Below are 72,089 nucleotides of genomic sequence, written 5' to 3' on the forward strand. Positions count from 1 at the left end.
CCTTGATTCCCCGCTGTGAAAAAAAATGCCTGATTTTGGATCCAAAATGTCATGATCTATTGTAGCTAGCACCCCAAAGTTTGCTGATGAATCCAAAGGAAAAAAATTGAGTGGTCTCTCCTCCAATAAAGATTGAGTGAGATTCAACAGAAATAAATAAACATGAATGTGCTCAAGTGTTGTACGAAATGCTGTTTATTTGTTGAAAACAGGCTAATGAAACAGAAAATTAGGAGCGGCAGAGTGATAGAATGGTGCCTCCAGGAAAAGGACAAATCTAGCTTGGCCAGAATGCTGAATCCATTTTGTGGCAGTCTCATTGGCTCCACGACTTGTTCTTATTATTGGAAGCCTTGTACAGTATATGCATTTTATGTTACAATATATTAGTAAGTAATAAATTTTACATATATTAACTATATTGTAGTGAACCATGGAAAGTCACATATCCCCAAAGCAAATGCTTTTTCTGCCAACCTCTCTGCTCATGATCTATTGGGGTTTATACATGCCATAAGTGCCACTGTGGTTAAACTGATGGATTAAGATCAAGGAGGTCTACCTATCTCATGGATTTGTTGAAGGAGGAAATGCAAAAGGCAGTAGAATATAATATTTGAAATACTCAAGGAAAGATGAGATATAAATCTAATAAACATATATTGGTCCCTATTAATGTGATGTTATGACGATAGTATATTTCTAATATCCTTAAAGTCCACATTCTCAGACCAGTCTGTCACATCAGTCAGTGATGTCATACAACAGCAATTTTAAGGGCCTGTCATACCAAAGAAACTGAAGGCCTGCTGTCTATCCTTCCGGAGTGGAAGATATGAAGCAATGTTTTTAAATTGTTAGGCAAATAAATTCTGTTCAATATTGGGAACAAAATCCCAATAATAGAGGGCAGCTTGCTGGTGGAATTTTTCAGTGATATAAGGAGCTCCTTGCTCTGATAGTGCTGAGGTAAATGCCAACTCTTAGGGATGCTTTAATTTGGATTCCTGCATTGGACAAAGGGTTGGACTTGATGACGCAGAAACATTATCCAATTCTTTTATGCTGATCCTATCAGTGGTTGCCTGACAAACACTGGATGTGGTTGGATAATAACAAAATAATAACAAAACAAGAAGAAGCACAATGCTTATTCAGAAAATTGAATCACTTTTAACTTTATGGTTACTTTCAGGCATAGGATGCCAAGTTAGATAAATCATTAGACTTGTAAAAGGCAGGCCAAATTAAGTATGTAACTTTTTCTTATATGATTCACGTGAACGCCAAAGAATATTGCTCATGCTGCTGATATCTCTGATACATTACTGTCATACTGACATCGTATTTGCAAATTTTGCTGTCTGAGAAAGCACATTAAGACAGGAGCGTAGAAGGGCAACCCAAAAAATTGTGAAGTTAGACTGCCCCCTGTCAGTTTATTCTTGCTATGGCAGCAGATGCACAGTTCAGGTTTTTCACATTAGTTTTGAAATTACTAAGAAAACTTTGAGGATGAACCAGGATTCTAATGCAAATAACTCATGATTTGTAATGAAAACAGGTGCATTAACATCAGCCAGTGCACTGTAGATGTATGGACAAAATCATAATTTGTAAATTATTAAATACTATTATTAAATAGTTGGGAAAGAAAAATATATATACATTGTCTCAGATTTAATACGCAACTTGTAATTTGGCATGTCTGAATTGCACTTCGTAGCATTCTAGAGCTGAAAGCAGTTTTATAGGCCATCAATTTCATCCACTGAATCATAGAATCCAAATTAAAATATCTCTGACAAATGGCTGCCCATCACCAATTCAGCCAAAACTGTGACAGGAAGAACCCCCCCACACACACATATATTCCCCAACAGAAGTATTTAATAATCAAATATAAAAATATATTTTGTTGGTGTGCAAAATAATAAGAATTATCTCTACCAATTTGTAGATGTCCCTCCAGAAATGAGAAAGCATGATAGTAACATTCATTTTCTAATTCTGGAAGATTAGATGAGGGATGGCAAAAAAAAGGGGATAGAGGAATTCAAGAATGTCTTATTGACCTGAGAATCAACTAAAAGTAACTAGCAAAGGCTCAGACATATTTGATTCAATCTCATTAATTTTTTTCAAATCCCCTGGAGAGTGGAATGACTGAAGGAGAAAATTTGACAGTGGGTTTTGGCATTCTGCCTTACCTAAGGTAAAATGTAATTGGCTGGTTTATGGCTCAATGCGTTAGGTAACTCCAGGCAACTCCAGTTTAATAATCAGTATATTATAAAACCACAACTAAACGATTAATTGAATAGATTATGGTTATTTCATGGGTTAGAGGGTTATGTGAGCACTGCAGAAGAGTGTTCTCCAAGAACAGCCCCTCAGAGAGAGAATCCTGGTGGCATTGAGAAGACTGAATAATTACCAAGGATACCTCATTGGGACAAGCAAACGTGGCAAGATGTAACCCCGACATAAAGTGTACGTGCACAGCGACAGGCAAACAAAACTATGGCATCCGACCATTATGGCAACTGAATTCTGTGCTAGGGTATATCTAAGCACAGGATGAGAATTGGAGGACTTCAACAAATTAACAAACAAAATGAAAGAAATAAATGTCCTCTGCATGTGTGAAATTAAGAAGTTAATATGACTGATAAAAGAACGTATAGACTTGGGGAAAACAGGAATGAATGGCAAGGATAGAAAAATAGTAAATTGGATTACATATATTTCCTTTTCTATGTTATTATTTCATATCTGAGTCATTTTGTACATTATTACCTTGTATTATATTGCATTGCATTGCATTGCATTGCATTGCATTGCTTTGCTTTGCTTTGCATTGCATTGCATTTTTTGTACTTTGAATATGGTAGTTACTTAGTTACTTATTTTGCAAAAGAAACAACCCATGATATCTCACAAGCCTGAGTGCAAGGCAGGCCACTTTGATAGATCACACTACAAATGAACTGTATGTATGTATGTATGTATGTATGTATGTATGCATGCATGCATGCATTTGGTATATAACAAAATAACAGGATAGAATTGGAAGGGATCTTTGAGGTCTTCTAGTCCAACACCCTGCTTAGGCAGGAAGTCCTGTACCATTTCAGACAAAAGGTTGTCCGATCTCTTCTTAAAAACCTCCAGCATTGGAGCATCCACAACTTCTGGAGGTAAGTCGTTCCACTGATTGTTCTAATTGTCAGGAAATTTCTCCTTGAGTTCTAGGTTGGTTTTCTCCTTGATTTTATTTCTATAGCCACCCACCTCAAGCAAGCGATGCTGAATGACAGTGTTTGTATGATCACCAGTGCAGGCTCCCCAGTTTGAATTTAGTTAAGAATGTATTGAACTACAGCTCCAGCAGTACTCAGCCAGGTTGGTCAAGGTGAGGGAAACTAGAATGGCAGTTTATCAATATTTGAATGACCATGTGTTTTCCATGCCTTTTAGCAAAGACTTGGGTTTAAAGAATCATTGTAGTTAAGATAGCAAGCAACGTTAAACTATATGTTTCTTTTGTTTCTTTTGAATCTTATTTTGAACTAAAGCATTTTTGGAACCTTTAATATAATAGAATCTATTATGTTAAATCAGAACAACATTCCTTTAGGAATTAAGGAGCTCCCTGGTCTGTTTGCAGAGGCAGCCAGGTGTCACCACTTGGCAAGCAATTTTTATCACAAGTGCATGCAGCATATTATCAGGATTTATCAGCCAAGATAGTGTCAGGTTTATAAATTAAAACACAGACATAATAAATCATATGGTGCCTGAGGGTTGTCATTCTTTTGATAAAAGTATTATGAATATCTTTTGAAAATGCATGGGTTATTGGGTTTTGGTTATGTTGATTGATTAATTTGTGCACACATACATACCCAGCACAGTATTCCCTTTCAAAGTAAGTCACATTATTTTCTGATTAGAAAATATACTTTTAAATTGCTGAACCTACGCAGGCAAAGAAGTAGAAGTTGTACAGAACTTAAATGCTGATTTGCACCCTGTATCTGTCTGAGCATCCTGCACGCTAAAACACCCAGACTGAATTAATTAAATAATGGCATGTAAATACTGTAAGAAAGATCCTCTTTGCTTCTGCTAGAAACAATACATACACTGAACATTTTAGTTTATTTATCAAATTTCTATAGTATCTTTCCTATCAGCATGCCTCTGGACAATTTACAGATAAAAGAGTAAAATGATATCACAGCTATGGGTAAAAAGAAGTTAAAAACCAGATTAAAACAAAGTTAAAAGGGACAAAGTTAAAAGGACAGAGGGAGCACTTTCAGACACCCCCCCCCTGCCCAGAGTTACCTAGCACTCTTGGATTCCCCCAGGCCAGTTGGCAAAGTCAGGTCTTAATGCTATTCTGGGAGACCTGCAGAGTGGGGTCCTGCCTTGCCTCCAGGGTCAAGCTGTGCCATAGAGTGGGGGTGACCGAAGAGAAGGCTCTCATTTTAGTTTCCATCAGAAAGTTCTTTAACCAATGGGATCCATGACACGCCTCCCTGCATGCTCAGGTTGATGAAATTAAGATGAGACAGTTCACTAGATAATAAAAATATATGACAATTGCTTAAGAGGGATATACCGTATATACTTGAGTATAAGCCGAATTTTTCAGCCCACTTTTTGGGCTGAAAAATTCCACTTCGGCTTATACTCCAGTCAACAAAAAAAACTTACCGAGGACTTGTGCGCGGCCGAGGCTTTGGTGCTTCCGGGATCGCGCGCACCTCTCCCAAGCCACCGCCGTCCGGAGACCTGCCGAAGTTTGAGGAGGTTTGGGGAGGTGCGCGCGCACCTCCCCAAACCTCCCCAAACGTCGCCGGGTCTCCGTTCCTCTGCGCCCTGCCTGCCTGCTTCTTTCCACAGCGGAAAGAAGCAGGCAGGCAGGGGGCGGAGGAACGGAGACCCGGCGACGTTTGGGGAGGTTTGGGCGCCTCCCCAAATATCCCCAAACGTCGCCGGGTCTCCGTTCCTCTGCGCCCTGCCTGCCTGCTTCTTTCCACAGCGGAAAGAAGCAGGCAGGCAGGGGGCGGAGGAACGGAGACCCGGCGACGTTTGGGGAGGTTTGGGCGCCTCCCCAAATATCCCCAAACGTCGCCGGGTCTCCGTTCCTCTGCGCCCTGCCTGCCTGCTTCTTTCCACAGCGGAAAGAAGCAGGCAGGCAGGGGGCGGAGGAACGGAGACCCGGCGACGTTTGGGGAGGTTTGGGCGCCTCCCCAAATATCCCCAAACGTCGCCGGGTCTCCGTTCCTCTGCGCCCTGCCTGCCTGCTTCTTTCCACAGTGGAAAGAAGCAGGCAGGCAGGGGGCGGAGGAACGGAGACCCGGCAACGTTTGGGGAGGTTTGGGCGCCTCCCCAAATATCCCCAAACGTCGCCGGGTCTCCGTTCCTCTGCGCCCTGCTTGCCTGCTTCTTTCCACAGCGGAAAGAAGCAGGCAGGCAGGGGGCGGAGGAACGGAGACCCGGCGACGTTTGGGGAGGTTTGGGCGCCTCCCCAAATATCCCCAAACGTCGCCGGGTCTCCGTTCCTCTGCGCCCTGCCTGCCTGCTTCTTTCCACAGCGGAAAGAAGCAGGCAGGCAGGGCGCAGAGGAACGGAGACCCGGCGACATTTGGGGAGGTTTGGGCGCCTCCCCAAATATCCCCAAACGTCGCCGGGTCTCCGTTCCTCTGCGCCCTGCCTGCCTGCTTCTTTCCACAGCGGAAAGAAGCAGGCAGGCAGGGGGCGGAGGAACGGAGACCCGGCGACGTTTGGGGAGGTTTGGGCGCCTCCCCAAATATCCCCAAACGTCGCCGGGTCTCCGTTCCTCTGCGCCCTGCCTGCCTGCTTCTTTCCACAGCGGAAAGAAGCAGGCAGGCAGGGGGCGGAGGAACGGAGACCCGGCGACGTTTGGGGAGGTTTGGGCGCCTCCCCAAATATCCCCAAACGTCGCCGGGTCTCCGTTCCTCTGCGCCCTGCCTGCCTGCTTCTTTCCACAGCGGAAAGAAGCAGGCAGGCAGGGGGCGGAGGAACGGAGACCCGGCGACGTTTGGGGATATTTGGGGAGGCGCCCAAACCTCCCCAAACGTCGCCGGGTCTCCGTTCCTCCGCCCCCTGCCTGCCTGCTTCTTTCCGCTGTGGAAAGAAGCAGGCAGGCAGGGCGCAGAGGAACGGAGACCCGGCGACGTTTGGGGATATTTGGGGAGGCGCCCAAACCTCCCCAAACGTCGCCGGGTCTCCGTTCCTCCGCCCCCTGCCTGCCTGCTTCTTTCCACTGTGGAAAGAAGCAGGCAGGCAGGGCGCAGAGGTCCGGAGACCTGCCGACGTTTGGGGAGGTTTGGGGAGGTGCGCGCGCACCTCCCCAAACCTCCCCAAACTTCGGCAGGTCTCCGGACGGCGGCGGCTTGGGAGAGGTGCGCGCGATCCTGGAAGCACCGAAGCAAGTCCTCGGTAAGCTCCGGGCGGTCACTTGCTTCGCGTCTCCTGAGGGAAGGGGGGGCGACTGGAGCGGGCGTGTTTCCTCGCCTGCTGGGCGCCGCGATTTGCCCGGGGAACGCGCGGGCCCCGAATAGCAGCGTGGAGCGAGGAAGCGGACAGCCAGGGCTTCCCGGAGAGCCAAGGCCACACAGGGTATTCCTGTGTATTCAGGCTTGCAGAACGGCGGATCGGCTTATACTCGAGTCAACAACTTTTTCCAGTTTTTGGGGGTGAAATTGGGGGTCTCGGCTTATACTCGAGTCGGCTTATACTCAAGTATATACGGTATATATATATATGTGTGTGTGTGTGTGTGTGTGAAATGTTAACTATTTAGATTACCTTGCTAGGCCCCAAACATGGGGCAAATCTTTATTTCCTGTTTTCAGCCTATCTTGAAGGCCATCGAACAGGCAGTAGTCACACCGGACAGCTCATATATTTGTGTAAATTACTAACAAAGAATTAATGGAGACTGAAATGCATTTCTACCTTATTAGTTTTCAAGTTAGAAATGCATTTCAGTCTCCCTTAATTCTTTCGTTAGTAATTTACACACACACAGAGACACAGACACAGACACAGACACAGACACACAGACACAGACACAGACACAGACACACACAGACACAGACACACACACACACACACACACACACACACACACACACACACACACATATATATATATATATATATATATATATATATATATATATATATATATATATATATATATATGGACTAAATAGGGTTGTGACCACAGGAAATGAGAAGAATATAGGCTAGAGTGGGATGATGATGATGATGATGATGATACTGGCAATAGCAAACCATGTCTGTATAGTTTCCAGGAAAGCTGCATGAATGTGAACATGAACATGTCCTCAATGGAACTGCATCTACATGGAGGGAAGTGTGTAGTGGGGTGCCCCAGGGCTCTGTTCTGGGCCCAGTTTTCTTCAACATCTTCATCAATGATTTGGATGAGGGGATAGATGTGGAACTCATCAAATTTGCAGACGACACCAAGCTGGCAGGAATAGCCAATACTCCAGAAGATAGGCTTAAGATACAGGAGGATCTTGACAGACTCGAACACTGGGCACTATCTAACAAAATGAAATTCAATGGTGAAAAAAGAAAGGTTCTACATTTAGGCAGGAAAAATCAAATGCACAGGTATAGTATAGGTGGTACCTTGCTCAATAGTAGCAACTGTGAGAGAGATCTCGGAGTCCTAGTAGACAATCACTTCAATATGAGCCAGCAGTGTGCTGCAGCTGCCAAAAAAACCAACACAGTGCTAGGCTGCATTAACAGAGGGATAGAATCAAAATCAAGTGAAGTACTAATACCACTTTACAATGCCTTGGTAAGGCCACACTTGGAATACTGCATCCAGTTTTGATTACCACGATGTAAAAAAGATGTCGAGACTCTAGAAAGAGTAGAAAGACTGGAGGCTAAAACATATAGGGAATGGTTGCTGGAATTGGGTATGTGTAGTTTAATGAAGAGAAGGGTGAGGGGTGACATGATAGCAGTGTTCCAATATCTCAGGGGCTACCACAAAGAAGAGGGAGTCAAGCTATTCTCCAAAGCACCTGAAAGCAGGACAAGAAGCAACAGATGGAAACTAGTCAAGGAGAGAAGCAACCTAGAACTAAGGAGAAACTTCCTGACAGTTAGAACAATTAAGCAGTGGAACAACCTGCCTTCAGAGGTGGTGAGTGCTCCAACACTGGAGGTTTTTAAGAAGAGACTGGCCAGCCATTTGTCTGAAATGGTATAGGGTTTCCTGCCTGAGCAGGGGGTTGGACTAGATGACCTCCAAGGTCCCTTCCATCTTCTTCTTCTTCTTCTTCTTCTTCTTCTTCTTCTTCTTCTTCTTCTTCTTCTTCTTCTTCTTATTATTATTATTATTATTATTATTATTATTATTATTATTATTATTATTATTATTATTATTATTATTATTATTATTATTATTATTATTATTATATTATTATATTATTATTATTATTATTATTATTATTATTATTATTATTATTATTATTATTATTATTATTATTATTATTATTATTATTTATGTTTGTGTAATGACCAAAAGCAAAGCTCAGGTTATCTTTACCCTTTTTTCTACCTCTGACAAACTTCTTCCATTTGTTGGGTTGAATAGATTAAGAACTAGATTATGATCTGTTAACTTTCTTCCAAATGCATATCTATTTCCAATTATTGTTAAGTAGTTTTATGATTAGGCTATAAGAAAAACAAACCTTTAATAAAATCCCCTGCCACTGGCATGTATTAGTGCTGACACTCAGTTGGTAAAATGAGTTTATCTTAGTAATCCTTATGGTACCAAATTTAAAACCTCAGAGAAAAAATTAATGCGCACTGCCGTTATACTAATACTTTGGCTGAGTGCAGAACTAAATCCACTTAAAAATAAATTAGATAAAGATGGGTTTTTTTAAAAAGGTTCGCCACAGAGATTAAACTATATTTTAATTCGCATGGTATTTTGCAAAACAGTGTTCAAGACCATTCATAGTGCATAAGATAAATAAACAGTACAAACAGAACAATAAAAGAATCAACAGGATTTTCAATAACGATCTATTTCTAAAGGACAGTATTACAATAATTCTTCTGAGTACTATTTGTTTTTTTAAAAAAAAATCAGTCCCAAATCTAGTACAGGTATTAACTGTACTATTATTAATTTGTAGGGAAAAGCACTATCAAATGATGGAGCTGGATAGAAACTTAACTTGCAGTTTTAATAACTTGATAATACCTGGCCATACAGTATTTTTGTTTGAACCATCTTCATTGTTTGTTGTTGTGCCTTATTTACTCTAACCAGTGAATAGCTGGGAATAATCATAAACATAGCAGTTTGGGGAAGGCAACAGTTTGGGGAAGGCTGTTATGGAGTACCAGGCCCATAACTTGGCCTAAAAAAAAGGGCTGATTTCCAAACACACTGAGTCTTGAGTCTTGTTTTCTAAGAGAACAGAAATTTATAAAAGGTTTGTTTGTCAGAAGTTGGTTCCCTTTCTTCAAACAACTCAAGAAGGTCTACCCTGGGGAATTATGGGAGCTGAAGTCCAAACATATTAACACTAGAATGCTAGGAACAAGGGCATGAAACTTGCTGGATTGGAAAAGAAGAGTTTTTCCTTCGTTGAACTTAAGAACATTATTATTTATTTTAAAATCTGCATTCTCTTTAACTAAACATGAAATGCTGCAGAAGTCCTTCAAAATGGCCAGCAAAACAATTCTTTCACTATAAACAGATGACCTCTGGATTCACCCATCTGGCTTTCTGATTGCTTTTTCAAAGACTCAAGTCCACAGGTATTGTTAAGATAGTGAGACTGCAGCATCAAACTGTTATTTCAAAACTGTCCCAATTCCACCCAAGTTTAATGTACGTTTCTAGAGCTAAACAGTGATACATTTCTATTGCACTATGAAAATGTTTACATATTACACACAAGGTGCACTAACAATGTAATGGAATATTATGGCTCTCTCTGTTTCAAGCTTGAGGAATTTCAATAGACAGATCCTATACACACCATCCATCTTTTATTTGCTTTTCTAATGTTCTGGGTATGTAAAAAGCATCATCAACCTGTTGGTATACCCAGAACTTGGTTCACATCAATTTCCTGTGCCTCCAAGTACTTTCATCCACTCCCTAGCTTTGCTTTGCCTTTCCTCCAATTGGTCATGATCTTCTTGGACTCTTGATTGAAAGTTCTCTTTCTGCTCATAAATGGTGCAACAAAATGCTTCTGGTAGACTCTGTACCTCTTTGTTCTTTTCCTGCTCCTTGCCCCTAGCTGGACCACTCCCCTCTGCCCTCTGACTCACTCATTCCTCCTTTCAGAGTATTTCCTTGTAACTGAACTTGATAGGCATCACAACTGCAAGTCTGAGGCAAGAATTAGAGATGGAGTGAACAATGTTACCCTCACACATGGAGAGAGGGGAGAGAGAGAGAGAGAGAGAGAGAGAGAGAGAGAGAGAGAGAGAGAGAGAGAGAGAGAGAGAGAGAGAGAGAGAGAGAGAGAGAGAGAGGGAGAGAGAGAATAAAATATGAGGTTGTACTACGTTCACATACATACTGTACTAAGCCAAACTTTATTTGCTTGATTATGATTAAGGAGCTGTGTCACATGGGATTTTCCACCAGTTCAGAACAACTCTGGACCTGTTCTATGATAATGTGATCGTGATGTCATTCCCCATGCAGATGACTTGAATAATGACAACACAAGTAACTTTTATTTGATCAATGGCCAGCATTCCTGTCATAGGATGGTTCACGTCATTTGCATAAGGTTATGATGATCCATATTACATCTCTTGCTCCTTGGCTATGCTCACCAAACTCATCCTTTCATCTGATATCCTGCAGCTCTGCAACACATGTGGGCAGACTTTCTCAAATTGACCCTGATGCCAGGCTTCTTCCTCATTGCCCACCAATAGTGGGCTTAGGAACAAATCCTGAAAACTTCAAGGTGGGTGGAGGTGAAGTAAATTTCTAGTCAAGTCCTGATGACTTTTGAGGGACTTGGCAGTAGAAGACTATGTGGATCCAACCATGGTGATTTATGAACTATAGGTTTTGCAATGGTGAGCACTGCCTTTTCCCCCCAAACCTCTGAGGATTTCCTTGAAGGGCTAAAATATGCTTTTCCTTTGCTAAATTAATGTTCCAGTCTGTTTATACAACACAAATACTAGGCACAGTTAGATTGCAGATGAAGTCCAGTTCTTTCCATCAATTTATGAATTAGAGTATGGTGAAATTTACTACATCTCTTTCTCTTTGCTATATCTCTTTCTCTAATGTTACAGTTCTTTATCATAAATGCAAATATTTTACATAATCTTGTCCTTTTCTCTGCAAATTAGAAGCAAAACTTTTTCAAATATTTTTTCTCATGTCCTCCAGGTTGTTTATCTGAAAAAATATAATACTTTGAGGAAAAAATAGTAATCAATAACCATGTAAAAACGTGGCTATCTTACCTATATAGATTTTGGTAATTTTCTTTACTTACATTGGGACAAAACATTGGTCTTTTGAGGTTTTGCACAAACATGTTCCTTGTTAACAATTTTTTAATGGTATTTATTTGAGGTGACCTTAACCAAAATATATGTAATAATATTATGGCATGCAACAGTCAGCTACCTGATAGAGTTGTTTAGCTAAAACAGAATGCAAATATGAAATGATGTTATCATGCTGGTTATGATACATAGTCAATCCATTTTATCTGTATCATAATGACAAAAAGCCAAATTAGAGTGGAGGCAATTTTTTTATTTTGCATGGGGGGAAGTTTTGACTGAATTGCATTTTTCAGTGGAACCAATAGCGAAATATATTATCCGGTTCCTAGACATCTATGTGAAACCTCTTTGCAAAATATGTCTCTTTGGGCTCTATTCATTTCGGTTCACAACTATTTTTATTTATTTTTTCTTGGAAATCAGGATAACATATACATGAAAAGAAGAGTAAGAAAAAAAAGATAAACAGAACAATTATATTTCAAAGATTAAAATAACTATGCCATATCATTTATTACCTACAACTTATTAAGTAGTATTAAGTACCGAGACAGCTATTTTAGCATAGTGGTTAAGGGACCAGGATAAAAAACGTGAGACTGTGAGTTCTAGTCACACCATGGGCAAGAAGCTAACTGGGTGACCTTGGGTCAATCACGTTCTCAGCCCTAGGAAGGAGTCAATAGAAGACCTCTCTCAAAAGCCTTGCCAAGACTGCAGGGACTTCTTCAGGCAATCTCCAAGAATTGGTCTCAATTGGAGGAGAAGAAGAAAAAATTAAGGGGTAAATAGGAGTAAGTAACTAATAGGAGCCCTCAGAATTCACAGTGAACTACCTGAAATTATCTATCCATTCTCCAAGTAATTCCTAAATATTTTTTTTAATGTTGAGTTGTGGAATGGAGGGTTCAAACCTCAAATATGGAGGGATGTGAAATTTGGATCTATAGACCTAAGGTATAAGAATATTCTCCCCTTCGTGGATTAAGCCTTATCGTGGCGAAGGGGCTTGCGTAATTCAATGAAGCTATGAGCTATGCCGTGCAGGGCCACCCAATACGGACAGGTCATAGCAGAGAGTTCGGACAAAACGTGATCCACTGGAGAAGGAAATGGCAACCCACTCCCGTATTTTTGCCATGAAAACCCCATGGACAGTACCAAAAGGCAAAAAGATATGACGCTGGAAGATGAGCCCCTCAGGTTGGAAGGCATCCAATGTGCTACTGGGGAAGAGCAGAGGGCTAGTACTAGTAGCGCCAGAAAGAATGAAGCGACTGGGCCAAAGCCGAAAGGACGCTCAGCTGTGGATGTATCTGGTGGTGAAAGGAAAGTGTGATGCTGTAAAGATTTTCTCTCCGTAGGAACCTGGAATATAAGATCCATGAATCAAGGAAAGCTGGACGTGGTCAAACAAGAGATGACAAGACTGAACATCGACATCTTGGAATCAGCGAACTAAAATGGGTGAATTTAATTCAGATGACCATCAGGTATAGTACTGTGAGCAAGAATCCCTCAGAAGAAATGGAGTAGCCTTCATAGTCAATAAAAGAGTAGGAAAAGCAATACTGGGATACAATCCTCAAAATGACAGAATGATCTCAGTTCGAATCCAAGGCAAACCATTCAGTATCACAGTAGTCCAAGTCTATGCCCCAACCACCAGTGCTGAAGAGGATGAAATTGACCGGTTCTATGAAGCCCTACAGCACCTTATAGAACTAACACCAAAAATGATGTCCTTATCATCATGGGGGATTGGAATGCTAAAGTAGGAAGCCAAAAGATAACCAGAATAACAGGCAAGTTTGGCCTTGGAGTACAAAATGAAGCAGGGCACAGGCTGATAGAATTTTGTCAAGAGAATACGATGGTCATAGCAAACACTCTTTTCCAACAATCCAAGAGACGGCTCTACACATGGACATCACCAGATGGTCAACACAGAAATCAGATTGACTATGTGCTCTGCAGCCAAAGATGGAGAAGCTCTATACAGTCAGTAAAAACAAGACCAGGAGCTGACTGTGGCTCAGACCATGAGCTTATCGTTGCAAAATTTAGGCTTAAACTGAAGAAAGTAGGGAAAAGCACTAGGCCACTCAGGTATGAACTAAATCATATCCCTGATGAATATACAGTAGAGGTGACAAATAGATTTAAGGAATTAGATCTAATAGACAGAATGCCTGAAAAACTATGGATGGAGGTTCACAACATTGTGCAAGAGGTAGCAACTAAAACCATTCCAAAGGAAAAGAAATGCAAGAAAGAAAAATGGCTGTCTGAGGAAGCTTTGCAAATAGCTGAGGAAAGGAGGGAAGCGAACGGCAAGGGAGAAAAAGAAAGATACACCCAATTGAATGCAGAATTCCAGAGAATAGCTAGAAGAGATAAGAATGCCTTCTTAAATGAACAGTGCAAAGAAATAGAAGGAAACAATAGAATAGGGAGGACTAGAGATCTCTTCAAGAAAATTGGAGAGATGAAGGGAACATTTCATGCAAAAATGGGCATGATAAAGGACCAAAATGGCTGGGACCTAACAGAGGCAGAAGAGATTAAGAAGAGGTGGCAAAATTACACAGAAGAACTATACAAGAATGAGCTTAATGTCCCTGATAACCATGATGAGGTGGTCACTGACCTTGAGCCAGACATCCTAGAATGTAAAGTGAGGTGGGCCTTAGGAAAGCTGAGCAACAACAAAGCTAGTGGAGGTGACAGTATTCCAGCTGAGCTATTCAAAATCTTAAAAGATGATGCAGTAAAAGTGCTACACTCAATTTGCCAGCAAATTTGGAAAACTCAACAGTGGCCACAGGATTGGGAAAGATCAGTTTACATTCCAATTCCAAAGAAAGGCAGTGCCAAAGAATGTTCAAACTATCGCACCATTGCACTCATTTCTCATGCTAGTAAAGTTATGCTTAAAATCCTACAAGCTAGACTCCAGCAGTATGTGGATCGAGAACTACCAGAAGTACAGGCAGGATTTCGAAGAGGCAGAGGAACTAGAGATCAAATTGCCAACATACGCTGGATCATGGAGAAAGCTAGGGAGTTCCAGAAAAACATCCACTTCTGCTTCATTGACTATGGTAAAGCATTTGATTGTGTGGATCACAACAAACTGTGGCAAGTTCTTAAAGAGATGGGCGTACCAGATCATCTTATTTGTCTCTTGAGAAACCTATATGTAGGTCAAGAAGCAACAGCAACATGGAACCATTGATTGGTTCAAAATTGGGAAAGGAGTCCGGCAAAGTTGTCGCCCTGCCTGTTTAACTTATATGCAGAGCATATAAGTTAAAGGCAGGGCTAGATGAATCAAAAGTTGGAATTAAGATTGCTGGGAGAAATATCAACAACTTAAGATATGCAGATGATACCACTCTAATGGCAGAAAGTGAAGAGGAACTAAAGAGCCTCTTGTTGTGGGTGAAGAAGGAGAGTGCAAAAGTTGGCTTGAAACTTAACATTAAGAAAACCAAGAACATGGCATCCGGCCCTCTCAATTCCTGGCAAATAGATGGGGAAGAAATGGAGGTAGTGACAGATTTTATTTTCCTGGGCTCCAAGATCACCACAGACGGGGACTGCAGCCAAGAAATTAAAAGATGCTTGCTCCTGGGGAGGAAAGCCATGGCAAATCTAGACAGCACACTAAAAAGCAGAGACATCACCCTGACAACAAAAGTGTGTACAGTCAAGGCTATGGTCTTCCCACTTGCAATGTATGGTTGTGAAAGTTTTTTTTTAATCCCATTTATATCCCGCCCTTCTCCGAAGACTCAGGGCGGCTTACAATTTTAAGCACAAATCAATGTGCTTAGCAATAGCCTTCATTCTATGTATATGCCTGCTTATTAGGGCTTTCCCCCCTCCAAGCGGCATTATTACAAAGTCAGCTTATTGCCCCCAACAATCTGGGTCCTCATTTTACCTACCTCGGAAGGATGGAAGGCTGAGTCAACCTTGAGCCTGGTGGGATGCGAACCTGCACTAATTGCAGGCAGCTGGTGTTACTTAAGAAGGCATTAGCCCACTGCTCCACCAAGGCTCCAGTTGGACCATAAGAAAGGCTGAGTGCCAAGGAATTGAGGCGTTTGAACTATGGTGCTGGAGAAGACTCCTGTGAGTCTCTTGGACTGTAACGCGGTCAAACTGGTTAGTTCTAGAGGAGGTCAATCCTGACTGCTCTTTTTTAGAAGGCCAGATCCTGAAGTTGAAACTCAAATACTTTGGCCACCTAATGAGAAGGAAGGACTCACTGGAGAAGAGCCTAATGCTGGGAAAGGTTGAGGGCAAAAGAAGAAGGGGATGACAGAGAATGAGGTGGCTGGATGGAGTCACTGAAGCAATAGGCATGAGCCTAAATGGACTCCAGAATATGGTAGAGGACAGGAAGGCCTGGAGGAACGTTGTCCATGGGGTCGCAATGGGTTGGACATGACTTCGCAGAATATTCTAGAAAGGGAAGGGAAAAAATTGGAACTGTTCCACTTCCGTTATTTCAAAACATAGTGAGATAGCCATGTGTTCTTCCTTCTCATTTTGTTGAGTTATACCTCCATCTTATACCACCAAAGGTGTTCTCTCATGGCACTCTCACTGCAATGATGCATTTGTAAGCTAGCCCTGAGTCAGAACTACTTTGGCCATACTACACCATTGATGAAAACCATTCTATTTCCTCTTCGAAGCAATTATGAAATCTGTGTTCTATCAAAAGATACAGAGATAAGAGTCAGCACTAGGCTTGGCTAAGACTTTCAGAATGCTATGCCAATTTTAATTTATCCAATGCCTGGATACAAGTTTTAAAAAGAATATATGAAAGCTTTTTCCTGAGCATTTGTTGCTGTTGACTAGCTTCACATTCCCTTATCACCTGCTCATGCAGGCAGAATTAAAGAGAATTAGCTGTAAATCATATAAAATTCATGTACTTTTAAAGGAAACTGTTTGTTCTACTTAGAAATGCTCATTAGAGAGAGTGTCTCACATTAGGATACCAGCTAATGGTGCTCCCCTGGAGAAGAATCAATTTACTTTGCTTTTTATTGCCCTTTCTTTGTTTGCCTGACTTGTCTATGTGTAATAGTCACTGTTGCAGTAAATGTGTCTCCATCAGTTCTACGCAGACCACATTTCAGAAGAACAGCTCAAGTGAAAATAACACTGGATTTTACAGAGTAAGCTCTATTCGCAAGAACTTCTGATGGTGTCTGTGTAGACACCATGGTGTCCCATAAAATTCACTGGGGTGATGTATGAGATGACCAGGTTGAGCTCCAGGGTGGTTAAATGCATCATCAGCTTGGAGTCACTACACTCCTTCCCTCCCATTGACTCTTATTTAGCACCAATTTGCCTTGACCGTTAGTAGATCAGATTCTTGTGCAAAGCTGGCATGAAATAGACTTGCTAGTACTCTATCCCAGCTCCTGCTTTCTTGCACCTGAGAGGTACAATGCGATTTTGAACAATACAATGCAGTTTTGAACTTCCTGAAGTGATTGAGGTTAGATTTATAGGTTCAGGGAGCATAGGGGAAAGAAAACAAATTAAAAACCAACTATTGGATGCTATGGATTTAAACTTGTGATTCAGTTGTACATGTTGTTGTTAGCTGCGAAGTCGTGTCCGACCCATCGCGACCCTATGGACAACATTCCTCCAGGCCTTCCTGTCCTCTACCATCTTCTGGAGTCCATTTAAGCTCACGCCTACTGCTTCAGTGACTCCATCCAGCCACCTCATTTTCTGTCGTCCCCTTCTTCTATTGCCCTCGATCTTTCCCAGCATTAGGCTCTTCTCCAGTGAGTCCTTCCTTCTCATTAGGTGACCAAAGTATTTGAGTTTTAGCTTCAGGATCTGGCCTTCTAAAGAGCAGTCAGGGTTGATCTCCTCTAGGACTGACCGGTTTGATCGCCTTGCAGTCCAAGGGACTCGCAGGAGTCTTCTCCACCACCAGAGTTCAAAGGCCTCAATTCTTTGGCGCTCAGCGTTTCTTATGGTCCAGCTTTCACTGCCATACATTGCAACTGGGAAGACCATAGCCTTGACTACACGCACTTTTGTTGACAGGGTGATGTCTCTGCTTTTTAGTGTGCTGTCTAGATTTGCCATGGCTTTCCTCCCCAGGAGCAAGCGTCTTTTAATTTCTTGGCTACAGTCCCCATCTGCAGTGATCTTGGAGCCCAGGAAAATAAAATCTGTCACTACCTCCATTTCTTCCCCATCTATTTGCCAGGAATTGAGAGGGCCGGATGCCATGATCTTGGTTTTCTTAATGTTAAGTTTCAACCCAAGTTTTGCACTCTCCTTCTTCACCCGCAACAAGAGGCTCTTTAGTTCTTCTTCACTTTCTGCCATTAGAGTGGTATCATCTGCGTATCTTAAGTTGTTGATATTTCTTCCGGCAATCTTAATTCCAACTTTTGATTCATCTAACCCTGCCTTTCTCATGATGTGCTCTGCATATAAGTTAAATAGGCAGGGTGACAGTATACAGCCTTGCTGGACTCCTTTCCCAATTTTGAACCAATCAGTGGTTCCGTGTCCAGTTCTCACTGTTGCTTCTTGACCCGCATATAGGTTTCTCAAGAGACAAATAAGATGGTCTGGTACTCCCATCTCTTTAAGAATTTGCCACAGTTTGTTATGATCCACACAATCAAAGGCTTTAGCATAGTCAATGAAGCAGAAGTAGATGTTTTTCTGGAACTCTCTAGCTTTCTCCATGATCCAGCGTATGTTGGCAATTTGATCTCTAGTTCCTCTGCCTCTTTGAAATCCTGCCTGTACTTCTGGTAGTTCTCGATCCACATACTGCTGAAGTCTAGCTTGTAGGATTTTAAGCATGACTTTACTAGCATGAGAAATGAGTGCAATGGTGCGATAGTTTGAACATTCTTTGGCACTGCCTTTCTTTGGAATTGGAATGTAAACTGATCTTTTCCAATCCTGTGGCCACTGTTGAGTTTTCCAAATTTGCTGGCAAATTGAGTGTAGCACTTTTATTGCATTGTCTTTTAAGATTTTGAATAGCTCAGCTGGAATACTGTCACCTCCACTAGCTTTGTTGTTGTTCAGCTTTTCTAAGGCCCACTTCACTTCACATTCTAGGATGTCTGGCTCGAGGTCAGTGACCACCTCATTGTGATTATCAGGGACGTTAAGCTCATTCTTGTATAGTTCTTCTGTGTAATTTTGCCACCTCTTCTTAATCTCTTCTGCCTCTGTTAGGTCCCTGCCATTTTGGTCCTTTATCATGCCCATTTTTGCATTAAACGTTCCCTTCATCTCTCCAATTTTCTTGAAAAGATCTCTGGTCCTCCCTATTCTATTGTTTTCTTCTATTTCTTTGCACTGTTCATTTAAGAAGGCATTCTTATCTCTTCTAGCTATTCTCTGGAATTCTGCATTCAATTGGGCGTATCTTTTTCTCCCTTGCCTTTCGCTTCCCTCCTTTCCTCAGCTATTTGCAAAGCTTCCTCAGACAGCCATTTTGCTTTCTTGCATTTCTTTTTCTTTGGGATGGTTTTGGTTGCTACCTGTTGTACAATGTCGCGAACCTCTGTCCATAGTTCTTCAGGCACTCTGTCTATCAGATCTAATTCCTTAAATCTATTTGTCACCTCTACTGTATATTCAACAGGGATATGATTAAAATTCATACCTGACTGGCCTAGTGCTTTTCCCTACTTTCTTCAGTTTAAGCCTAAACTTTGCAAGGAGAAGCTCATGGTCTGAGCCACAGTCAGCTCCTGGTCTTGTTTTTATTGACTGTATAGAGCTTCTCCATCTTTGGCTGCAGAGCATATAGTCAATCTGATTTCTGTGTTGACCGTCTGGTGATGTCCATGTGTAGAGCCGTCTCTTGGGTTGTTGGAAAAGAGTGTTTGCTATGACCATCGTATTCTCTTGACAGAATTCTATCAGCCTGTGCCCTGCTTCATTTTGCATTCCAAGGCCAAACTTGCCTGTTATTCCGGTTATCTTTTGGCTTCCTACTTTAGCATTCCAATCCCCCATGATGATAAGAACATCATTTTTGGGTGTTAGTTCTATAAGGTGCTGTAGAGCTTCATAGAACTGGTCAATTTCATCCTCTTCAGCACTGGTGGTTGGGGCATAGACTTGGACTACTGTGATATTGAATGGTTTGCCTTGGATTCGAACTGAGATCATTCTGTCATTTTGAGGATTGTATCCCAGTATTGCTTTTCCTACTCTTTTATTGACTATGAAGGCTACTCCATTTCTTCTGAGGGATTCTTGCCCGCAGTAGTATACCTGATGGTCATCTGAATTAAATTCACCCATTCCTGTCCATTTTAGTTCGCTGATACCTAAGATGTCAATGTTCAGTCTTGTCATCTCTTGTTTGACCACGTCCAGCTTTCCTTGATTCATGGATCTTACATTCCAGGTTCCTATGGAGAAAAAATCTTTACAGCATCGGACTTTCCTTTCACCACCAGACACATCCACAGCTGAGCGTCCTTTCGGCTTTGGCCCAGTCGCTTCATTCTTTCTGGCGCTACTAGTACTAGCCCTCTGCTCTTCCCCAGTAGCATATTGGACGCCTTCCGACCTGAGGGGCTCATCTTCCAGCGTCATATCGTTTTGCCTTTTGGTACTGTCCATAGGGTTTTCATGGCAAAGATACTGGAGTGGGTTGCCATTTCCTTCTCCAGTGGATCACGTTTTGTCAGAACTCTCGGCTATGACCTGTCCGTCTTGGGTGGCCCTGCACGGCATAGCTCATAGCTTCATTGAATTACGCAAGCCCCTTCGCCACGACAAGGCAGTAATCCATGAAGGGGTCAGTTGTACATACAGCTAAATATTAAGGATAATTTAAAATTGATCTCTTTTCCTTTTCAACTGCACACATTTCATACTGTCCAAATAAGTTTTTAATGGAAGGAGATTTTTTTTTCACATCTTAACAAATTTTGAAAACATACCTCTGAATATTGATGAAGTGTATCCTAGAAATTAATAAATGGTCTTCATTGTCTTTTAACACTGAAATCACACTAAGCAAGTAGTAAAACTATGGAGGTAGTTTATATAGAATCCCTGAATAGAGCTATACTGTATATGAGCATAAATCTCTTTTCCATCTTCTAGCTTAACTTTTGAAAAACATATAAATATAGGAAACAAGATAATATTCATGAAGAGTCCATGTGTTGATTCTTTTTCAGTTATTAAAATTGAAACCTAAGGGATTCCAAAGGCATTTTCTTGACGACTTCAACTACTTCTGTCAATAAATAACCAGACCCCAAATTATTACCTCAATAAAGTTCAGACTAATGTGCTGAGCATTGAAAAGGGGGAATAAGTAATTATCCAGTAAAACTATCAAACAATACTGTGAATCATACAAGTCAAGAAACAACAACTTCAACGGTGAAGCTCTGCTGTGTAAAAAAGTCAAATATTTCATGTTTGCATTTGTGAATGCATGTAACCCTTATAGCTTCAGTGATTCCAGGGTCCTAACATTCAAGTAAAAATCATAAAGTAATAAGCATAACCCAACTACCAACATAATAATATAAAATCAAGGAAAAGGCAAAACACCTAGGAAGGTGTGAGACAATTCGTGTTGTGGAACTTGCAGAATAAGGATACTCTCTTAAAGAGCCAGGTGTTTGTTGTTCTCAGGAAAGTTAGAGAGTGGGGGCTTAAGGGAACAGGGTGGGGGACCTCTTGAAAAGGACAGTCTCTGGGTCATTTTTAAACTACTTGTAGGCAGGGAAAGTGGGTACTATACCTATTTCTGAAAAAAGCTATTCCAAAGAGGAGATGAAGTGTGTTCAAGAAACATGAGTCCTGAGCAATATTCTGCCAATGCAGTAAGAACAGATATGTATTGATTCTTTGCCATCCTTATTACCAAAGCATATGCCCAAACATTAACTCATATCAATGGCTGGTTGCATTGATTTATATCTTCCTCTATCATTTAACTAGGTTTCACTTCTGCTATTTCCTTACTATTGCTCTAGACATATCTTCTGCCAGTTCCTCTTCAAAATTTCTGAAGTAAACCATGGAGCCTCTTGGGGCAAACTTATCCAATGGCCTTATGGCCTCGATATTCCAGGTTCAAGCAGGGACATGGTAAATCTGCTCACCGTACTCTTAGGGCCAACTCCAGGCATGGAGGTTGATGTCTCCTAGCACTGTTGGCCTGAGAAGCATAGATGTGAATAAAAATGGTATGTGGAGATTTGTTGCTGTGTATGGGGCCTGGAAGGTTGGCTCCCTACATTATATAATGCTGCTGTCACATAAATAGTTATTTGTAATTCCCAGGATTCTCATAGCCATGAGGGCTGGAAAGTGTGTCAGTTGAAGTTTAATACATTGGACAGCTCAAGTTTGGGGGACATTGGTTTAGTGACAGTCCTTCAGGGGTTTTTATATTCTATTTTTTTTAAAAAAACGTTTGTTAGCATTAGTGAGATAAGAAGCCCTATTGAAATAAATAATCAGATCAGTCTCAGAATCATTTTCAATCTCTATTTGGATCAAATTGAATCTAAATAAGTGCTAAAGAGTGTTAATTCTATCCAGAAGCTCCTACAATGTGATGCAAGAACCTGGGCACATTATTACCTCATATTATCCCAAAGGTGCTTTTTCATGAGGCAATTGGACTTCCTTGTTTTTCTTTGAAGACGTTTCGCTTCTCATCCAAAAAGCTTCTCCAGCTCTGAGCTGAAGAAGCTTCTTGGATGAGAAGCGAAATGTCTTCAAAGAAAGACAAGAAAGTCCAGTTGCCTCGTGGAAAAGCACCTTTGGGATAACTGTAACCTGGATGACTGAGAATTTCCACAGACATTTACCTCATATTACTTCCTGGAGATTGGAGGGTAAAGGCAGCAAGAAAGATTTGAGGTCTATTTCCAGCAATGAGTACACAGACTTCTGGAAGGCCAGGTGTGTGTGCAGCCTCTGTCAGCTTGAGGTCTTTACGAGGCTTTAAGAGATATACTCTAAAGGCGGACAAGTCCAAAGTTTGTTTTGGGAACTTTAAGTGTTGAAATGAGTACAAAACATGGATGCTAGAAGGTTGCAGGCTTGAGCTTCACTTTCTGCACCCTTATGGTAAACCCTATAGTGGTCTTGCTGCTGTGTATGACATTGTGGGAAAATACCATGGACCATGGCTTTTTTTTTAAAAAAAGTCAACACTGACAACTTTTTCTACCTGTGAATGATTGAGAATATAATCCAATCTGCCAGGAGGTACAGAAGTCCTGAGAGAAAATAATACATTCTATATTATAAAATCTGCCATTGCCTTTTTTTCAAAGGCAAGAATTCTGTAAATATGAATGAGTGATAAACTGAGATTCCAATTCTTTGGTATGGCTCTCCAATTTTTGAAAACTGTCATCAAGCTGTAACATTGAAGTGAACAGAGAAGAATAGTTAAATATATAAAGAGAATTAGGTAAAGGTAAAGGTAAAGGTAAAGGTTCCCCCGCACATGCGTGCTAGTCGTTTCCGACTCTAGGGGCCGGTGCTCATCTCCGTTTCAAAGCCGAAGAGCCAGCGCTTGTCCGAGGACGTCTCCGTGGTCATGTGGCCGGCATGACTAGACGCCAAAGGCGCACGGAACGCTGTTACCTTCCCACCATAGTGGTCCCTATTTTTCTACTTGCATTTTTACGTGCTTTCGAACTGCTAGGTTGGCAGAAGCTGGGACAAGTAACAGGCGCTCACTCTGTTACTCTGTTTAATTTAACTATACAGGTAGTCCTCGACTACTCTGTTTAATTTAACTATACAGGTAGTCCTCGACTTACAACAGTTTGTTTAGTGACTGTTTGAAGTTACAATGGCACTGAAAAAGGTGACCTATGACAGTTTTTCACACTTATGACCATTGCAGCATCCCCATGGTCATGTGATCAAAATCCACACTCTTGGCAACTGCCTCCTATTTATCACAGCTGCAGTGTCCCTGACTTTTGTGATCACCTTTTCCGGTTTTTCTGACCAGCAAAGTCAATGGAGAAGCCAAATTCACTTAACAACCACATTGCTCTCCTAACAACTGCAGTGATTCACTTAACAACTGTGGCAGGAAAGGTTGTGAAATGGGGCAAAACTCATTTAACAGCTGTCTCACTTAGCAACAGAAATGTTGGCCTCAATTGTGCTTGTTAGTGAAGGTCTACCCGTACATGAGGTTAATTTTAGTTTATATTTTCCAGACCTGGCCATTTTGAAGCATAGCTTCCAGCATGTCATTTGAAGACGAAATGCAGCCGTTGACCAAAAGGATTCATTCTTGATGAAGTTTCTCCTTTTTTGCTTTCCAGTCACAGATCTGTGCCAAATTAATTTATTGGCTGAGATAAACTTTCTGCAGCCATACACACAGATCCTAACTGGAACGACAGCTTAATCTTACTTTATCACTTTATCCACCTATCAGCAAGCTTTGCGGGAAACATGGGGATGTCCACCAAGACCTTTGCTGCATTACCACCACTATTGCCGTCTGAGATGGTTGTCTCACTTCATCAAATGGTACAGCTAGTCTGGTAAGATTCCATGAACATAAAATTCAGGCACTCCTGTTATGGGAATATCAGAATTGTTCCTGTATCCAAGACAACAGGAGAATAGAATAATTAACAATTAATTAACATATAGAAATTGGTGAGTGCTGAGATTTTGATCCTATTCTCTCTCTCTCTCTGGAAAGAAAAGGATTTCTTCAATAATCTAGATGTAACTATCTATCTCATCGTACTAACAGAATGGATTTTCACTGTTCTTAGTCTAATTGCTTTACTACCCTTTTGTTTATTTATTCATAAGGGCTGCTGTTAAATGACTTGGGAGAGCAATTGCTTAATGGATCAGTATTAAACCAAATGTTCACTGGTTTTTGGATGTTACTGAGAAGATAAAAGACCTGACCAGAAATTCCTGCCCCGAGAAGGGAATCTGTCTTTCGGAGAAGATATCTATTCAACACCCATCTCCCACTATGTGATCATTATTATTATGGACGGTCACAGAGTTAGCCAGGTGTTTAGACTGGCATTTTTATCCACCCATCTTTCCAAGGACCTGGGATAGGCAGATGTTGTTTGATGGTATTAAAGAAATAGTTGTAGGATGTAACAAGTAAAGCTGGCTTTTGTAATTGACTAATTTTATCAGTGACAACGGTGTTCAAGAGGTGCTCCAAATGTTTTGGGATTGTACCCAAGGTGCCTATTACTATCATTTTTCTCATTTTACATTTCTCAGTAATCCACTGAAGAGCAAGGGAACTGAAGAAGCTTCTTGGGTGAGAAGTGAAACATTTTCAAAGAAAAAGAAACCAAGAAAGTCCAGTGGCTGTTTGTAAAAGCACTTTTGGGACCACCATGCGTGATCAAGAATACCCATAGCCTCTGAAGAGCAAAAATCTGATTTGTACACCTGACCTAAAACAATTGGCTTGAAGCCACATTGTATTTCCCACATTTTATTCATTATCATCTGTTTTACCTTTTGATCAGAATCCTGCCAAACGTCTTTCAAGCACTTAGCAAACTAATCCCACTCCCCCACCCCGTAATGTTTGCATTCATTCTTCCTGCTTTTCCCTTTATAAAGTGAACAATACCAGCATTTTCCAATTGTCAGAAAGGCATGCAGCCTCCACACACATTAAGCACAGCGACTGCATAATAAACCATATCCATATTTTAACATTCTCTGGTTACGTCATCTATACTTGCAGTGTTAGCCTTTTTCAACAGTCTCATACCATTTTTTCCGTGGATTTATTTCAGTTCAATTTTTTAATGTATCCCCATGGAGCTCTCTAAGTTTCATCTCTCTCACTTTTCATTCAAATCACTGTTCAAATGAGTAGTTTCTTCACCCGCTTCCAAAACAATGCGCATCAAAATTGCTTGGCAATTTTGCCACCTCTTTAATCTTAACTATTTGTTGCTGTATTTGACTACCTTCATTGGGACTATTACTTTATATGCATGTTATAAAATATCATGGTCGCCCTAATTTTTTTGCAGCAATCATTTTCTTACGTGCATTTTCTTTTTACATGGCCTCTTTTCATTTATCTTTCCAAAAAACATGCTTTTCGTACTTTCCATTCTCATAACACCACACTTATCTGTGGTGTTCTATAACATTACTTTTTCACAGTGTTATTTCCTGCTGCAATCAAAAATAATTCTCAGCATAACTTACACATGCCTTCTCCTTATGACCAATTTATTTCATTCTGTAGGGGGATAATATTTGAACACTTTTTCATACAGGACGCATGCTTTCCCTTCTGATAGTAGTTATTTCTTTTCTCTTTCCTCCATTTTTTCCCATATCCATTTTCCCCCAAGATCCACTCTTGACTTTCATACAGGAATCATACTTTTACTTCCTGTCTTCCAGATTTCTGCCAGATTTATTCTTGGTTATGTCTTAATTAATTATGATATTTTGTTTATTTTTTTCTGGAACCATGCCTCTAAAATATTTTTGCTTTCAGTTCAAATTTTATATTAGTTTTCTGAATATTTTGACATATTTCTTTCCAATATTTCTGAGGATTTTTTTTACATAACCACATGTGATAAAATGTTCCTTTTGTTATGACACTCAAGTATTTATTGTTATATTATTTGTCTATCTTGGTAAATATTGACAGTTATATACCATTTGTAAAACATAATGTACTAATTTTCTCTTAATTTTTCCATGACTTTAACTTTTGTATTGTGACTTTATCTCTGAAGTTTTGTATCCACTTTATCACCCAGTTTTTTATTTGTTCTATCTCTATATGAGTGTCTATTCTCTCTCTCTCTCTCATCTATGTCCTAAGTCACTCATGCGCTCGTGACCTCCCGTTTAGACTACTGCAACGCTCTCTACATGGGGCTGCCCTTGAGGACCACTCGGAGGCTTCAGCTGGTGCAGAATGCAGCCGCGCGAGTTGTGATGGGGGTTTCCCAATACTTCCCGATACTATGTAACACCTCTACTCTGCGAGCTGCATTGGCTCCCGGTTGCCCTCTGGATGAGATTCAAGGTGCTGGTGATGACCTATAAAACCCTAAATGGCTTGGGTCCGGGATATCTGAGGGAACACCTGCTGCCGGCATCAAGTTCCCTTCGTCCAGTGCGCTCCCACAGGGAGGGTCTTCTCAGGGTGCCACCGGTAAGAGATTGCCGGCGGACGATACCCAGGGATAGGGCCTTCTCAGTGGGTGCGTCTGCCCTTTGGAACCAGCTGCCAGTGGAGCTGAGGACTGCCCCCAACCTCCGTTCATTCCGCCGGGACCTGAAGACCTGGCTCTTCGAGCTCTCTGGCCCAGGCTGAGAATTCTAATTTTAGCTTTAATCTTAATTTTAACTGGGGTTTTATTTATGCAGGGACGAATATAATTTTTTTAATCTGTTTTTAACTTTTGTATCTTTGTTTTTTAATCACCCTGTAAACCGCCCTGAGTCCTTCGGGAAAGGGCGGTATATAAATGTAATAAAATAAATAAATAAATAAAATAATAGGTGATCTTAGCTTAATGTTGTGTTTCAAATTGTATCTGCTTCCTCAAAGTCCCTGCTTTTTGGTCCATCTGTAGCAGGGGTGTCAAACTCGCAATGTCACATGACGTGTTGCGACGTATCGTGACTTTTTTTCCATTGCCAGCAATGGGGTGGGCGTGGTTTCACCATGATGCATCTGGCTTGCGGCCTGGCAGTTTGACACCCCTGATTCTGTAGTGTCAACACAAGAAGAATGCCAGGATAAGAAAAGGCTGATTTAACATCAGAATTGCTGGCAATCACTGTATAAGAACCCAACTGACATTTCTCTATTCTACAGAACTTGATATCTATTAAAGTGATGTTATGCTCACAGTACAAGTATGGGGCTGGAGCTGAGAAAGCTGAGAAAACTGTTGGCTATATTGTACATATATCTGTGCAAAGATATTAAGTTGACTTCTGGGTAGACTTATAAAGAGTTCTTGAACAAGACATTTCTCGTGTTACACCTCTCACTGGCTCCAAACAAGTCTTCTAGAAATTTGCATATACAAAATTTAATGTGAGAATATTATTCTCTAAACATGCTCTGACTATGTCAACATTCAGTGAATATTTTATAATCAAAATCAATATATGGCATCTGAAGATATTGCAGGGAGTTAATATTCAACAGGTCTGACATGCATCAGTATTTGGCAACACTACACAACTGCTGATGTAACAAATAATATTTGACAGTATCCCACAGATAACCTGCTATATGAAAATTAGTTACAAATTATACCAATTCTAGTCATTTATTTTTTCATCAACATTTAATCACATTTCCCGAATTTTATTTCAACTCTGTCACTTGCTGAGTCTGTTGCTATACCAGTGAACTCATTTTGAGAACTAACACGAATGAGTTGTCCCTTGTTGCAGTCTTGTCCATTACCATCAGTTGTTAGCAGTACCATCAAGGTTCAAGCAAAACAAGCCAACATAGTTCTCACATTGCAGACAGAACTTTCCCATCATAATAAGCCTACTGCTTTCCATAACATCTGCTTCTTACTTGTGAATGACTGAGTATGGGGTCACTAAGTAATATTACTTGAGCTGGGCCTTAGACTAAAGTGACAGAATAGGGACCATCATGAGTGGCAAATTATACAGGGTGCGCTGAGGGCTTATAGTTCTCTTCTTCCCAAATACACTCACACGCACTCCAAGAAACTAGATGCTATGTGGGAACCTCATGAGATGAGTTTAGTTTTAAGAGAAGAGTGCAATTAGATAAAGAGTGCAGAGTCAACATGAATGATGTCTGAGTGAGAATTGAGTGCAAGTGAGCAAGCAAGCCCAGGTAAAGGAAATGATCTTTGTCCTTTGTGCAGCTTTCCACCCCCTCATAGCCTCGTCGCCAAGTCAACCAGTCCCAGCTGGGAAGAAGCAGATTATTTATCTTCAGAGGTCAACCTCTTTCAGGCTCCTAACTAATCAATGCACTCAATCCAGAGGTAGTCCTACAGTATCCATCATACAAAGAGCTCATTCACAGATGAGCTTCTACAATAACAGTTCATAGACGGGCCTACTCACACCACACAAGGCAATCCTTCCCTATCTTGCATTTTATCTCCCTCACCTCCCTCCCTCCTATCTATGCCCAGGTGTCTTTTCCCCAGAGAAGACCACAAGTAGTCTAAAGCTCTAGCTATGGCCAAAGAGGCATATATCTATTCTCCTTTTAACCATGAATCTCTTTATTAAGCATAGATGCAATAGTAAAAGATACTCTCATGAAATAGATGGATTTAAGGTAGTTATGATTCATAACTTAATTCATTTTAAAAGGGTCTAGGTTAAGCATGAGTTCAATCTATAAAAGAAACTTTTTATTCATATTGCAAGCAGCACAAAAGACTTTAGTCATTTTGATAATATATACCAGGATAGCAATGCTGGAGAAACCCTTACTGGGTCCTGCAAGGGTATTGCATGGTACTCCATGAAAAACAACAGCTCATTGAATAGTAATATGTAATAGCATTGAATAAATAAGCAGGTTGTGGATGAGGAGGATTGTAATCCAGCATATCTGGAAGACATCACTGTAGGTAGTCTGCTTCAGAATATTCTAATTTGTCTTTCCACTGATTTATTGGTGATTAACTGTCTGCTAATATTGATAGTTTGATGCAAAACTTCCATGAAGAAAGCCTGCATTTTCTTTTTTATTTCTTTATATGATGCCCCTACTTCAAATGATGCACCTACCAACAATTCTGATCATACTTCATGTTGTGCAGATTTAGTTTGGAGCAATAGGAGGAGAGATCAAGGGTGAGGCAGCAGATTTCATGCTGGTATAGGTGGAACTAAAGGTTAGATGAAGAGTAAAGATATCAGATGTGGGATAAAAAAAATTGTATGATAAATAGATGAAAGCGATAAATCTGATAGTGTTGAATGTAATGATTACCTGGATTTTTGAAGCCCCCATGACATTTTAAAAAATATATTGTTATTGAAACTTCTATTGTTTTACTGTTTATTTGATTCATTGATTGATTGATTATGCAACATTTTAATTTGGTATTGACTTTTCACAACTAAATAGATCTTTTTCAGAATAAACTGTCCTCAGCATAGGTAGGATAAGTCTTCCAATGGGGCGCTCATAGCCACTGTAATTAAGTCAATTTGCCTTGTTGACTTCTCTTTTGTTCTTCTTTCCCAACATTTTAGGGTTCTTCAGCAAGTTAGGTCTTCACAAAATGAAACAATTTGAGCCTGCTTATTCGTCCCTTGAGTGAGAATTTTAGGTTGATTTGTTTTATGAAAATATATTAGATTAGCATTATAAAAACCTGGTTGATCATTTGGTGGCAACAAAAAGGGATTTCTGTTTGCTGACATCAAGCTGTAATCTATATTTTTACACTTTGTATCTTTTGGTATTTTCTAGGAATATGCAATTATTGTTGCACCAGTATAACAGTAATGATCATGGGATTTATATTGTCTCAAAGGTGGAATTGATGGCCACTAAATTGTGTGGTTTTAAAATGGTATTGGATAATCTCATGAAGAAGAGGTCTTTCAAGGACCAGCCTATCTCCAACTGGAACAGCGTACCTCCAAATGCCTTTTGTCTTATTATTTTATTTTATGCCATCCAACTCCAAACAACTCTAGGAAGCTAAAAATTCATAGTTGTAAGAGAACAAAATTGAGAGAGAGGTACATTCCTACATTCATTTTGATTTCAAGCAACTCAGTGGAATATGTTTGGCAAGTGTGGGAAGCTGGATCAAGATGAGTTTCATCCTGAACCACAGAGACCTTCTTATCAGCAAGATCGGGGGAAGTGGTCTAGGACAGAACATATATGTATATCAGATGTATACACAAATGCTTGTGTGCACGTATCCATCTGGTGTACTCCATGATATAAGATCTATATAACATACAGAAAGTACAGTATGTGTAATGACACACGGTTTGCCAGTGATAAAAGAGTTCTATATCTTAATAATACAATAAATGAAAACGTAATTTAATAAAATTTATTTATATATTATACGTACTATTAATATGCAATGACATTAATTTCATTAATTACTATCTACAATCAGTGACTATACTACTATAGATTACATCAATATACTGTATATACACTAAATTATCTATTTTGAATGACTTTGTTACGTGACAGATTGTTACTTTGCAGAGGTATTTAGCAGGGTCTCTTTTGTATGCTACGGAATATATTGGGGAAAAAATTAACTCGCTTTGACTGAGTGCAATGATTCCCATTTTTGTCTTGCTTTAATTCAGCGTTATTTCTGAGCATGGTGTATGTGAAAGGTTTTTGGAAATGTTCCTGTTCTGTTTGTAGGCTGAACTTCCTTGCTTGCAGGAACTGTGAAAAGGTGATAAGCAGCCAGTGGCCTTTCTAATCTCTGGCTGATAGAATTCACGCGGGTCAACAGTTTTTCCCAGGCTTGAGGTTTAAAATTCAACAATCTTGGACACTTGTTGATTGAGCCAGAAACAGTACCACCTGCCCTGTTCCATAATTTAACTCCCCCCACTGCCCTCTTCTTGGGGGTTTTTTATTTGTTGTTGCTATCCGGAAATTGAGTTTTAGCTTTTTTTTTTTTACACAAAGCAGTAGATCTTTTTTCCAGCAATGCACAGTAGCATTTATAATAGCGATTAGAATCTGTGAACTTTGTTCAGATGGACAGGAGTGCAGGCAATCTTGTATCATAATACACTTCTGAGACTTTACAATGGTAAGAAAAGAATAGAGACTTGTTTAGCAAAAATGATTGGGTTTCTTAAAACTGCACAGTTAATACACCATGCAAAATTATTTTCTCTTTCTCTCTTTCTCTTTCCCCCCTCCCTCTTTTTCTGTGCGTCAGTGTGCATGTGTATTTGTGTGTGTGTGTGTGTGTGTGTGTGTATTCCTCAACTTATGACCACAGTTGAGCCCAAAATTTCTGTTGCTAAGTGAGACATTTAAGTAATTTTTGCCCCATTTAAAAAACTTTCTTGCCACATTTGTTAAGTGAATTACTGCAATTGTTAAGTTGGTAACACAGTTGTAAAGTGAATCTGGCTTCCTCAATGAATTTTGCTTGTCAGAAGGTCATAAAAGGGGATCACATGACCCCAGGACATTGCAACAATCATAAATATGAGTCACTTGCCAAGCCTCTGAATGTTAATCACATGACCATAGGGATGCTACAACGGTTGTAAATGTGAAAAAAGGTCATACATCGCTTTTTTCAGTGCTGTTGTAACTTTGAACAGTCACTAAATGAACTATTGTAAGTCAAGGACTATCTGTATTCAGTATGTAGATTTAGGAAAAATAGGTTTTAGGCTTAATGTCTAAATTCTCACACCTCTCTTTTACTGACAGATTAAATCATTATCATCAAACACTTTGAATAGGTTTCCACATTCTTGCACATTGTGTTCTTTATTTGATTTCTTTTTTCTTTATTCTGCCTTACTTTATATCAGACATGTCAAACACAAGGCCCGGGGGCCGGATCCGGCCCGCGAAGTGGTTTCATGTGGCCCGCGAAGCCATCCTGGAAACAGTGAGGGAACGGCCCCCTCTGTCTTGGCCCTGGCCCAGAGACCCTCAGATCTGTCCCACTCCTGCCCAGGCCCCCATAGGCACCCTTGATGCGAACAATGTAGAGCTGCCCATGCCCACCCAGTAGGCCATACGCACTTTAGCCACGCCCACCCAGTAGGCCACGCCCACCCAGGCCACACCCACCCAGCCCCCTGAGGGCAACCACAATGCTGATGCGGCCCTCAATGAAATTGAGTTTGACACCCCTGCTTTATATGAACTGTTGCTATTTTTTTATATTTTTGGTTAAAAGTTTTAATAAAAATTATACACGCACACAGGTAATCCTCAAATACAACAGTTCGTTTAGTGACCGTACATAGTTACAAAGGCAGTGAAAAAGTGATGTAGTGTTTTTTTTCCACACTTCACGCTTTTTTATAGATTTTTTTTTCCTAGAGTTTATCAAATTAAAAAAAAAAGAAAGAAAGGTGGTAAAATCGGGCAAAATTTACTTACGAAATGTTTCACTTGGCAACAGAAATTTGGGGCTCCATTGTGGAAGTAAATTGAGGATTACCTGTATAGAAAGTTGGCATTTTTCAATTGTTTGTTAAATGCTATTTATTCATGAACAGAGGCGGTGAACTTTCTTATAAGCTTACGGGGTCTCTTGCCTTAACTCTCGGAGTCCAGGTTCCTGCACTGGCCTCTGCTGCTCAGCAAAGCTCAGGTGAGGCCATTGGATCCCCCTAAAAGAGAGAGAGAGAGAGAGAGAGAGAGAGAGAGAGAGAGAGAGAGAGAGAGAGAGAGAGAGAGAGAGAGAGAGAGAGAGAGAGAGAGAGAGAGAGAGAGAGAGAGAGAGAGAGAGAGAGAGAGAGAGAGAGAGAGAGGAAAGGAAAGGAAAGGAAAGGAAAGGAAAGGAAAGGAAAGGAAAGGAAAGGAAAGGAAAGGAAAGGAAAAGAAGAAAAGAAAAGAAAAGAAAAGAAAAGAAAAGAAAAGAAAAGAAAAGAAAAGAAAAGAAAAGAAAAGAAAAGAAAAGAAAAGAAGGGAAAAAATCCATCTCTAGTTACGAAGAAAACGAAAGAAACGCCAAAGTTCCAAACCTCAGAAGCGCTCCCTTCTGATTGGGAACGGATCGCCCAATAGAAATCCAGGTCCGTTTCACGCGGACGGTCAGCGAACCAATCGGAAAGCCCCTCGGGATGCCCCGGACCTGGGACTCCATCCGCTGCTCGGGCAGGTGAAGCAGCCTGTCAAAGGTGCGCCCCTCGCCTGAGCCCTGGGAAGCTTCTCGCGGGGCCCCGCTCGCCATGAACGCCGAAGAGCAGTACTACGCCTCCGGCAGCGGTGCCAGCCACTCGCTCTACAAGGAGCCCTGCGCCTTCCAGAGATCGCAGCTCCCGGATTACAACTCCAGCCCTCCCGCCTGCCTGTACATGGGCCGGCAGCAGCCGCAGCAGCAGCAGCAGCAGCAACAGCAGCCGTCTCCTTACGCCAGTCTTTTGGGGGGCTTGGATCAAGGCAGCCCGCCGGACATTTCCCCCTACGAAGTGCCGCCCCTCTCAGAGGAACCGGGCATTCCGCATCTCCACCCCCTTCCCCCCCACCATCCCGCTCAGCTCTCTCTACCGCCGCAGGAGACCCTTCCCTTCGGAGAAGGGACCGAGGCCGGGGTGCTGGAGCAGCCCAGAGCGCCGCTGCCCTTCCCTTGGATGAAGTCGACCAAGTCTCACGCGTGGAAGGGACAGTGGGCTGGCACGGGTAAGGCGCCTTCCTCTTCTTTCTGCCGAGGGCCGAAGAAGAACGCCTCTCCTCCGTCCCTCTCCCTTGCCTTTTGCGGGGACCAGCCCTTAGCCATCTCCAACCCGGAGGCTCCTTCGGATAGCTTGGACTACAATTTTCATCATCCTCAGTCAGTGCCTGGGCTGCTGGTTGAGGAGAAAAACAGGATTGTAGTCCAGCATATCCCGAGAGCGCCTAGTTCAAAAAAGCTGGCCAATCAAGAAAGAGGGCTTTCTCAGTTGGTGGATCACCATTTTTTTTAAAAAAACAAAAACAAATCCAGCCATGCTTTAACTTAATGTTAAAGTGTCTCTGCAAAGCCAGTCTTAAACGAATAAATTACGGGTAAATGTCACTTAAGCGTAAGGTGTAAATACAGCCATGGTGACAGTATGTTCTTGTGCCTGTTAAACCTGAAAAGATTCTGATGAGCTCTTGATAATTGGCCAAACTGAAGCCAGGAGTGAATAGGTCAGAATGCCACCGAAATTTAATGAATGGTGCCTGAATGTAGAACACTTGAGTTCCTATCCAGGGTCCTGGAACTCTCATATGAGTTGAAATACAATTTCCATCATTCCCAGACAAAGTGTTTGTAAAAACTGAGTTTTGCTACAACTTATATAAAAGGTTGGCCCTGTAGCTAATATGATCAAAAGAAACTTCCTCTAAATTCATTGAGGATATCATATATAGAAAGTAACACAATACAATATTGTATTTTTCTTTGTGTGATTTGCCCTGCAATAAATCTTTTTGTTTACTCAGAAGTAAATCCTATCCCTAGGCCACTTAAAATAGCATGTATTGAAACAGGGAAATGTTTTAGAAATATAATAAATCAATGATCGACTTTCTAGAGATTATCAAATCAAAAACATTGAATGCCAACAAACGAAAATAAATAAGGTTGCAGTTGTTTTCAAAGCACTCTGCCATGCTTTCAAATGTTAAAGCAGTGCCCTGTTAAGCAGCCTTAGTCTCTAGACTAAATGGAAGTTTGAGGATTCATTTAGAGGTGCATGACTCGAAAGCCACACAGCCCTTTGCACCCAGAAAACCTTGAGTGTACTCCCAAAGAACATGTGTATCTTTTAGTGTGAATGAAAAGAGAAACAATGAAATTCATGACTGGGGAGTAATTGTTTTGATTGTACAGTCAGTGCAGTTTTAATGCAAGAAACATAGTGGAGTTTTTGTTCTGCGTCCATTCACTACTCTGCAGGCCACTCCGGAGTTAAGGGTGTCATCGCTCATCCTGGTGTAAATTGTTCAGTTTACCTTAGTAAATTCTTAGTAAATTCTCACATTGTGGTAAACTCAGCCTGCTGTACTCTGTTGTACCCCAATTTCGGCCTGTCCTGCTTCACAGAATGAGGCTTTCTATTTCCTGGTTGAAACTGGGAAGATACTTTACACAGAGAACAGTCTGATTATTTTGCAGGGAGCTATTGAAAGCAGAGAATGTGCACCAACCTCCTCTTCACTGTCATTGTTACCACTATTGTCCATTTTGTCCCTCAAAAGTTTTATTCAGGCATTTATCAAAATGGCAGCACCTTTCCCTTCTCTGATGCAATTAGAAAGAGAGGAAGGAAATCCTGCAGAAATATCAGCCTGATTAAACACAGTGACACTTATTTTTGAGTATCCACGTTTAAGATAAGTGGAATCCTAAACTCCAACAGCCCACCCTGACCTCTTTCCAGAATAAAGGCTTTTGGAAAAAGACTGGACCACATTAAGCCTTACTTTCGTGGCTATGTTTAGTCCTACAAAGCACCATAGGAGCCCAGTTAATAAATAAGGAATCAGATCTGTCATTTCACACACTGGCGTGTTTATTATGGCATAGGTTTTGTGGGGCCCACAGTTCACCTTCAGTGGCATCTGATGAAGGGAAGTGCAGTTCACACATTTACTTGTAAATCCTTTAAAAATATCTTTTGAATGTCTGGAATGTTCATTTACTGCAACGTGAATTAAGACTTTGGAAGGAATAAACTAGTCTGGCAAGATTATAACTGATTATATTATATTATATTATATTATATTATATTATATTATATTATATTATATTATATTATATTATATTATATTATATTATATTATATTATATTATATTATATTATATTATGTAAGTAATAGCATAGTGAAGGAGATTCCTAATGAACTGTTGAGTTTGCATTAGAAACCTGGAGTTGGCTCTCATATTAAATTTGCCCTTGGTCTATATTTGTTTTCATATCACACTTGTTTGGGATGCATCTGTAAAGGAGTCTTTGATTGAAGTTTGTGGAGACCTGCTCCAGTCCTCTTTATTTACAATTCATTGGGGGGTATGACTTTAAAGTAGTTCTGTAACATATTTGCTCTGTACTTGGGCACTAGTCACATTTTTTATTTTTTTTAAAAAAAGGAACAGGATAATAAGAATATACCATATGTTATTCTCCTGTATTTTGAAGTACTGTACCTCTTTGAAAGGATTGCACATTAATTACATAGACTTTGAAATATTAAATTTTTCAGCGTGGGGAAATTCAGTTTTAAGCTCTGTCTTTAAGAGTGTTGGGTGTGATATTCATGACGCTATATTTTGATTTTAAAACAACGGAATCATGGAATGGTTTGTAGTTTTTTTAAAAAAAAACCCAGTGAATCAGTGTATTCAATTCCAAGAATCAGAATGGATTTTAGCTGTCAATGACTCCAAGGAATTTGCTTTAATTGATTGTGCTGATAAAAACACAGGGAGGGTGGGGGAAACAAAATGATGAGGTTTTCTCTGGTGTAGTTTTTGCTGTCCGAAAATGTGAATCAAATTTGCTACCTGTCCAGGAAAAAGGACAATGCTGAGGGATCCACTTTTGCAGCAGAAATGAGGGACAAATAGGAAGGCTGGCTGGCAAGGCCGTTTCCCCCCCCCTCCCGCTGCCTTTGGATTGCAACCTACTAAAAAGCAGAATTGACTCTTGCTCCAGCCAGGGGAAAAGAGCTTAGAAGAATTCCATTCCTTACTTCTGCAGAAGATCAGACTGAACTGCCGCTCCAAGCCAAGATCTTCTCAGGGCTGCCGTTATGACCCAAACCATGAAGGTTGCTTTGGAGAAAGACTCTGTATTGATTTTACCTGAAACTAATGAAGGTTGCGCCTGGATTTTGTGAAGACTGACACAGAAATCGGGCAGGCTGATTAAGAGTCCTTAACGTGTTTGCCAAGGAATAACCCTCTTAAATACCATGGATCTGACATTGCAAATATTAAAAGTTTGCACTGTTGACAGAAGAGTCTGGATTGTAAATCTGGTGCATTTCCCTTGTTTTGTGTTAAAGAATAAAGACCCCCGTTTATACCAAATTCAATGTAGTGCAAAGTGGTAAAGCTGCAGGCACCAATTTACCATTGAATCCTGCTGCAATATAGTTGTAGAACTATAGCAAACAGAGAAGACGGTCTGTGCATCTATGTTTAGAAAAATCTTTGCCTGCTGATTCCAAATTTATTTGCATGAAAATTACAATGACCTGTCTCAACTTCTAGCACACGTGTCTGCATTCAGTGAGAAATAATAAAAGAAGGTTCGAAGAGAACAGGACCCATAAACTGTCATGTGCAAACACACTTTGTATACTTTGGTAAGATTTTAGAAAAGGACAAGATGGAGAAGCTCTGACTGGCCCTTCTTTGAACACAGTTGCCAGTCTTCTTCTTTGGACTGAGCAGTTTGGAGGCTAATAAAGATGCTTATGCCTACCCAAGCATCATTTGTTTATGTCTATTTAACCAGAATTGGATTAGGATCAGCACTGGTAGGATCAGAAGTTCTGTCAAGGCCTTGGCATCTTATCCTCCAACACATCCATCTTGGAATGGACCCATATATACCCAGTGGAAATCCCTGGATTTATTTTAAGAAGCTGACAGCTTGGAGTTTGGGGTTTTTCATAAAAGTTCTGAAAGTGGAATTGACCTGAAATTTTTTAAACTTGCATTCGTGGAAGAAACGTCCTTAAAATGAAACAAAACAACACACTTTTGCAATTAATCCCATTATGTCCTCCAAGGCTTCTCCTTCCTAATAATTCACTGGGATCGCGGTTATTTAAAGCTGAGCGAAAAGTACCGTGGAAAATGTGCCGTTACACGGTGTCGGTTGCTTTTAAGGCGGCCTCCTGGGATCCACCGGGAAATCCCAACCATTTCCGGACAGATAATCCAAAGCAAAACCGCCGCGCGTTTAGCTAAGGAAGGTCCTTGGGTCCATCCGAGAAGCCCCAGCAGAGACGGCCAGGAGGATAATTTTTGTCTTCAGCAACACTTGTGGCACCGGAAAGGCGGTTGTCGCACCCATCGCAAAGCCTCGCAAGCTTGCGTGGACCTCAGTCCCTCCTTTCCAGTGTGACTGTCCTCCAAATAAACCGCTCAGCTTCTTTTGGAATGAAGAGCTAGAGGCCAGGAGCGTCAACATCTGGAAATCGCCTTGGGGGAATCAGACGGCCAAGTCTTTTCTCTTCCCTCGGCGCTAGAAGCGACACCGTCCCCTTTCAGTTCTCCGGTGGGAACCGGACTCTTCAAAGGCGGCCGACAGCCACAGCTGGCCGGCAGAACCGGCCTGACCCGGAACGAGCGTTGGCCCCGAGAACAGCGCGAGCAAGAACTCGGGGCTGTTTGGGCTGCCAGGGCCTCGCCTCCCGGGGGAGCCGGCGGAGTTACTGCCTGGCCTTTCCGATCCGGGGAGATTCAGCCAAACGCCAGGAAGGGCAGTTGGGGGGAAGAGCGGATCGGTCTCCGGCAGCACAATGTTATCGCGCCCTGCGTCCTGCGCTCAGCGGGTCACGCCTTTGGGCAAATATTGCATTAAGGGCTTTGTAAGAACAGATAGGAGAAATAGGGGCGGGAGGGGAGGGGTGCCTACGTTTTCTTGGCTGGGAGAAACCGTTCCGGCAGATTTACTCTCGTCTGTGGCCTGTTCAGTTAGGAACCCAAATGGATAGGATAGGATAGGATAGGATAGGATAGGATAGGATAGGATAGGATAGGATAGGATAGGATAGGATAGGATAGGATAGGATAGGATAGGATAGGATAGGATAGGTTCTTTATTGGCCAAGTGTGATTGGACACACAAGGAATTTGTCTCCGGTGCATAAGGTCTCAGTGAGGGGTGGGGGTGGGGGAAAATGCTGTTTCCTCAAAAAGCAAAAATACTGGAAAATAACAAATAGAGGACTAAATTTAAGTGTGTATGTATGTGGGCCTGTTTATATAGTTTTAAGTCGTATAACATGTGTTTTATATGAACAGTGATGTTAGTTTTAAATACATAAACTGAAATGCAATGAACTATACATAACGTAACTTTTTTTAAAAAAAAAACTTTTGTGGACTGAAAAGGATTTTGTGAGATGCGTTAAATTCCCTACATAGTTGGATTTACTGTAAGAGATAACGTATTAAGGGTGGTTAACTAGAAATAAATTCATAGTAAGTATGTAATCTGTAATTTCAAAAGATAATTAATATAATTTCTTTTTGAATAGTGGTAGTTTGCAACTAGGTATACCTACACACAAGTAAGTCCCATTGTAAAAAAATCCCACTGAGTCTCTGACTGCAGTGCCCTGCCCTTCCAAGATTGCATCCTACTGATTTCAATGGATCTTTATTTATAAGTAGGCTAGAAAGATAGCTTGATCTGCAGTAGCAAGGAAGAAAAATGTAGGAAAAATTAAAATAAGAGAGTAAGATGGTTTAGAATCAGAGAAGTGTGTGCATTTTCCAGTGCCTGAAGCCAGTACCATTGAAATTTAACCAACACTAATTTTTCCTCCTGAAAGAAAAGTTTTTAGATCCTTCAAAACTGCGGGACAAATGAATGCCCATTTGGGCTATTTGGGTCCCTCTCGAAGTTTTCCGCCTGAGTTGAACGTTCATGATGCTGTGTGGTGGGGCAGTTTCTCTCTGGGATGTAATTGTTTTATATTTCCCCTTTGGCTTCGTCAAATCTCCTTTTCCCCCACTGGAACATTTTTCTGGCAATGTTTCCCCTCGAAATCTGTGAGACATTTTCATTTGCCTTATTCAGAAATAATTCGCCCCCTCTCTCAAGTGTATTCAATTTTGCATGGGTGTGGATGAAGGTTTATACTTGAGTTTTATTCTAAAACAACTTATAAAAGACAACCAAAGCTTAAAACATTGCTGGGGACAAACCCCATTGAAAGGAATGAGAGCCGAATCAGAGCATTCTTGCTAGCTTCATTTCATTGAACCTGAGCTGGATTATTTTCCGCTGGATGGTGCCTAATACGTGCAGTCTGCCAACCGTGCTTTAATCACCTCATTTTAGCCACTATATTTTAAAATCTACATAAATAAGACTACGTTGGCCTTGCGATGCCTTCGAATGGAGAAGGCAATGGTGCTAGGAATGGTTAGTGGACACAGAGGAAGGGGCTAGCAAAGAACTCGCTGACCTGATAATGTCAAATCTGATGCAAAGTTGAACATAAAACAATTGAAAGAAGCTGTGCTTAACAGGGTAGCCTGGAGAACATTTGCCTATAAAGTCACCAAGAGTCAGAAATAATTTAATGGTTTTAAACAGCAACACTTTAAAATCTAATTACTTGCAGGGGGTGGGGGAGTGTGATAACTGATTTGAGAGAAATGCATGCTTTTATATTTCCTGTCCTTCTGTCTAAGGGCCATGATTTAAGTAACTTCATTAAATGAGCTCCTAGGCTCAAGTTTTGCTCAACCAGATTCCAAGCTACATCCATATAATAAATGAGTTTTTAATTTCCTCCGTCTTTATTTTTCCAACACACAAAGGTATAATGGGGGATTCCAAAGTCATTTCAGGTTTATTCTGAAAGGAGCAAAATTAAAGTGATTATATCTGCTTTTTTCCCCCATGACGTTTCTCTTCTAAAAATGTTAGCTATGAGATATTGGCTAAATACTCAGATATCTTTGGAGTATCTACATATAGCTAATGTAGGACAAAAGGATATAAAAACTAATTAGTCTTAAATTTTGAAAGAATTTCAAAAGTATTTTCATGTGAACTGGGCAAACACAGGGTGGTATGTTTTAAATAGTTCTGGGTATTTCTTTCACAGGTTAGCTTCTGATTTCATGAACCTGAAAACAAAACAATTAAAACAATCATTTAGATCTGATACAGTTGCTCACGCCAATAGACGCCGTGTGGCTTACAAAATATGTTGCTAATTTAAATAACTGAAAACATAAAGAAAATGAAACAAAAGCTGGATTAAATATAATAATAACTAAAAATAAAAACAATAACAAAAAACAAAAAAAGCATCATGCACCTGTGTGCAGGCACACACACATCCCTCCAACACATAACCCCAGCTCTGAGACCAAAGTCAGGATTTAAGGGTTTTTCAGAATCCTAGAAAAAGGGCACCATCTGGAGGGAAACTGGTCCAGAGGACTGAGACACACACAGTGAGAAGGCACGGCTTCCTAGATTGCAGTATTTAATAGAAGAGAGCAGAAGTGCACCCACTCTGCCTAGGTACCCATAGAGGTAGTAATAAAGGCAGATAACTGGGTTGCATAACATGAAGAATTTTAAAGGTAATGATCAGCACCTTGAATTGCGTCCAGAAGCCAAATGGCAGTAGTGACCATGGGCATGACGAAAAGTACCCATTATTGCTTATTCACTACATTATGTCACCCATAGCTTCCAGATAGTCTTCAAGGGCAGTCCCATGTAGAGTGCATTGCAGCCATCCAATTGTGAGGTGTTCAGGGTGTGAGTGACCACCTACAAGATCCAAAATGTATGGTGCAATCCAGGCCAACTCTTAAATAAATAAATGTTCCTCCCTGGGTTGTTGTTTTTTGTGGGGGGGGATTGAAACAGTCAATTAACAATTCATGCAAAGAATCGGTATATCTTTTTAAAGCCAAAATCTATGTGCTGTACAGGATGCATTACTGGTGACTAAATCCTCTTAATAATATGTTAAATCCTCTTAATAATATATGTGCGTGTGTGCATGCATCACCATTACTTGAGAATATTTACAATAGTTAAAACTATTGTATTGAAGCTTTCATTAAACTGCAATATAAAGTTGCAAACTGAAAACAGGCAGGTATGGGAGCTTCAATAAAACCAATGCTGACATTTACAAATGAACATTCCAGGGAAATGTGACTTGCATTATTAGCTAATCAGTGAAGTTTACAAGAAAAGATATCATCCGTGCTTCTATCATCCGTGCTTCCCAAGATGAGAATTAATGTAGAGCAGTGTTTTTTCGAACTTGGCAGCTTTAAGACGTGTGGACTGCCATTCTCAGAATTGCCCAGACAGCATTCAATTAAGGGTTGAAGCTTTAATAAATCCTGTTCATTCTTGAATCCCATTTACAGAAAAGATTGCCTGTTTCAGAGGCTTACTCAAAGGAAACTGTATCTAGGACTTCAGCTTTAATTAACTACTTTCTGAATTCATAGGGATTTCTTTCCTTCCAACATGTTAGATAATTAGTTTGTTAGTGCTGCAATATTGCGTGAGAAACCTACTGTATTTGCCTAAGCAAAATCTGCTACTGAACTATGGTGGCAAAGGGTCTGTCAGCAAAGGTGGATAAACATCAATGCCACTGGAAGGAGAGTCTTTCCCAGCTGCCTGCTTTTCAGGTATTTACAGCTACATTGACCATTCTTCCCAAGTTTGTTGCCTTATGGACTAATGGGAGCTGTGCTGCAAAATATCTGAAGGACACCAGATTCTGAAAGTCAGTCCTAGGAAGTAAAAATGAGAAGACTAGACAGGAGCAAGATGAAGCAAAAGAATCACTGAAATAAACTAAAATATAAAGAAAAGCAGGCTAGGGAGCCGCTGCAGATTTGGCAAATAAACCCTGATTAGCAGGATTTTAAACAATTACAAAGGTCAGTCTGTTCAATTACGTTTTGCAAAAAGTGATTTTTAAAATCACTTCCAATTTACCACCCAGTATTGGTTGGGCACAGAATCTCAGACTATTAATGAAATGTTTTCCATGCAGCATCTAACCTAAGTCAGCGTACACAATATGCTTGCTCTATATTTTTGTCACTTTCTTTTTTTATTTCCCTTCTCTTTTTCCTTCTACGTTAGTTTGCATTTTAATGTTTGACTCTGAAATTTAATCAAGATATTATATTTAAAAAGTTGGCACCAGGTAGCAGAGGAATTTTGTCATGTAATGAATGAAGTAGAATTCCTGTCCTATCCAAATCAAATGCTTCATGCGGTTTTAAAGGTGGTGGATCTGGACAAGCACATAAGGGGCAGCGTGTTTTATCTCTCCATATTAATCAAAGTTACAGTGCATTTATATCAGTATTTCCAATAGGAAGCAGTAAATTATAAATGAGGGGTTGTATTTTCCATTGCCACAAATGCATGATCATTCCAGTAACTAACCAGCCACTAATTTGCACTTAAAAACATTCCACTCTGCTTTTTTGAGAGGTTAATTCATCTCAGGGAGAGACAATGTGGGTGAAAGACCTGGAGTTTCCTCTATACTGGAGAACAGAAATTTGTGGGATCACTTTGGTCAATCCTATTCTTTCAATCCAAACTCCTTTGTAGTGTGATTGATGTGGGTGAAAATAGGAGAGAACTCTTTGTAAGTAAGCCTCCCCAAGTTTCCGAATGAAAGATGGGGTAGAAATTTAGTAAACAAGCAAACCACAATGTTTTGGTGCACAATCTTACTGTTTTATGACCAATAATTTGTCCATCAATTTACTTCCTCAAGTTCTGCTAATCTTTCTGCCTCAATTATACGTCCAACGCTAAGTTGACAATCAGTTCATATTTAATTTGATGATGGAAGAATATGTGCCTTTTTCTTGCACTAGACTATATCATGTATTGGGACGATTTTAACATCTTTATAAGAAAATGTTTTCTAAAAATTCCTACTCTTGAATTCACTTATGTAAATGAGAGCCCTACGGTAGGATAATGTTTTAAAAGAAAATATGTTGGACCTCTAATTTTGTGAATAAGCTTTGTTTCTATACTATAAGCTTGTTCCAGCAGAAATATCCCAGCTAATATTCAAAAATTTGTGAAACCTATGAATTATCAATAGATATTTCCTTGAAAATTGTTGACTGAAAAAATATTATATTTATATATATATAATGTTGAATTATTGGCACATGGTTGTCTTCCACATTATTTTGGTCAGCGTATGGCGTATTTTTTTTTTAAAAAAAAATCGAACACTTTTTAAAATTTAAATTCAAACCGACAAGTGTTTAATTTTTACCAACGGGATAGAAAACTTTAAAACGTAGGCTAGTGTGTGAATTCATAACATCATCAAGCGGTCAGGGCCAGAATAACTGCAACTGTTTCGAGTTGCTAGTCGAACTGGAGAAATAGCGTGAAGAAATTCAAGTTACTAGTCGCGTTTGAGAAAAAGCCTGAAAGCAACCACAACTTTCTGAGGAACAGCGATTTGTTTATTCATCCTTATATGGCCACGTCTCCTACGATTCCGAGCGGTTGAATTAAACTTAAGCCGCACGTTATCTGTACCTATTGCACAGCCCGTTCACTCACATCGTTGTGGTCGCCCAATGAGAAAAAAACAACAACCAACCGCCTCCCTCTTTGGCGGGATCGCTTCAAGCAGGGCCTGCGCTGCGTTTGGAAGCGATACCTGGGAAGGGGCCAGGCTACTCCAAAGTGCGGGGCCACAACCGAGAAGGCCTCCTCCGCGACCCGCTTCCTTCCACTCAATAGGACCAACCGGTCTTCCTTGACTAAGTCATCAGATTCGCGCTAAGGATGAGAGTCAGGTTCGCCTGTTTTTTGGGCATCGTTTAAACGCTGGAGAATGTTGGGGGCGATACAGGAGGAAATCTGTCGTTGCGATAAATAAAATCTATTTTGGTTAACTCCGTTGGTTGACGATCGCCGCGGCACTGTCCACGCAGTTTGAAGAGGCTGAAGCCGAAGGCTGTCGCCCTACGCTATGGTGTAAGTCCCATTGAATTGAGCAGGAATTGCTCCGGGGCAGACGAAGGTAAAGGTGCGTGGCGGACAGGAGAACTTCTAAGTTCACTTTGCCCTTCGTTTGTAGGACTTTGTCTGGTAGAAAAACCTCAAAGGAATGAATAAATAAATAAATAAATAAATAAATAAATAAATAAATAAATAAATAAATAAATAAATAAATAAATAAAGGGAAAAATAGGCGCGAAAAGAGCCCAGATGTGGACGCCCCCCCATGGGTTGTTCTGGGGGCAAGTATTTTTTTTTTGCCTCCGCGGTACTGTAATCTGTTGTTACAAAGCCAACCAACTACAGTTTGTTAGGATATGCGCCCCTCCGCCTTATAACCGCAAAGCGAAAGTGCGCGCTATTCAAGACCCTGAAACTTTTTGCTAGAAAAAAATCTGATGGCCTCCAGGGCACGAATAAGATTCTTAGATGCTCCGCTTGTCGAATCCATTCAAATATACGCGTACCAAACTGGAAAGTTATGTAACTGTCCTAATACAACCGGGGGTGGGGGGCGGATATTGAATAACGGTGCACCTTGTTTGAAGAGAAAGGCAGAGAGAAAGAGGTGATTTGATTAGAAACCAAAAAGCTCAGGAGAAAGAGGCTTTAAATGTTAAAATAAGGAGCGAAATTGGGAAAAAATGGTTTTAGTTACAAAAGGATTTCATTGAATGGCACAATGCGATTTTAATTATAATTATGGTTCCATTTGGCTTTGTACTAAGAAATGCTATGCAGATTTTCCCGGATGTAAGTCCTTGAGTTCTTAAAATAAATATCCTCTCCCCCATCTTACTCCGTTTAGGGAAGTTTCTTTTACTCTGTATTCGTTTTGCTTACTCCTATTCCAGGGGTAGGCAACCTTGGCTCTCTTATGACTCGTGGACTTCAACTCCCAGAATTCCTGAGCCAGCCGTGCTGGCTCAGGAATTCTGGGAATTGAAGTCCACGAGCCATAAAAGAGCCAAGGTTGCCTACCCCTGTCCTATTCAATTGAGGTGAAACCAGATGCAGACAGCCTGAAATACAGTTGACAGGTGGTTTCGTTTTCCACAAGACTGTATGAAGGCTACTAGCTGTTACAAACTACTGTAATCCTGGTTTGTCACTGAGGTGGTTATATGAATGGGGTCTCCAAACCAAGGTTAAGCATAATGGCAAAACTGCATCCAAAGGAGAACGTGAAGCACGTGCTTTTATCTCAGATGTAATAAGAAAGGACAACAAATGTTTTATTACAAAAAAATGTTTCGTAGGCTGCCTCCGATCAGCAAATAAGGTAATGAGTCGTGAGAAACGTGAGCTCTGGGCGAATGAATCTCAGCATGTCCTCTAGTCTAGTGTTTCACTGCAGTTACATAATTTGTCTCTTTGAAGAGGAACACACACTTTCCTCATTATATTTTAACAACATGCATGAGAGCCAGCTAAAGACATCAGCTGAAAACCTGGAGACTGTGAGTTCTAGTTCCATCATAGGCACAAAGCCAATTGAGTAACCTTGGGCCAGTCAGTCTCTCTCAGTCCTAGGAAGATGATTTTCCACTTCTGAAAAATCTTGCCTGGAAAACTTGCCGGGACTTACTTGGTCCAGGCAGCCTCCGAGAGAAACGAACTTGAATTAGATTGAATTAGAAATGAACTTGAATTGAACTGTATAGGGGGGGAAAATGTCATAGTGTTTAAACCCTGGGCATAAGGCAGGCACCACCTCACTGCCTCCCATCCTTGTTGTGTTTCTTCATTAATTAACCCAGGAGACCAGGCAAATGCAGATTGTCCAGGCTTATAGCAATGCACCCATTCCACATGCCTAGAGACTAAATGCCATTAATCTTCTCAAATGGAGAACAAGGGAAGACTTGAAATAAATAGGAAGAATCCTTTGCTACTTTACTTGAACGGGAAGGCTCTCCAAGAAATCCTACTTGAGAAATATTTTGAAATCTTTGGCTATAGCGGAGTTTGGTGTAAGGAATTGAGGTGGAGAGAATTCTACGGAATGGACAGGGCAGGAGAAGAGGATGGAATAATAGGTGTGAAGAGAAGGTGGACGAGTGGGAGATGGAAGGAAAAGGGGGGAAGGAGAAAAGCAGGAGGGGAATTGGAGAAGGAGGAGGAGGAGGAGGAAGAGAAGGAGGAAGAGGGGTTTCCAGGGTAAAGAGGCCAGCAGAAACTATTCAGACCAAGAACACTTCAAAGCATAAAAGTTCAGGATGAAAGTCAACCATAGATATCCAAGATAGGAAATATTTAGTAAAGAACCTGTTACCAGCACCAGTGTATCTTTCGCACTCTCAGAAAAAAAAACAACTCTGAAATTGGAAAGGTGGGGTGGGAAGGGAGATGGATGCTGACACAGGGAAGCCCTCCCTAATTCCACATTTCTTTGCAAGAGGGGAATGCATGGTATCTTGTATCTTCCTGATTGAAAGGAGCAACTAACTCAGAGAATTCCATTTTTGAAGGGTGAGGGTGCATTTTAACTATTTCCCCCTCTATTCGTTTTCTCACAAATAGATAGAGAGCTTTAATTGGAGCAGCTGCCCCAAATACCAGGGTATTTTCTGTTGAGTAATTGGGAATGGATCTTACTTTTATCCAGCAAGAAGGAATTTTTATTCAGGGAGCAAGTCACCTCCTTCTGATATAAATAAAATCTAATTGCAACAGATTGCCATTTTAGATGGCCTGACAGATTCAGTTCTGTTCTCCCAAAGGCTAAATCTCTTCTTAAGTCTAGTTTAGCTCCTGATGTCTCCATGAATTAATGCATCTATACAGTTTTCTTGGCAACGTGACAAAAGCGGGTCCCCCCCCCCGCCGCCCCCGGTTTCCCAGTCTATTCTGCCGCTTAGGTTTTCCTGGTGGTATGCTATCCACATACTGACCCTAGTTAGTTTTTCATGATCAATCGAGGTTATTTATGTGGCGCACAGAGCTACGCTCAATCATTCGGTAGACAGCTCCTCTTTGTAACTATAGAGCGCTCCTCGTGTGAGCGAGTGCGTTCTTTTCTTCCCAAACGATTACAAACAAACAGCAGCTAAGTTTCTAGTCCTTAAGATGCATGCCGCGCTCTCGCAATCCGGGCGGTGTCTGACTCTCGGTCTTCCTTAGGTGGCTCCTACGTGGTGGAACCCGAGGAGAACAAGAGGACCCGGACAGCCTACACCAGGGCGCAGCTGCTGGAGCTGGAGAAGGAGTTCCTCTTCAACAAGTACATTTCCAGGCCGCGCCGGGTGGAGCTGGCCGTCATGCTGAACTTGACCGAAAGGCATATCAAGATCTGGTTCCAGAACCGGAGGATGAAATGGAAGAAGGAGGAGGATAAGAAGCGAGGCGCGGGGGGCGTCGGGGACAACCAGGAGCCTGAGCAGGACTCCGCCGTGTCCTCGGGGGAATTGCCCGGGAAGGAGGAAGGGCAAGAAGACGAGACCCCCGTCGCCAAGCTGCTGCTCCCCGCCAGCCCCACCGCCTCCCCCCGTCGGCCCCCGGAGACGCGGTGAAGGGCGAAAAGTCGCGGACACCTCTTCGAGGGCCAGAGCGCCCCCTGGCGGAGCCCTCGCGCCTCTCGAGCGACTCTGCAGGGTCCCGGGGAGGGGCGACCGAAAGGAAGGCGGCTTATACGTTGGACTACAACTCCCATGAGAAGTGAAGCTCATGGGAATTGTAGTCCGACGCAACTGGTCCAACGTACCAGGTTGGAGAGGAAGAGGAACAAGAGCCATGGCCCTTCCCATTTGCCTCTACTTTGTTTCTCTCCCCTCCTCCCATTTTAATCCAATCTGGGGAGGGGTGTTTTTTTGTTGTTTTTTTGTTTAAAAAGAAAGATTATTTTCAAGGCTTACAAAGCTGGTTAATTAAATGATTCCTCCACGTGATACATATTTAGCCACTGACGGTATTGGGGAAGTGGGAGGAGAAAGGAGAGATTTCTCTTGCACTGGATAATGTTGAAGCCGTTATATTTCCTGGGTGGCCCCTATGCCCACCAGGCTACCTGGTTGATCTTTAATGTTTTAAAATTCTTCTAATTAAAAACACAACGGGAAGCCAGCACATTGCAAAGCAAAACCTCAAGCATAATCTTCCTTTCCAGCAGTGCCTGAACTCACAGAGGCCTTCTCTGAAAATAAAGCGGGTCAGTGGTTGCAACCTTGCAAACTGGGGGAGAACGTGGAGAAAAAAACCATCACTTCCCCTTCAATTAAATTTTATGAGACTGTGCATTTGTGAGACACACACACACACACACACACAGAGATGCCTTTCAACTAAAGCTGCAATTCAATAGACACTGAATTGGGAGTGTGTTTCTCTCAGAGGGCAGAGATATCTTCAGGATATGGTGAAAAGTTAAGAAGAGGGACTGTGACCTGCATTTTGAATCTCCATTTGTTTATAGTAGGGGTGTCAAACTGTCGGCCCACAGGCTGGATGCGCCATCCCAAAACCACGCCCACCCAATTGCCGGCAATGGAGAAAAAGCTCCGATACGTTGCGCGACGTCACATGGCGTCGTGAGTTTGACATGTCTGGTGTATAGCAATAGCACTTAGACTTTATATACCGCTTCACAATGCTTTACAGCCCTCTCTAAGCAATTTACAGAGTCAGCATATTGCCCCTAACAATCTGCGTCCTCATTTTACTGACCTTGGAAGGCTGAGTCAACCTTGAGCCAGTCAGGATTAAACTTCTGGCAGCGGGCAGAGTCAGCCTGCAATAATGCATTCTAACCACTGTGCCACCATGGCTCGGTGTGCATTGCACACAGAACCCCCCCCCCCCAAAAGGTGGCACTTCCTTTGCATGCTTATGGATGCTATCTGGGCTTTCTTCTCCATATCCTGTTGGCACACCTGAGATAGGCTTGAGATCTGAGATCTCTGTCTTGAGAGACAGAAAAATAAGGGGAAATAAAAAGGTAACATGACTGGCAATCTCCGCTTCCTTGGAGACCCTTCAGGGTTGACAATAGGAACTTTTCAGGGTGGCGGCAGCATTAATGAGTCTGCTCCCTATCCTGGTTGGGATGGATGAGACACCAATCTGAGCATCATCTCCACATTTTCCTACTTGCAGCTTGAGGATTCCTCATTGCAATGCTTCCCAAATGTTTTCCTTTGTCACCCAAAACTGCTTATCAGAAAGTCTTATCAAATTTTGAGAACTGGTTGTAAAATCCTTTTCTTCAATATAACTTTGAATGATCATAACTTTGGCCCCTGAACGAATGATCATAATTCAAGGACTACTCGTGTATTATAAAAACAATATCATTGAATGATGGTTATGTCATTGCAATAAATTACCATTGGTAATTTTGCCGGTTTTCATCTTTGGATAAAATACCTTAGAATACTTTGGGAGGTTTTTGTGTTTTTTTTAGTATAGTTCAGTACAGGAGGCAATGTTTAAGTCAATTTAAACGTCCCTGTTGTGATGAGTAATGAGTTCGCATGTTGTTAAGGAAAAAACACTTTTACCCAATTTTGGACAATTTACTTAGATTTGGGAAGCACTGTCTTATGGAAATGTCCCCATGACATTGCCTTTGTCTTGTCCTGCCATAACTAAGCCCACCTAACCATATTTAGCTTATTTGATATTAAAGTGGCCATTCTCATCTTTTTTTCCTGACACAAAACATGATTTCTCACACTTTGGCAATGGCTGTAGTAATGTAGCAGAGAGGTACCCAGCTTTTCTTAGATCCTACCCTTGTTGCTACGGGGTTTAATCACCTGAAGAGAAGAGAGGGCTCAACAATGCATCTTCTCGTTTACCGAATGATTCCATCAAAAAAATGGTCTATTTCTAGGCCACATATATAAACCTGAAGTAATGCAAGCCTTTTGCTACTTGTCCTCTTTTGGAAAGTGATGGGGGCTGAGGGCGGTTTTTTTTCATTTTTGCTGTTCCGGCAGTAGAAGCAGTGGAGAAGGGGAGCTTCAGTGCTAAAAGTGGCCTGGCCAGAGATGTGGGGGGAGTTCAGCTGCCTAGGTCTGTCAGCTGTTTTAAGGAAAATGAGGAATACAGTGTTTGAGAGTGTGTGATAGAATGGGCAACATGAGCAAAAGTGCACGAACAAGAGAGCAAAAAGCTTCAAAAAGCAAAGACGGTAGCCATAAGCATGTGATCAAAGTCCCACCCTTTTTTAAACAGTTATTCAGTTGCGTGGTTGTAACTGCCTGCAGAAATGATGGTGCATGAGAGTAAATACAGGTATGAAACAGTGTGAAAGAGTAAAAGAGAGAGTGTGCCAAAACTCATGAGTGAGTATAAGATCAAACTAGCAAAAGAGTCAGAAAGCAAGAAAGGAGAGAGAGAGGAAAAAAAACCAGATTGAGTAGAATATAGAACATACAATAATTGGGTTGGAAGGCACCCTGGAGGTCTTCTAGTTCAAGTGAATCAGTGAATGAGCAGCAGTGCAAGAAGGGCAGAGCGAAAATGAGAGTGTGCGAGGCAATCAGCGGATCATGCTTGTGGTGGGTGAGGGCTTCTTAGGAATATAGGATATATTCCAAAGGAATATATAGGAATATATATAGGAAAGAATATAGGAAAGGAAAGCCTTCTCTGTGTTACCAAGAAATGGAGCCTCAACTCACCCTGCTGATTAGGTTCTTATAGATAGGTAAGTCCATAAACGTAGCCATCTGCCAAAACCTACCTTCCTGTATTAAACCTGGAACAATAGCCCCACTAAGACCTCAGTACTAAAGTAAACAATGCCAGCGAACTTTCTACTACCTTATGGGTTGTAGGAAATCACATTAGTGTTACATGCGATGTTCAGTTCATTGGAAGAGTTGGATTTGCTTTCAAACAAGTACGGCTCATTTTGGTTTTTAAAAATCAAGTATATCAACTATAAGGGACACAGTGGCTCAGTGGGTTAGGATGCTGAGCTTGTCGATCAGAAGGTCAGCAGTTTGGGGGGTCGAATCCCGAGTGCCGCGTAGCAGAGTGAGCGCCTGTTACTCATCCCAGCTTCTGCCAACCTAGCAGTTCGAAAGCACGTAAAAATGCAAGTAGAAAAATAGGGACCACTACAGTGGGAAGGTAACAGCATTCCGTGCGCCTTTGGCGTCTAGTCATGCCGGCCACATGACCACGGAGAAGTCCTTGGCCAAGCGCTGGCTCTTCGGCTTTGAAACAGAGATGAGCACCGGCCCCTAGAGTTGGAAACGACTAGCACTCATGTGCGGGGGAACCTTTACCTTTTTATATCAACTATGAAATACCTCTTCACGGAATCAGAACCAGCTCTGAACCATTGGCAAGGAGAATTGGCAATCTTGGACTTATGGTTTAAGAAAAGCAGCATATTCTTATTAACCTAGTATTATTGGACATGAAGATTCACTAGTGAGAGTCAACCTGAAGGCAATTTGAGGAAATCTCCAAATTGAATCAACTTTCCAAATTGTATTGTTGATTTGGTTTGGCTAATCAGATCAAATTGGATGCTTCTGAATCAGTATTCAGTGGCCTTTGCAAAAAATATTTTTCTAAACTGAATTTTCTGAATTAAATTAATTTTTCAGATCAGATTAATTTTATGATCCACTCAACAAACTAACACACATCTATTATTCAAATCAGATCGGTCTGATGATCTGAACTGAGAATTCTTTTTAGAGATTTATAGCATCTTCCATTCACAGTTTATATCATCACAGTGAGGGTTGAATGATGTTATAACAGACTACTGAGGAAATGGCCATAGATAAAGGTTACCACTGCTGCTGGATGGGGATCACAGGCTTCTTCAATTTAAGTCCCTCAGTCAAAAGCCCAACACACCCAAAGGGCACCAAACTAAGGCATCTAGCTTAAAGCAATCAGGAGAGAAGTGATAAAATGGTGTCTTTCATGGGGAGCAAACCTGGATGCTCTGTGGAAATTATGGGTGCTGGAATCAGGTCACGTGGAGAGCTAAAACTCTGAGCCACCCCAGAGTTGGTGGAAAGATGGGCAGCTACATAAACATTTTAAATAAATTGAGAGAGCTAGCCCCTGCTTTGACTTGAAAATAACGTCTGTTAACATTTGCAGGACTGGGAATATGGAATATCAGTAACAACCTTACTTCTGTCTTCCTTTATGGAGTGGAGAAACATCCCATTATTTGGCTGATTGTTCTGAATTAGTCCCACAAGAAACTTGTCCTGGAATAGGCCTTATTCCTCTGGGATGGAATTTTGCTCCAAGGTCAGAGGTTTCGTTCATGTGGCTCTATCCAATGGCTGCAATTCTGATCACATTTCCTGGAAAGATGAACAGGCCCTATTGAATGCAGTAATGCTGTACTTCCTAGCAAATAAGCCAAGGGGACACTGCAAGCCTGACCTTTTCCCCTTGCGTATGTCTAGTCTAGTGAAAAGAAGGACTAAGGGTGACATGATAGAAGTGTTCCAGTATTTGTGGGGCTGCCACAAAGAAGAGGGGATCAACCTATTTTCCAAAGCACCAGAAGGCAAGACAAGAAACAATGAATGGAAAATAATCAAGGAGAGAAGCAACCTGGAATTAAGGAGAAACCTCCTAACAGCGAGAACAATTAATCAGTGGAATGGCGTGCCTTCTGATGCTGTGGGTGCTCCATCCCTGGAGGCTTTTAAAAAGAGACTGGACAGCCACTTGTCCAAAATGATATGGTGGGGTCTCCTGCTTGAGCAGAGGGTTGGACTAGAAGACCTCCAAGGTCCCTTCCGACTCTGTTATGCTATTCTATTCCTTGAGGACTGAGTCTCTGCAGATGATATTTCCTAGGACTCTTCTTCACTTCCAGCATGTAATGATGAAATAGTCATGCTTTTTTTTTTGGCTGCGACCTGGTTCTGATATTACTCCTGACCCCCACCCCCCTTTTTTGCCATGGATACAATCAGACTGGTTTTTGCCAATATTCTGTTTGTGGCATATTCAAGGGATGCCTGGAGATGGCATTTGGGAAGCTATAGAAATGGAATAGATAAATATAAAATAAATAAACAAATTAATTTGCTTAATTCTGTTAGCTTATTTTGGACACTCCCTTGAGCCATTCTGGCTTTCACCACAGGTCAGTCTGATATTTTCTAGCTGTCCTCTCCATCTATATCAAGGGAGGGCAATTAATTTTCCCAAGGACTCACATGAGGAACTGGGAGTATTATGGAGGGCCAAATAGAGCTGTGAAGGTGCATAGGGGCACACACACACACACACACACACACACACAGATAAATTGGGGAAAAATAGCAGCCACCTTCAAAATAAAAGCAATGCTGGTGTATTGCATACATGGCATACACTTACGTATTTATATTTGATTTCTAATTGCCGATTGACCTCATGTGGGCCAGACAGGAACAGCCAAAGGGCCAGATGTGGTCCAGGGGACATAAATTGCCCAAGTCTGCTCTATTGCTTAAGAAATCTGAGCTAATTTCACTGCTCTATTGCTTAAGAAATCTGAGCTAATTTCACTGCCCTACACAAACCTGAACACTAACTCAATGCCTACAACTTGTTAGGCTAGTCTTAAACATGGATAAAAAGGTAAAGGTGCTAGTCGTTTCCAACTCTAGGGGCCAGTGCTCATCTCCATTTCAAAGCTGAAGAGCCAGCGCTTGTCTGAGGATGTCTCCGTGGTCATGTGGCCGGCATGACTAGACGCCAAAGGCGCACGGAACGCTGTTACCTTCCCACCCTAGTGGTCCCTATTTTTCTACTTGCATTTTTACGTGCTTTCGAACTGCTAGGTTGGCAGAAGCTGGGACGAGTAACAGGCGCTCACTCTGTTACACGGCACTCGGGATTCGACCCACCAAACTGCCGACCTTCTGATTGACAAGCTCAGCGTCCTAACCCACTGAGCCACCGCGTTCCTTATTAAACATGGATGCACATGCCTAAATGTTGCCAGATTTAAAACTGAAAGGCATTTGTGTGTGCCTGTGTTTGTGTATGTTTGTGTGTGGGCATGGTGCAGGGGAGAAGGAGACTTCCTTCACACACTATTAGTTGTTATACCAGTAATTTGATCTATTTTTGGAACCATCTATACAGAATATTTGTTACATTTTTTTCATTCATTTGGTTTTCCCAGTATTTACATGGTAACCTGCAAACAGCTATATTGCTACCAACAACAAAAATGCAACAATGGTTATACATTTTTTTAAAAAAGTACATACATTATAATGATTAAGATAAACTAAACACAAGAGAAAGGAGGGGGAAAGCATTAATTTAAAAAGATGTATGTAATAGTTAGTATCCCTATGGTGTTAATTTGGTCCTTAAACCTTTGATTAAATCTATTCCATTGGTGCAGCTTCCCATTTTTAGAATAGAAAATGTCTTTTCAAAAATAATAAAAATCATTTATTGTCCATTTATTAATAATAGGAGGATAAATTTCTTTCCACGTACATAAGATTATTCTCCTCCTTGAGTCTTAGGCACGGTGGAGTAACTTTTTTCCATAGAATGCTACATTCATATTTTAGAAATATATTTTAACATCACATTTACATCCTTAAGAGTTATATTTCTTTTCCAAATTATATTAACTTTTGCTACAATTTGAAACCAAACTGAAGTGATGACTAGACAAGACCATATTATATAAAGAGTCCTTATGTTTTGAACAATGCCACCAATATTATTGGATTCAAAAAATGGTAAATGAAAATGATATTTTCTGATGAATTAATGTCATTCTTAAATCATAAGTATATTTTACATTTCTTAAACACTGATTTTCCAAGATTGGATATTCCAATTCTCTGTTTCACAGGTTAAGTATGTAACTTTAATTCTTATTTAAAAATTCTATATAAAATATAAAATGCATCTTTTAATTAATAATTAATAATCAATTAGGTTTAGTTCCCTTACTTGACCCAGTGTTCCAATTGAACATCTTCCATGCTATCTTCATATCTGAATTATTTCACAGCATCAATTTCATGTGTGAACCTGAATCAAAACTTACATTTGTCTATTAAAAGCGAAATATCTTTAGCAGCTTTCAAAACTGAAAATAATGATCCTTATTTATTATACTTGCTTCCTGAAACAGTGTTTCTCAACCTTGGCAACTTTAAAATGTGCTGGCTGAAGAATTCTGGGAATCAGAATTTTAAAGTTGCCAAGATTGAGAAACAATGCCGTAAAATGTGGCAAGATTTACAGTAAGAGGGGTTGCATGCTTACTGCCCAAAGAAGAGGATATTTAGAAAAGTTGTCACTGTATAAACAATACCTTTGTCTTTCATTACTCATTGCATTTTCCTATCTTAAACAATCTCTTTTTGAAAACTCACTGTACAAAAGAAAGTACAGTGAGGATTGAGAAAAGCAATGTATACCACTGAATTACTAATGGACCCATACAACACGTTATCTATTGAGTATGTGATTGTAAAACCAGAAAATTAATAAAATATTTATTAAAAAAAAGAAAAGCAATGTGTAGGCGAGCTAATGTATCTCTTACTTAAATTACAGGTAATCCTCAACCTACAGCCATTCATTTAGCTACCATTCAAAGTTACAACAACGCTGAAAAAAACGATTTACAAACATTCCTCATACTTTCAACTGCGGCAGCATCTCCACAGTCACGTGATCAAAAGTTGGGTGTTTGGTAAACACCACATTATTTACCATGGTTGCAGTATCCTGGGATCACGTGATCTCCATTTGTGACCTTTCCTGCCAGCTGCCGACAAACAACGCCAACAGGGGAGGTTGGATTTGCTTAACAACCATGTGATTCACTTAACAGCTGCAATGATTCATTGAAAAATTATTGCAAAAAATTATTGTAAAATCAGGCATGGCCACTTAAACAAACACTTTCCTTAACAATGGAAATTTTCATCCCAATTGTGGTCATAAGTCAAGCACTACCTGTATATCATAGTTCTCAATACAGGGAAGAACAAAGATGGCTTCTTTTGTCCATAGCTTATACATCCATATGCACCAGTGCTCACATCATGATTCTTTGGTTTTGCTCTATTATGGTCAGATATATCATGTGCAGTGGTGGGATTCAGCCACTTTGCACCAGCTAATTTTTTGTTGCCCAGGCCCAGAATGGACTTCCGGAAGCGGCATCCACACACAGAACCGGTCGTTCACATATTTGAATCCCACCACTGATCATGTCTATATGTCTCATACTAAGTGCGGCCTACTCAGTCAAGGGTGGCCTATTCACAGGCCACACTTTGGTACAGCAACCAAACAGGACACATACTGGACTGCAGAAAAGTAGTTAGGACTGCAGAAAAAAACAATTGCAACCAGCCTGCCTTCGAGGACCTCTATACTGCATGGGTCAGAAAGAGGGCTGAGAAAACATCTATAGGTCCCTCACATCCTGGACATAAATTGTTTCAGTTCCTCCCCTCAGGACGCCACTATAACGTATTACATGCCAAAACAACTAGACACAAAGACAGTATTTTCCCTCATGCCATCACTCTGTTGAAACCTAATTTTCACAGCACTGTCTTATGTCTAAGGATGCAGGTAGTCGTCAACATACAATAGTTCATCAAAGTTACAACGGCGCTAGAAAAAGTGACTTATTTTTCACACAACCTTTGTATCAGCTCCATAATTGTGATCAGAATTCAGAGGCTTGGCAATTGGTTCATACTTACGACCGTTGCTGTGTCCCAGGATCATGTGAACACCTTTTGCAACCTTTTGCCAGGCAAAGTCAATGTGGAGGCCAGATTCACTTAACAACCATGTTACTAACTTATCAACTGCAGTGGTTCACTTAAAAAATGTGGCAAGAAAGGTCGTAAAATGGGATAAAACTCACTTAACAAATAGCAACACAAATTTTGGGCTCCATTGTGGTCGAGGTCTACCTGGATACAGGTATCTTACGGTTATATATTGTTGTTTGTAGGTACACTGAAAGTTTATGCAATGGAATAAATTCCTTGTGTGTCCAATTGGCTACTTGGCCAATAAAGAATATTCTAATATTCTATTCAGAATATCTTATTTAAAGTGGTAGGCAACCTTGCTCTTTTATGACTCATGGACTTCAACTCCCAGAATTCCTGAGTCAGCAGACTCAGGAATTCTGGGAGTTGAATTCCATGAGTCATAAAAGAGCCGAGGTTGCCTACCCCTTTAGCACAATCTTGCTCAGGATTAGGTTGCACTATATTAAGAAAAAAGGTAAATTTTTCTTTCAAATAAGAATAAGAACAACTGTAACTCTTTTCGTGCTGAACAAGGGTTCTGATTAGAAAATGTTTTTCATGTCAAAAGAAAAAGAGGACTAAGAAAGACACTGATGCAACCAGTCTCAACATTTATTTATTTTATTTTATTTTATTTTTATTACATTTATATCCTGCCCTTCTCCGAAGACTCAGGGCGGCTTACAAGCTTAGCAGTAGCCTTCATTCTATGTATATGCCTGCTTATTAGGGCTTTCACACACACCCCAAGCGGCATTATTACAAAGTCAGCTTAATTGCCCCCAACAATCTGGGTCCTCATTTTACCTACCTCGGAAGGATGGAAGGCTGAGTCAACCTTGAGCCTGGTGGGATGCGAACCTGCACTAATTGCAGGCAGCTGGTGTTACTTAAGGAGGCATTAGCCCACTGCTCCACCAAGGATCCTCATGATCCTCACTCCTACCCAGCAGGTCTGCCTGCCCAGCAAGTCTGCCTGCCTCAAATTCTTCGCAGTCTGCTGCACATTATCAGATAAACTCTGAAGGGTCATCTGGGGCCATAGAGATTGTGGGCTCTTGATGTGTTACACTGCTGAATAATATTTAGATTGTATTCTCTCAAGCCCCTCACCTAAAATCAACAAATGACACCTTGGACAGGTATGGAGATGAAATGTGATGTATTCAACCTGTTCCAAATGGTGTTTTTTTGCCAGAATTATTGGCAAAAATACAAAGTCCAGCCTTCATACTGATGGATAGAGAGATGGCGCCAACAGTGTTAAAATCGTGCCTCTTCCCATCGAAATGCATGTGAGGGACACCAGCTTGATGAAGGTTGTTCTTTAAAATGAAACCAGCAAGACTTTGTATCTTTATTTCTAGTTCCTTTTCTTTTTCCCTATTTGATACATGGACCACACTCCCTAATCATTCTCATGGAGAGATGTTATAGCTGGGTGGAAGGGATGACAAATAGGCCATATCAAGATTTGAGAGCATATCAACCCATTGCAACTTTCTTGTGAAAACTGCATTCCTATTGCCCAAGGCTATTATCTGAGCAGCTATATTTTTTGCAAGTGAAAAGATGACAGACTGGGCTGGGCTGAGGTGTCTAGGGACAAAAGCCATTTGTTCAGAACAGTTTTCCCACATGTCCTGCAAACGGTTTGGACTACAGCCGTCATCATCCCCAATCCAAAGTGATTTTGGTAAATGTGGCTTATAGTCAGTGGTGGAATTCAAATAGGCGAACAACCAGTTAGTTCTCTGTGTGGATGCCGCTTCCAAAACTCCATTCTGTGAATGGGCAACAAAAAGTTAGCTACCAGTTCTGCCGAAGTCGTGCCAACCAGCTGAATCCCACCACTGCTTATAGTACATGCTGGAGGAAACTAGTCCAACAATATATTTATTGTTATTAACTGTGTTTTATTAGTTGGTGTTTAAAGTGAACAAACGCTTGCTTTGAAACGAGTCCTATTTGTCTCGTTCACACAAAATATTCAGGGCTGAATCTGCTTTCTAATTTGCTTGGCTTTGGTTTTCATACTACTACATTGTTCGCAGAAGAGATGGGTCTGCAGAACTCACTGAGACATGCACAAAGGAACCAAAGTAAAAACTATCCCAACTTTTTACAGAGTGCAGGTGCAACCAAAGCACTTAGTTTAATAAGGGGTTGGATGAAGTTAGTAACTGAGTGAAAATTAGCCAACCTCATTTTAGCTTAGCATGTTCCGGAAAACCATATTGAATCAATGTTGTTCAACCATGATGAGAAAGTTGGGTTAACTTTTTAAGCCATGGTTTAAGTGAACTGTTATGTATGCAGGCATCTGCATAGCAACAGCCATCAGGGGGCGTGGCCTGGACAGTTTCGGCGGGAAACCTAGGGCCAACCCCATTGGCTGTTAGCTTACCTGGTCAGGTATATAAGGAGGCCAGGTAGCCCTCATTCCTCAGTTCACTTCCCCTTCCAATAAAGAGCTGAACTCACACACCGGCTGGCGTCTCTCTTGCGTCGGACCCACTACACAATAGTGGCGACGAAGGTGGGATTGCTGCCGACCAAGAGCTGAAGTCACTGGGGAAACGCTCCGCGAGCTGAAGGGAAAGGCATTTTTCCTTCTTCCCCCCACGACCGCCAGCCGAACCGGCAACGCCAAGCGCCACATCCACGACCAACTGCCGCCATGGCTAGAGCCGGACAACCCCGCGAATTCGAGACCCGCCGCCCCAAAACCTGGACCCATTACCTGGCTCACGTTGAACTGTACATGCGGTTCAATCAGATATCGGAGGACGGTGCAAAGGTGGCCGCCCTGCTCTGCCTTGGGGGACCAGCGCTGCTGGAAGTCACCGCGAACCTGTTCCCCCAGGAGGCCATCAACACCGTCACGTACCGAGACCTCGTGGCCAGGCTCAACGCACATTTCAGGTCCCGGCGCTCCAAGGTGGCCGCACGGTCACAATTCGAGAAAAGGGACCAGCGCCCCAACGAGACTGGCACCGACTTCCTCGCTGCCCTACGGGAAGCTGCTGTCGCTTGCAGGTTCACAAATTTGGAGGAGCGACTACGGGACCGGCTGATTTGCGGCCTACGCGACAGGCGGTTGCAGGAGCGCCTGTTCGAAAGAGAGGAGGTCTCTCTCCAGGAAGCCGAGGACGCCATCCTAGCCCACGAAGCGGCCTGCGGGGCCGTCCAAGCCTGCCAGGGAACCCGGCCCGGCAACCAGGCAACCAGCGTCCACCGGCAAGGGGCCACAGAGGAGGATGACCTGAGCATCGACCTCCTCCAGCGGAAGTCGACCCCTGACCAGCAAGCCAGACGCCCAGACAGGCCCAGGCCTCCCAGCAACACTGCCGTTCCCCAGAGGTGCGCAGGGTGTGGTGGGAACCACATGTGCAGCCTCTGCAAGTTCCGGTCCGCCACGTGCCGGGCCTGCAAGAAAACAGGCCACATAGCTGCCGTCTGCCGTAGCCGCCGCCCCCGAGAGGAGATCCACGAGCTGCAGCCGGAGGAACCGCCGTTCGAAGGTACTGGGGCCCCCACCAAAACAAAAATTGGCTATGTTGAGAGCCGGCTGGCCATTAACCACACGGGTAGCCGCCGGCTGCTCAAACCCAAAATTAGATTAACAATCCGTTTGCAAGGTGTCCCTTGCAGCATGGAGCTTGACTCCGTATCAGCGGTCTCAATTATTTCGGACGAGACCCTTAACCACATAATTAGCCGGAGCAAGCAACGGATTAAATTACGGCCTACTAAATTAACCCTGACCGATTTTCAGAATTTGCCGGTCAAGGTGAAGGGGGAGGCCACCATTTCAGTGGGGTTTAAGGGTCGTGAAGGGCACCTGGATGTTGTAGTGGTAGAGGGCCGCAGAGCCAGCCTGGTCGGGCTGGACTGGTTTGAGGCCCTGGGAATCTCAGTATCCGGGATCCATCGGATCCAGGGGGACTCCGTTGAGGCCGTTTGCCCGGAGTTCGCTGACGTCTTCGACGGGTCATTAGGCAAGTACACCGGGGCCCCCATATCGTTCAAGCTTAACTCAAACGTCTCCCCCATTAGGGTCCGGCCGCGGCGAGTCCCGTTTGCGCTCAAACACAAAATCGAGCGCGAACTAGACAAGTTGGTGGCCCAGGGAATCTTAGAGCCTGTAGATGGAGGGGAGTGGGAAACCCCCATCGTGACCCCCCTCAAATCCAACGGGGAAATAAGGATATGCGCCGACTATAAGTGCTCGGTGAACCGCGCCCTAAACCCGCACGCTTACCTGGTTCCCGCGGTCAGCCACGTTCTCGCTTCCCTCCAAGGCGGCGCCATTTTTGCAAGGCTCGATCTTGCACAGGCGTACCAGCAACTCACGGTCACTAGGGAAACAGCTGACATCCAAACCATAGTAACCCATAGGGGGGCGTTCCGGGTGAACAGGCTGCAGTTTGGAGTCAGCGTTGCTCCCGGCATTTTCCAGGAGGTTATGGAAAAGACACTCAAGGGCATTCCAGGAGTCTGCCCCTATTTTGATGACATCCTGATCGCAGGAGCATCAGCAGAGGAACTGGCAGGGAGGCTTAGGGAAGTGCTGGCAAGGCTGCGCACAGCTGGCCTCAAACTCAAAAAGGAAAAATGCAGCATAGGCGTTCCTTCCACAGAATTTTTGGGGTTCAGAGTAGACGCCAGGGGAATCCACCCCACAGAATCCAAGGTGAGGGCCATCAAACTAGCACCCACACCCAAGAACAAAGCAGAGCTTCAGGCATTCCTGGGTCTGCTGAATTTCTACCATACATTCCTCCCACACAAGGCAGCCATCGCTGAACCGCTCCACAGGCTGCTAGACAAACAGGCAACATGGGCCTGGACGGCCACCCATGATCTGAGCTTCAAGGCCCTGAAGGCATTGCTGTCGGACAAGTCCACAGTAACCCATTTCATCGAGTCCAAGCCCATTTGTATCGCCTGCGATGCATCCCCTTATGGTGTGGGCGCTGTCCTAAGCCACCTTGAGCCCAACGGGGCACAAGTCCCCATAGCATACTATTCTAGGACACTGTCTGGAGCAGAAAGAAACTACGCCCAAATAGACAAAGAAGCCCTGGCAATCGTGGCAGGAATCAAGAAATTCCACGATTACTTATATGGCAGGGAGTTCACTGTCTTCACGGACCACAAACCACTCCTGGGCCTGTTCACCACAGACAGGCAAACCCCCCAGATTCTGTCCCCCAGGATGCTCCAGTGGTCCATCTTCCTTGCAGCATACAATTGCAAGCTGGTACACAAGCCAGGGAAGGAGATGGGCAATGCAGACGGTCTAAGTAGGCTCCCCCTAGACACACACGACCCAGACCCAGCACCAGCCACACAGATCCTAGCCCTGCAGGAACTACCCGAGTGCCCAGTTCTTGCCAAGGACATTGCCAGCCACACAGCCACAGACAACATCATGGGCAGGGTGCACTCATGGGTTTGCACAGGGTGGCAGTACAAATCCCCGGGACCAGAGTTTCAGGCCTATTTCATTAGACGCGATGAAATCTCCACACACAAAGGGTGCCTCCTTTGGGGTAGCAGGGTCATCATTCCACCCGCACTACGCACCAGGGTATTGGACTCCTTACACGAAGGGCACCCGGGGGTGGTCAGGATGAAGACACTGGCTAGGAGCTACCTCTGGTGGCCCGGGTTGGACAAGGAGGTTGAGGATCGGGTCAAGGCCTGTTATACGTGCCAGAGATCCAGGCCAGAAGTGCCACATGCACCAGTACACCGGTGGGAGGCCACACACACGCCATGGTCCCGCATTCACATTGACTATGCGGGGCCATTCCAGGGTCAACTATTTTTAGTAGTGGTGGACAGTCACTCCAAGTGGTTAGAGGTAGTCCCTGTCCCCAACATGACCTCGGGGAGGACAATCCAGGTGCTCAGAGCTCTCTTTGCCACACACGCCCTCCCCAACGTAATTGTGTCTGATAATGGGCCTCAGTTTACTGCTGCTGATTTCCAGGCGTTCTTGAAGGTGAACTGGATTAGGCATGCCACCTCTGCGCCTTTCCATCCATCTACCAACGGGAAGGCTGAACGGATGGTAAGGACGACCAAAGACGCACTCCGGCGCATCATCAGCGGGGACTGGCACCACAGACTGGCCAAATTTTTACTAGCCCAACACACAACACCATGCTTGGCTACCGGCAAGAGCCCAGCAGAACTGCGATGGGGACGGCGCCTCATCACCAAGCTGGACCGCCTACACCCAGACCGGGTAGCAGCCGAAACCGGTAGGGCAACATCACCATCATCACCATCATCACCATCACCACCAGCATCACTACCATCACCATTGCCATCATCACCCACACACAGGGTCCTCAACCTGGGGGACCTGGTCTGGGCAAGGAACTATGGGGCTGGACATCCTTGGGTTCCGGGGACAGTGGTCGGAAAAACAGGACCCCTTTCGTACATTGTAGGGGTGGAGGGGGACAGACGCATAAGGCGACACATCGATCAGCTCAGAGGAAGAGTCCCTGAGCACGTCACACACGGCCCTGAGCGCGTCACACACGTCCCTGAACTCAACGCACACGATCAACAGGAGGACCACACTCCAAGAGGGGTCAACCCAGCTGAGGACGTCACAGGGCAGGGACCAGAGGAGGAGGACTTCCTGATGCCGGCTCCTTGCAGCCCTGCACAAAGGCCTCAGGAACCCACGGTCCAAGCACACCCAGACGATCCACCCGTCCACGCAGGACACCAGCCTACCTGTCGGACTATGTGTGCAAGTGACCCTCACACAAGGACACCACTGTTTTTTTTATATATATACTCATAGTTATAGTAGTTGCATGTTGTTGTTGTTATGTGGGTCTTCTCTAAGGGGGGAGGGGTATTATGTATGCAGGCATCTGCATAGCAACAGCCATCAGGGGGCGTGGCCTGGACAGTTTCGGCGGGAAACCTAGGGCCAACCCCATTGGCTGTTAGCTTACCTGGTCAGGTATATAAGGAGGCCAGGTAGCCCTCATTCCTCAGTTCACTTCCCCTTCCAATAAAGAGCTGAACTCACACACCGGCTGGCGTCTCTCTTGCGTCGGACCCACTACACAATATGAACACTTTAGGAGAACAGAGCCAGTGAGCCCAGTGGTGTTGACTGCCAAGGAAATAGTTGAAGGATTGTAATCTCAGGCACTAAAGAAAAAGGGAAATAGCTAAAATAATGACCCAGCCACTTTCTCTTGCAAACCTGGAAGCTCTTGTTTATTTTTTTTTCTTCTCTCCCTATATTCCTTCCTTCTTTTCTGGACATACTCCCAAGGAAAAGTAAATATTGCCATCTACTGGTGATGTGTCACAATAGCAGCAAAGAGAAGAAACAAAGTATGAGAGATAGTTCCACTAAGACTCCCTTTTTCTTCATATGAAATCATCATCCTATGAAATCATATTCAACCTTGTTGGGATCACTCAACAGGGCTGAACAATGAAAAGTTCAGCATAGATCATCATACAGTCCATAGTCCAACTTTGGAACCTGTTACTAACAACTGAGATAGGGTTACTGTATCAGGACTGCGAAATCCCGGACAACCACTAGCTGACAATATTATAGTAAATTCTTTATTATGGTTATTAGGTGGCAGCATATTCTTGGGGTCCATCTAGTTGTCATCTGGATTTCTGCCACTCAGATAGAGTAGCTCTAGCCTGAAGGGAAGTGATGTGCATGGCATTAAAAGAGGAGTAATCAATTTGTAGGCCTTTTTTTGAAAAACAGGAAGGAACAACGTGATAGAGTAATCATGGATTCAGGTGGACTTTTAATGTTCACATACAGTATACAAATAATCCTCGATTTACGACCACAATTGAGCCCAAAATTTATCTTGCTAAGTGAGATATTTGTTAAGTGAGTTTTGTCCCATTTCTTGCCAGAATTGTTAAGTGAATCACTGCAGTTGTTAAGTTAGGGACGCAGTTGTTAAGTGAATCTGGCTTCCCCCTTGATTTTGCTTGTCAAAAGATTACAAAAGGGGATCACCTAACCCCGTGACACTGCACCTGTCATAAATATGAGTCAGTTGTGAAGCATCTGAATCTTGGTCACGTGTCCATGGGGATGCTGGCAAGGTCGTAAGTGTGAGAAATGGTCGTAAGTCACTTTTTCCAGTGCTGTTGTAACTTTGAACGGTTACTAAAGGACTACCTGTATTCAATATCCTGTGAATCTCTGCAGGTGGCAGCACCTGGCAGCATCTGGCCTTGTAAGATTTAGTTAGTACTGGGCTGAGAAGCCACTAGGGCAGGGGTAGGCAACCTAGGCTCTTTTATGACTCATGGTCTTCAACTCCCAGAATTCCTGAGTCAGCTGACTCAGGAATTCTGGGAGTTGAAATCCATGAGTCATAAAAGAGCCGAAGTTGCCTACCCCTGCACTAGGGAAAATTTGGCCTGTAGGCTAGACTAGGAAGTGAAAAAAAACCCATCCTAGAAGAAGGCAAAAGCCAACAATGAAGTACTGATGTCAAAAAAACTGCATGGTCGCATCCGTGCAGTCACCAGGAGTCACTCTTTTTTACTGTATGACCGACCGGTAGGCAGGAATCAATATTGAGTTCATTCTTGCTTTGGACCACTAAGGCTGTCCTAGCTTAAAGGGAAGCCTTAGGGAAGCCCATCAATACTAAAATGTCATCCCACCAAAGAATATAATATGATAGAATGAAGGCTACTGCTAAGCTTGTAAGCCACCCTGAGTCTTCGGAGAAGGGCGGGATATAAATGGAATTAAAATAAAGAAATAAATGATGTTTTCCACAGAAGTGGATGGAATTAATGTAAATACTGTAATGATGTCACCATGAAATGCAATTTCTGAATTAATCATGGGGCAACTGACGTTAAGGTACAGTAGTTTCAAGTAATAGCATATATGTGTGTGCATGTGCACCCATGTTTTTTCATGCTTGATCTTTCTCTTTCCTTCCTTCCTTCCTTCCTTCCTTCCTTCCTTCCTTCCTTCCTTCCTTCCTTCCTTCCTTCCTTTTTCTTTCTTTCTTGCATTATCTTTCTTCTGGATGAATCAGGGGTGGGTGGGTACACTAGCTCAGAATTTTGACATTTTTTATTTTTTCCAGCATATTATGAATTGTTCTCCAATGAAAGCTCATCAGCTTTTTGCTGCAGAATACTGAAATCAGCTAGAGCCTTTTTTGGAACTGGAAATTTTCTTTGACTTAAAAAATGGTATCAAGAGCTGATGGATTCTTTGAAAACATCCATTATATGAATCCTGTACTGAATGAGATATCAACAAGGAACATTTCAAATTTGTGTATTTATTAATCAAATATATATATAGCCATTCTTCTAACAAAAATGGATTTGGAGCAGCATACAATAATCAAGTTTCTGTGTGTCATCGAACTTATACTCTTGATTCTCTATCATGGTGATACATGTAATACAAACATAGCAGATGAATAAAATAGTAAACTAGAGACAAAATTAACTAGACCAGGGGTGAAAATATGGTGATGGCAGGCACTAATAATGTTTCCATACCTGCTTTCTATGGCACCAACCAAGCTCCTAGTCTAAAATAAAAATGAAATAAAATAAAATAAAATGAAATAAAATAATAAAATAAAAAAATAAAATAAAATAAAATAAAATAATAATAAAATAAAATAAAATAATAAAATAAAATAAAATAAAATAAAATAAAATAAAATAAAATAAAATAAAATAAAATAAAATAAAATAAAATAAAATAATAAAATAAAATAAAATAAATAAAATAAATAAAATAAAATAAAATAAAATAAGCTGGCATTTTGTGAAACAAAACCAAACAGGTGTTGACATTGTGTTTACTTACAAGTCTTTCTTAGAAATAAAAATTGCTGGGTGGCTGCAGCCCAGTGCTTTGTTTGGACATGGGCCCACTTCCCTGCCACAAAGCTAAAGGTATAATTACAGATGATTGTTCCACTTGGCCATCTGGTGAATAGACGTTACTCCCTAGCCAGGCAACCATGGCAGAAATTCTATGTCCAGAAATGGCTTTTCTTGCAGGCCTGCTCTCTAAAGACCAGAAGGGCTTCCCATTGGAAAAAGCTGTCTTAGCTCAAGCCTGCTTCAGAACTGAACTGTTTGTAGATATGAATAGGATTGAGCAAGCTGAGTGAGGAAAAAGAATGAACTGTACTGCTTACAAAGAGAGACATCAAGACAAAGAATGCAATGTAACTTGCTAATTTTGAAATGATTAAGAAGCAAAGGCAAACGCTGATAGATAAGGAGCTCCTAGCATTTAACGCATAGATATCACTAGGCGGCACTAGATCTAAGCCTAAGGCAGGAATCCAAAGCCTCAGTTCCGTCTTCACCTTCAGCATTCCATTAATCCCTGCCACTGACTGGATTCACACCTCACATTATGCAAGAATGTGATTTAACTGTTTTCAGTTAGGACATTGTAGGAATTCACCCATTGTAGCTTATAAACAATGACTTACGTCTTGCACAAGGTAAGAATATGTAGCACTTTCATCTCTTCACCTGAGTTGGATGAAAAAGAGCAGGTTGTTGTGTGTTTTCTTACATGAGTGGTGATAAAAATAACACAGAAATAGATGCCATTAATGTATTGATTAATGGGTGTTTCTTCTCTCTGGTTGTTCATAGTAAATATAGTGCCATCTTCTACTCTGACATCATCCTTCCAGGAAACTATGGCAATGTCTTTAAAAGAGATTGGGTCTCCCAAATAGAGACATCTTTTTTGATACTATTGGAGAGGCACTAGACCACTGAGTTTTTCTTAGCTCCAACTGGAAGCTCACGAGAATTTTCTATGACTATCATTAAAAGTGTGATGTGGCATGAGTCAGCCCCATCATGTGCTAGCCTAACATCCTGACCCATCTACTCAACATTAGTCTAGTGATTAATTTCATCCATTCTCCAGATGAACAAGGCACCTTATAAAACCTGGAGAGAGATGGACAGAAATGATGGGAGTTTGGTTTGCTGTCTTTCCCTGAAAGTTTCATAAGTAGACGGCGAGAGCCTTTCCTAAAAATTAATATTGAGCTAGTCTTTCTAACTTCCAAACCAACCAAAAATGCAAGAGGAAGATGCCCACTGGACTTTGGTTCAGTTGGTAAGCTTCACTAAAAGACCAGGAGAGTTAACAAAAGCTTCTGACATCAAAGAACACTTGTAAGATGACTAAAGGGGCTACAAATGTTTCCAATGAACAAGACCCTGGGGTCTTCAAAGCTAACCGTATCTGTTGCTGTCGTGTGCTCTTCCTCTGATTGTCTGACCTTTCCCCCTTCAATGTTGTCCCTTCCCTTCCTCCTCCTATAAGGGCTGAAAGCGACTGGGTACCTCTTGTTATTTTCCCTGTCTTTCCCGCATTGGGGTAAAGGAACTTGGATAGTGTGCTAATTGTACTTGATGATATATATATATATATGCCGTGACACTAATTGTTTCCAGTACAAGGGGTCAATAGATTGTAAATGGCCAGCTGGACGAAGGAGGACACTTCTAAAGAAGGGGAAGTCACTTCTGTTAATTAAGCAGAATTGAATAGATGGACACTTTCATAGCAGATAGGGTTAGAAATTATCTGTAATGGATAACCATCCAAGGCTGGGCTGGAAGGGATAAGGTGGGGAGTTGCACTGAACACACAGAGACACAAGGCTTTGTCCATAAAGGAGAGAGTGGAAATCTCACATTCCACTTATTTTCTTTTTGGTCACCAAAGTGCAAAAGTGTATTTTATGAGCACAATTTGCTTAAAAGTACTTGTAATTTTTTTTTCAGATCAATACATACTTTAAATTCAAAATATCAACACATCTGTTGTACTCAAATCTAATCTTTACAGAATTTTGACTTTTTGTTGCAATATATAAATGAAAGCAAATGTTGGTGTTTTTGTCTATTTGTTATAAGAAATAAAGACCCAACCATGATTTAAGGTTAAGATGAACCAGTTATTGAAGCATATTCCATAAATCATGTTAGCACAAGGTATGAATACAATCTCAGTTTAATCTAGCTCTCCATTTTTCCAATTCCTGCTATAGGCCAATTGACAATTTGCTGGACAAAAGGAATAGTTACAATTCGTCTTAAAATCCCTCTGTTAACTGTAGGGAATTGAACACATTTCTAGAAGATGATTCAGGATTAATTCCCTCATCAATTTTTCTGGTTGGTTTCCTTTGTTTTTAGCACGGTCTGACTTGTAGCATATAACACAATTCTTTAAAAAAAATTGTGAGTCTGAGTTCCTGCTTGTTATACCTAAACATATTGACTGCATGCACATATCAGACAATGCCATGCTTCATTTAAGAATGGCTTAATGAAATACAAACCCCAATAGCAGGGTTATTTGGCAAATTGTCCAGTGTCTGTTTCCAGTCATTATCTGATTTCACAGATCTGATTTCCTTGGATCCAGTACATACTGTGCTATTGGAAGAGTTTGCATTATTATTGCTGGAGCACAAAAAGTAGGTACGTACATACTGTGCTATTGGAAGAGTTTGCATTATTATTGCTGGAGCACAAAAAGTAGGTACGTAAGCAAAGATTATACTGGACAATGAGAAATAGATTGGCACAATGATGGGCAAAGTTTTACCTGATGAGGGTGGTATTCCCATGGCATAATCTGCTAGGACCCCAAGCCGGAATAATAATAATAATAATAATAATAATAATAATAATAATAATAATAATAATAATAATAATAATAATAATAATAATAATAATAATAATAATAATAATAATAATAATAATAAGTTGGAAGGGACCTTGGAGGTCATCTAGTCCAACCCCCTGCTCAGGCAGGAAACCCTATACCATTTCAGACAAATGGCTGGCCAGTCTCTTCTTAAAAACTTCCAGTATTGGAGCATTCACCACTTCTGGAGGCAGGTTGTTCCACTGGTTAATTGTTCTAACTGTCAGGAAGTTTCTCCTTAGTTTTAGGTTGCTTCTCTCCTTGACTAGTTTCCATCCGTTGCTTCTTCTCCTGCCTTCAGGTGCTTTGGAGAATAGCTTGACTCCCTCTTCTTTGTGGCAGCCCCTGAGATATTGGAACACTATCATGTCACCCCTCACCCTTCTCTTCATTAAACTACACATACCCAATTCCAGCAACCGTTCCCTATATGTTTTAGCCTCCAGTCCCCCAATCATCTTTGTTGCTCTTCTCTGTACTCTTTCTAGAGTCTCGACATCTTTTTTACATCGTGGTGACCAAAACTGGATGCAGTATTCCAGGTGTGGCCTTACCAAGGCATTGTAAAGTGGTATTAGTACTTCACGTGATCTTGATTCTATCCCTCTGTTAATGCAGCCTAGCACTGTGTTGGCTTTTTTGGAATAGCAAAAGCAACTAGTTCTCTTATTCTCAGCCTTTAGTTTTGACTCTTCCAACCAGCAAGCAGATTGCAAAGAAAGCAGTGAATGGCTCTCAACCACAGAAATGAGGCAGAAGGTTAAGTAAAATTAAATCAATGCTGTATGTGGCCTTAGGGCAACCCCTTGGCCCAAGGAACTCTTTATTAAGAACTTACAGGCTTGGAATCTGCTGTAGATATTGAATACCGTACAAACTGCTGGAAATTATCTATATCTATGCTGTAGCTATCTAAAAAACTAAATGCTCCAAATTTGTGCTTGTTGAAAAAAAACTTATATGTGATCAAGAATTCATGCAGCACAGAGACAAATGTTATTATTTTTGTCTATAAATTACTGTACATTGTGATGAAGGGCACAGATATAATAGCTGATAAAGAAATGCTGGCTTCTGATGTTTTCTGCACTAAAGGCAACCATATTGCATTTGGCATGCACGTATGCAGAAAAGGACACTTTGTTGTTTGTATAGTCCAGAATATACGCAGCTCTGGGTTTATAATTGAAAGGGAGCTTTAATAGAGTTCCTTAAGCAGTGCCTCTCTGTTCCTAGGTGATAGAAAAAGTCCAGGAATGAAAATGCCTGGGGTTTAGGGATAAAAAAGCAATCACATCCATATACCCTAAATCTGCTAGTACTCAACATAACAGTAATGTGGCATTAGTTGGAAAGAGAGAATCCTGTGTCCCTAGCAACAAAGGGAAGGAGGGATGTTGTGGAAAGCAAATAGGTTCAGAGCCTCTGTAATAGATCCACCTTCTTTGTGCAATAAA

The 72,089-nt window shown here is 41.7% G+C and overlaps 1 protein-coding gene across 1 annotated transcript; it reads left to right on the forward strand.

The window, feature by feature from the left end:
• The first annotated feature begins 32,905 nt into the window (after positions 1 to 32,905).
• Positions 32,906 to 49,034, forward strand: PDX1 (pancreatic and duodenal homeobox 1). The gene is made up of 2 exons (XM_081326898.1): positions 32,906 to 34,033; positions 48,241 to 49,034. Exons 1-2 carry the CDS (start codon positions 33,583 to 33,585, stop codon positions 48,627 to 48,629), a joined length of 840 nt encoding a protein of 279 aa, XP_081183024.1. The 5' UTR covers positions 32,906 to 33,582; the 3' UTR covers positions 48,630 to 49,034.
• The last annotated feature ends 23,055 nt before the right edge of the window (positions 49,035 to 72,089 follow it).

The sequence above is a fragment of the Vipera berus genome, assembly GCF_964194415.1.
Source record: "Vipera berus genome assembly, chromosome: 4".
NCBI classification, from domain to species: domain Eukaryota; kingdom Metazoa; phylum Chordata; class Lepidosauria; order Squamata; family Viperidae; genus Vipera; species Vipera berus.

Bases quoted from the DNA above. Each gene is read 5' to 3' on its own strand.
- PDX1 (XM_081326898.1), top strand. From the start codon at position 33,583: ATGAACGCCGAAGAGCAGTACTACGCCTCCGGCAGCGGTGCCAGCCAC. The intron at 34,034-48,240 runs GTAAGGCGCCTT...GGTCTTCCTTAG, and splicing joins GGGACAGTGGGCTGGCACGG to GTGGCTCCTACGTGGTGGAA.